The sequence below is a fragment of the Cucumis melo genome, chromosome 10 (assembly GCF_025177605.1).
Source record: "Cucumis melo cultivar AY chromosome 10, USDA_Cmelo_AY_1.0, whole genome shotgun sequence".
NCBI lineage: Eukaryota > Viridiplantae > Streptophyta > Magnoliopsida > Cucurbitales > Cucurbitaceae > Cucumis > Cucumis melo.
In genome coordinates this window covers 26,134,399-26,206,487 of record NC_066866.1, presented here as the reverse complement: position 1 = coordinate 26,206,487, position 72,089 = coordinate 26,134,399, and the positions used below count along the sequence as shown (strand labels likewise).

General features: G+C 36.7%; 2 protein-coding genes and 1 long non-coding RNA gene across 14 annotated transcripts; 2 read left to right on the top strand and 1 right to left on the bottom strand.

Moving 5' to 3' along the window:
* Positions 1-25,609: 25,609 nt before the first annotated feature.
* Positions 25,610-26,756, bottom strand: LOC127151270 (uncharacterized). Of its 3 annotated transcripts, XR_007824123.1 has the most exons (4): positions 26,639-26,756; positions 26,250-26,324; positions 25,958-26,093; positions 25,610-25,871 (listed from the first exon to the last, which is right to left on the bottom strand). It is a non-coding gene; the product is annotated as an uncharacterized LOC127151270 (long non-coding RNA). The 3 variants fall into 3 exon arrangements; XR_007824121.1 differs by lacking the exon at positions 25,958-26,093; XR_007824122.1 differs by lacking the exon at positions 26,639-26,756 and having other exon boundaries at positions 26,250-26,482.
* A 4,206-nt stretch (positions 26,757-30,962) lies between these two features.
* LOC103499360 (uncharacterized) lies at positions 30,963-68,450 on the top strand. 10 transcript variants are annotated; one of them, XR_007824214.1, is made up of 13 exons: positions 30,965-31,886; positions 33,243-33,519; positions 33,721-33,906; positions 46,944-47,096; positions 47,840-48,310; positions 49,629-49,682; positions 49,789-52,056; positions 52,943-53,145; positions 53,228-53,383; positions 58,664-58,926; positions 59,132-59,221; positions 59,359-59,472; positions 59,622-59,706. XR_007824214.1 is itself a non-coding variant. In XM_008462342.3 (12 exons), exons 1-12 carry the CDS (start codon positions 31,126-31,128, stop codon positions 67,985-67,987), a joined length of 5,361 nt encoding a protein of 1,786 aa, XP_008460564.1. In that variant the 5' UTR covers positions 30,983-31,125; the 3' UTR covers positions 67,988-68,450. The 10 variants fall into 10 exon arrangements, 7 of the variants coding, with proteins under 7 accessions (XP_050946767.1, XP_050946769.1, XP_008460567.1 ...); XR_007824215.1 differs by lacking the exon at positions 58,664-58,926; XR_007824216.1 differs by lacking the exon at positions 58,664-58,926 and having other exon boundaries at positions 59,320-59,472.
* LOC127151321 (uncharacterized) lies at positions 33,913-37,535 on the top strand. Its single transcript, XM_051090813.1, has 2 exons — positions 33,913-35,127; positions 35,245-37,535. Exons 1-2 carry the CDS (start codon positions 34,986-34,988, stop codon positions 35,733-35,735), a joined length of 633 nt encoding a protein of 210 aa, XP_050946770.1. The 5' UTR covers positions 33,913-34,985; the 3' UTR covers positions 35,736-37,535.
* Positions 68,451-72,089: the final 3,639 nt, after the last annotated feature.

Below are 72,089 nucleotides of genomic sequence, written 5' to 3'. Positions count from 1 at the left end.
TAAGTTAACCTGTGAAGTTAATTATCGTATGAGACTAAAGGAATCATTGGTGGTTATCAGGAAAATGCCGCCAAGGAGAGGTGCGCGTAGGGGTGACCAAAGAGGCCGAGGAAGGGGAGCAGGGCATGTCCAGCCTGGAGTATAGCCTATAGCTCAAGCTACCAACCTTGTTGCACCAGTTACTCATGTGGACCTTGCTGCTATGGAGCAGAGGTTCAGGGATTTGATTATGCATATGTGGGAGCAACAGCAGCCTGCCCCTCCAGATCCTGCTCCGGCTCCAGTTGTACCCTAGGGCGTGCTAGACCAGTTGTCGGCAGAGGCCAAGCACTTGAGGGATTTCAAAAAGTACAACCCCACGACATTCGATGGGTCTTTGGAGGACCCACCAAGGCTCAGATGTGGTTGTCCTCTTTGGAGACCATATTTCGATATATGAAGTGCCCTGAGGATCAGAAAGTTCAGTGCGCCGTTTTCATGTTGACAGACAGAGGCACTGCCTGGTAGGAGACGACAAAGAGGATGCTAGAGGGTGACGTGGGTCATATTACTTGGAAGCAGTTCAAGGAGAGTTTCTATGCAAAATTCTTCTATGCCAGTTTGCGAGATGCCAAGCGGCAAGAGTTTCTGAACTTGGAGCAGGACAATAGAACAGTGGAGTAGTATGATGCAAAGTTTGATATGTTGTTTCGTTTCGTTCCAGAGATGATAGCGATCGAGGCGGCCAGAGCTGATAAGTTTGTTAGAGGTCTTAGGCTAGATATCCAGGGTTTGGTTCAAGCCTTCCGACCCGTCACTCATGTTGATGCACTGCGCATGGCAGTGGATCTCAATTTACAAGAGAGGGCTAACTCATCTAAGATTGCAGATAGAGGTTCGACTTCAGGACAGAAAAGGAAGACTGAGCAGCAGCCTATTTTAGTGCCACAACGAAACTTCAGATCAGGTGGAGAGTTTCACTATTTTCAGCAGAGACCTCTTGAGGCAGGGGAAGCTGCTAGAGAGAAGCCTTTATGTACCACTTGTGGTAAGCACCATCTGGGCCATTGTTTGTTTGGGACAAGGATTTGCTTCAAGTGTAGGCAAGATGAGCATACAGCCGATAGATGCCCGATGAGACTTACCGAGGTTGCACAGAATCAGGGAACAGGTGCTGCACAGCAGGGTAAAGTCTTTGCTACGAATAAGACTGAGGCTAAGAGAGCAGGCACTGTGGTGATAGGTACGCTTTCAATGTTGGGACATTATGCCTTAGTTCTGTTTGATTCTGGTTCGTCACATTCCTTTATCTCTTCTGCATTTGTGTTGCATGCCCGCTTAGAGGTAGAGCCCCTATACCATGTTTTATCAGTATCTACTCCTTCCAGGGAGAGTATGTTGTCGAAAGAAAAGGTGAAAGCATGCCAGATTGAGATAGTAGGTCATGTGATAGAAGTATCGTTGTTAGTTCTTGATATGCATGACTTTGATGTAATTCTAGGTATGGATTGGCTAGCTGCTAACCATGCTAGCATAGATTGTTCCCGTAAAGAGGTAGCGTTTAACCCTCCTTTGATGGCCAGTTTTAAGTTTAAAGGAGAAGGATCGAGGTCATTGCCTAAGGTAATCTCAACTATGAGGGCCAGCAAACTGCTTAGTCAGGGTACTTGGAGTATCTTGGCTAGTGTGGTAGATACTAGAGAGGTTGACGTGTCCTTGTCATCAGAACCAGTGGTAAGGGACTATCCAGATGTTTTTTCTGAAGAACTTCCAAGATTACCTCCTCACAGAGAGATTGAATTTGTCATTGAGTTGGAACCTGGTACAGTTCCTATATCTAGAGCTCCATACAGAATGGCCAAACAGAGCTGAAAGTGCAGTTGCAGGAGTTACTTAACAAAGGCTTCATTCGGCCGAGTGTGTCACCTTGGGGTGCACCAGTTTTATTTGTTAAAAAGAAGGATGGATCGATGCGCCTATGTATTGACTACAGAGATTAAAATAAGGTAACTGTTAAGAACAAATATCCCTTGCCCAGAATCGATGATCTGTTTGACCAGTTACAAGGAGCTATAGTGTTCTCTAAGATCGACCTTCGATCAGGATATCATCAATTGAGGATTAAGGATAGTGATGTACCGAAGACAGCCTTTCGTTCCAGATATGAACACTATGAGTTTATTGTGATGTCTTTTGGCTTCACGAATGCTCCAGCAGTGTTTATGGATTTGATGAACAGAGTTTTCAGGGAGTTCCTAGACACTTTTGTGATCGTGTTCGTTGACGATATTTTGATATATTCCAAGACAGAGGCAGAGCATGAGGAGCATTTACGCATGGTTCTAGAAACCCTTCTAGCTAATAAATTGTATGCAAAGTTCTCAAAATGTGAGTTTTGGTTGAAGCAGGTATCCTTTCTAGGCCATGTGGTTTCTAAAGCTGGTGTTTCTGTGGATCCAACTAAGATAGAGGCAGTCACCAGTTGGCCCCAACCTTCCACAGTCAGTGAGGTTCGTAGCTTTCTGGGTTTAGCAGGTTATTACCGACGGTTTGTGGAGAACTTCTCCCATATAGCTACTCCTCTTACTCAGTTGACCAGAAAGGGAGCCCCTTTTGTTTGGAGTAAGGCCTGTGAGGATAGTTTTCAGAACCTTAAACAGAAAATCATCACTGCACCAGTTCTTACTGTACCTGATGGTTCAGAGAGTTTTGTGATTTACAGTGATGCTTCTAAGAAAGGTTTGGGTTGTGTTCTGATGCAGCAAGGTAAGGTAGTCGCTTATGCTTCTCGTCAGTTGAAGAGTCATGAGCATAATTACCCTACCCATGATTTAGAGTTGGCAGCGGTAGTCTTTGCACTAAAGATACGGAGACATTACTTGTATGGTGAGAAGATACAGATCTTTACATATCATAAAAGCTTGAAATACTTCTTCACTCAGAAGGAGTTGAATATGACGCAGCGAAGATGGCTTGAATTAGTAAAGGATTACGATTGTGAGATATTGTATCATCCAGGCAAGGCGAATGTGGTAGCTGATGCTCTTAGTAGAAAGGTATCACATTCAGCAGCACTTATTACCCGATAGGCCCCATTGTATCGAGATTTTGAGAGAGCTGAGATTGCAGTGTCAGTAGGGGCAGTTACTTCGCAATTAGCTCAGTTAACGGTGCAGCCGACTTTGAGACAGAAGATCATTGTTGATCAGAGTAACGATCCTTACTTGGTTGAGAAGCGTTGCCTAGCAGAAGCAGGGCAAGCTGTTGAGTTCTCCATATCCTCTGATGGTGGGCTTTTGTTTGAGAGGCGCCTTTGGGTGCCAGCAGACAGTGCGGTTAAAACATAATTATTTGCTGAGGCTCATGGTTCCCCATTTTCCATGCACCCAGATAGTATGAAGATGTATCAGAACCTGAAACGAGTTTACTGGTGGCGTAATATGAAGAGAGAGGTGACAGAATTTGTTAGTAAATGCTTAGTGTGCCAACAGGCTAAAGCACCAAGGCAGAAACCAGCAGGTTTATTACAACCCTTGAGCGTACCTGAATGGAAATGGGAAAACGTGTCCATGGATTTCATTACAGGATTGCCTAGAACTCTGAGGGGTTTTACAGTGATTTGGGTTAGTGTTGACAGGCATACCAAATCAGCACACTTCATTCCGGGGAAATCCACTTATACTACTAGTAAGTAGGCACAATCGTACATGTGTGAGATAGTGAGACTACATGGAGTGACAGTGTCGATTGTTTCTGATAGAGATGCCCATTTCACTTCCAAGTTTTGGAAGGGTTTACAGGTTGCTATGGGCACGAGGTTAGACTTTAGTACAGCCTTCCACCCACAGACTGATGGTCAGACTGAGCATCTGAACCAAGTTTTAGAGGATATGTTGCGAGCTTGCGCATTAGAATTCCCAGGTAGTTGGGATTCTCACTTGCATTTGATGGAATTTGCTTATAATAACAGTTTTCAAGCTACCATTGGCATGACACCATTTGAGGCCTTGTACGGCAAATGTTGTAAATCCCCTTTTGCTGGGATGAGGTGGGTGAGTAGAGATTGATAGGTCCTGAGTTAGTTCAGTCTACTAACGAAGCGATAGAGAAAATTAGATCACGTATGCAGACTGCACAGAGTAGACAAAAGAGTTATGCTGATGGGAGACGAAAAGATCTTAAGTTTGATGTGGGGGACAAGGTGTTCTTGAAAGTAGCACCTATGAAAGGTGTCCTACGATTTGAAAGGAGACGAAAGCTGAGTCCCCGTTTTGTTGGGCCGTTTGAGATTCTAGAGCGAATTGGCCCTGTGGCATATCGCTTAGCGTTGTCGCCATCACTCTCAGCAGTTCATGACATGTTCCATGTTTCTATGTTGAGGAAGTATGTGACAGATCCATCCCATGTAGTGGATTACGAGCCATTGGAGATCAATGAAAATTTGAGCAATTCAGAACAACCAGTTGAGGTGTTGGCTAGAGAGGTAAAGATGTTGAGAAATAGAGAGATCCCTTTAGTTAAAGTCTTATGGCGGAATCACAAGGTTGAAGAGGCTACATGGGAGAGAGAAGATGACATGAGAGCTCGTTATCAAGAATTGTTCGAGGAATAGAACTTTCGAGGACGAAAGTTCCTTAAGGAGGGAAAAATGTAACGCCCCAAAATTTCGAGATAAGTTTTAACATTTTTTTTATGTTAATTTTCGGGAATTTAAAATTTTGGGTGTTAAATTTTGTTTGGTTTAGAAGAGAAAAGAAAAAGAAAACGAAGGGTATAAATTTTAATAATATGATATAATATAATATAATAATGATAATATAATATAAATTATATTATATTTTATTATTATTATTATTATTATTATTATTTTATATATATATATTTTTAAAAAAAACTAAACCTATTCTCCCCTCTCGCGCCGCCACCCCCCACCCCCCCCCCCCCCCCCCGAGTTCTCTTTTTCCTCCTTCCTTCACCCGACGCCACCATCCACCACCTCCATCTCTTTCTTCTTCATTTCTGCATCACCGTCGGCTCCTCCGTCTCCAGCTCGGTCGTTCTTCACCGTCCGCACGTCTCCGTCTTCTGCCCGCGAACGGCCAGCCGTCGACAGGTCCTTTAAATCGGTCATCCGATTGTTCGCAAGCCCGCCATCTCTAATGCTCTCTCTCCGTCTCGTGTACCCGGTGGCCGCCGACCGCTTCTACCCTCAGTCGAGCGGGCCGCACCTTATTTTTCATCGCGGTGCCGCCGTCAGTCATCCGCGAAACGCAACCATCACGCCTGTAGTTTTGTACCGCGTATAGACCCGAGCCGACCAAGCCGACCTGAGTCAAACCAAGCTGCGAACCATTGAGTCGATCCGAGCCACGAGCCAAGAACTAAGCCGAGTCGAGGAGTCGACCCGAGCCAAGCCTTCTTTCCAAGCCAATCTCTCTATTCACCGAGCCGCGTAAGTCGTTTCTATCCGTGTTGAGTCCCCGTGAGTTTTGGTAAGGACAATGTAAGGAATTCCTAACGTTTTCAATAGTCAATGTGAGTTTAAATGTCGGATTAAAATGTTGAACTTATTGGTTGAGTTAACTGTTGATCCCCTGAAGGTGTTAGTAAGGTGACGCTCAGGTTCTCGGGTGTTACGGCAAGTGTAGTTGGAGCCAACTCTCCTCTATTTGGGTAAGCCGGTAAATGTTGCTTTGGAACGTTTTGTAATGTGGATTTTTGGTGATGTCATTATTAAACCCTTATGTTTGTGTTTAGGTGGATTCGTTTGGACGTCGAATTGAATAAGGATTTTAGCTACAGTTCAGGTAAGGGATTTCTTACCACTAGACCTCAGACCGGAACTGGGAGCATAGTAACCCACATGGGAATTATACAATAGCAACTGTACTGAATTGATTGATGCATGTTTACCTAGAAAACATCACTTATATGCACTCTTGACTGATTAAAGGTGATGCGATCGTTAGTTGTAGCCTATGTACTTATTTACGTTAATGAGTTGTTCTGCTAATGGGCACTGATGCCCTGATGTTCTGTGTATTGTGGTTATGTTGGGAGGCTATGCTGTTAACTGGAATAGTAATGTCGATGGATTATGAAAATCTTAATGTCATGTAAAGTTGAAGTCAGTTATCGGGATACTGGTTATGGAGTTATGTCGTGGAAAGGACTAGGAGTTCGAAAACTCATGTGTAGATTGTGTATACACCGTAAAACTGTGCTATAGACTGAATACGACTGTTATGCATAATATAGACATTATGTATAACATAGACTTCCTGTAGAAGTGCTAGGGTTTGAGCTGAGACGAAGTATCGTCAGGTGAATTTACAAAGTGATGATTTAACTAATTGACTGGATTTAAGGAAATGTCACGATGACGTGTGAATTAAATATACATACAGCAACTGAGGAGACTGTTGATTAAACCTAAACTGTCTGACTGACTAAGCTTATAACTAAACCGTTAACTTGAACGTTTTTGCGATGTAACTGTTGCAGACGGTTTAGTATGGATTGAGGGATAACGGTTAGCTTTGTATATGGGGTAGCGTACCTTACAGGCACAGTGTCCTTCGGGATCACTAGACTGATATGTGTATCCTTCGGGATCACTCGTTTGATGTGTGCGTTCTACGGAACTACTAGACTGTTATGTAGGGTACCCCCTAATAGGAAGCTAACTATTATTACCTTAATGGGCCCAGTAGTGGGTCCCTTACTGGATATGTCTTATACTCACCCTTTTTCTCTTTAAACTTTTCAGGTAATGGTATGGCGAGGGGTAGACTGGCGAGGGGCAAGAAGGGTGCGTGAAGGCCATATGTACGCGTCTAGTTTCTTTATGCTTCCGCTGACGTGTTTGTTAATTTCTATTTCTTTTGAGAATTAAATGGAGTCTTGGTTAGAACATTTGATTGGTTATTTTGTTTTGATGATTTTATGAACTATATTTTGGAACTTTTGGGAACGTTATTTAAAATAAGGCCCGAAACTGTTTTTGTGATATTTTGAATGTTTTTAATTAATCGTAATAGGTCTTTTATGAGTTGTGTGTTTTACTGTCGAGTCGTAGTAGTACGTAGTGACCTTGGCTTAGTCCGAAAGGTTGGGTCGTTACAATAAATACTTTAGCCTTTCTCTCGAAGAAGATAAGGTATTGATGATCGTATTTAGCTAAACAAGACTTATAATGCATTCAACCAGATTATGGTGTTAACTCCCTACATTGTGCAAACAATCAATCAAATGTACATAAAATTTATAGAGAAAAAAATATGAGAGAATGATAGAAGGAAAACATCAATGTTATAAATAAAATTTTAGGCCTTTCGACCATAAAGTCAATCTTACAAATCGATGCTAATCAAATGTAAAATGAAATACAAGAAAATGAGGCAAGCTGTGAAGTATGAATTTTCATACTCATTGGCTCTAATTTTTGCCTTTTATACTGAGGGAAAAGGGTTGGTGACTTCTCTCTCTCTTTTAGATTCAATCCTAAAATAAAGAAATGGATGGAAGAAATGCTCTTGCTCTCCATATTTTGCCAAATTTCACACAGGCAGTGAAAGAAAGCCTCTATTTATAGGCGAGTTGTGATGTGAAAGGACAACATAGACTCTAATTAATTTTGATAAAGTTGTGTCTGCGTTCGCAGGAGTCCTTTTTCAACTTTACTAGTATTCGTGCCAATCAATTTTTTGTTTTCTAGTGCTTCTATTCGCTTAGCTTTGGTACGTTCCTCGCTTGACATTTTATCGCTGAGCTAGTCCTTCTAGCAAAAAATCTTACAATAAGACGACAACAACGCGACAAATAGGCATAAAGCTCTTTTGTGATTTGCAATGCACAACTTGCCCAATTTTCTTACATTCCTACATATTTTCTTCAAATTTTATGTATTAAGGCTTCATTATTCTACCTGAAAGGCTATAATAATTTGTATTTCTACAAGTTATCAGCGAATGTCACATTTCCTCTTCTTTAAGGCGAGCTACCTCTTGCTATATTTATTTTAAATATAATATTATTATTAATGTGACCCAATTGCATTATATGTTATTTATCTCTTTTAGGGCCTATTATTTTATTAGGTTCATTGAGTTAAAAGATAATATCCTAATTAAACACCATGATGGGTGGAATCTATAAATAGAACCTTAGGGATCGGTCCTCTCAGTGCCTCATTAAATAGTTTATTCTTCCCATCAAGAAACCTAAAAAGGAAGGCAAGTGAGAGAAACACAATTCTTCAAGAAGATTATTCATGGATCAAGGTATGTTGTTCTTTAACTAAATTCAATTTGTAAAATTATCTATTTCAAAGATTTTGGCAATTATTGTTATATACAATGTTAAGATTTTATTGTATAATCATGAAACTAAAGCTTATATGTGGTATCAGAGTCTTGATTGAGAACTTGTAATTTTACATGAATTATTAATAATTTGTTTTTATGTTTCCGCTACATGTTTTCTTAAATTTAAATCAAGGTTCTTTAATTATCGATTATCATTTGAATTAAAGATTCTTTGAGAATTTGAATTTTATTGAAAGCCGAAAGGAAGGAAAGAAATTTAAATATAGCCACATTATTTTGTTTCCTCAATGATTTAATCAAGTGATTGTTCCACCGCCGGCCACACTTTTCTTTTCTTCAATGTTAATGAGTAATTAAAGTTTCTAATACTTTATTCAGTAATTAAAGTTTCTAATTTAATAAAGAATTAGTAATTTAAGAAATTAATATCTCAGTAAATTTTCATATCCATCCTACCAATTTCAATGTTTTCTTTGGAACATCATCAATGAATTAAATCAATATTCTAATCCACAATTAAAGAAATTAAAATCTAATGAAAATTAAGATATTGCCAAAATATAATTCAAACAAAAATCTAATTAAATTTTAGATTTTTGATGATTTTTCGAAAATTACTATATTTAGTATGCATATATTTAGTTTATGTTCAAGTTGATGATCATATGTTAATTACATTTTATATGTTATGCATATGTTATGTTTTAAAATATCAATTTATCCTAGTGATTTAAATTATGTTGTTTAGATTAAATGAGAGTTTTGATAAAATTATTTACAATATTAATATTTTTGAAAATCTTAAGATTAAAATCACTTGAAAATCATGTTATTCGATATCTATATGTTATGAATAATTTGTTAGCCATCAAATTAACCAAATTATTATGTTTTATAGATATCAAATTAAACTTAATTAGAAAAACAAATAAGTTTTATAAATTAATTTTTTTTATTTTCTTATTATGAAAAAGAAAAATCTTTTATTTTTCTTATCATGGAAAGCCTTTTATCTTATTATGAAAAATCTTTTATTTAGATTTGGGTAACCAAATCTAATTTCTTTCTATCGTCCTTCTTTTTCTCTTTTTTCGCTACATGCATCGTCTTTATTCTTTTCCTCCTTTTTTTTTTACGTTGTTTAGATTATGATAACAAAATCTAAAAGATCATGTATAAATAATCTTGAAAAAAATCATTTAGCTAAATCTAGAGTATCGTGTACCAAATTTTGAAAAAGAAATCGTTTAGATTTGGAGTAGCCAAATATAAACCCCAAATCTAAATGATCGTGTAGTCAAATCTAAACGACCAAATCTAAACAATCGTGTAACCAAATTAAACGATATGAAAAAATAAATAGTTTAGATTTGGCTATCCAAATTTAAACGATTGTGTACCAAATATATTACCCGCGTTACCAAATATATTCCACGCTTTGTTGATGGGGCATTTTTGGTATTTTCCATTGTGGGTCTGTGAGCTTTTTTTTTGTTTTTAGAATTGTTTTATAGTGTAAATATTTTGCCGTTTTGTTATATTTTTTAAAATGCCCATTTTCTTATCATGGAAAATCTTTTATCTTCTTATTATAAAAAGAAAAATAAAATAAACAAAAATAAGATAAAGATATCACCAAGAGATAATTGACCCAAAATAATCAGACTATCAAGATTAGAGTTTTCCAAGATTCAAAATTTTTTTTCTTGGATTTAAAATTATCCCAGATTTAATTACGTTCTTAATTACTTCATTAATGCTACTATTTTTCTCATGATCGAGTTGCTTAAATTTAAAATATAATAAATTATGCATGTTTGAATTCCATAAAGTTTGGTACAATAAATTATGTTTTATTGTACTTATGCCTTATGTTTAAATCACAAATAATCTAAAGCATGTATTTGCTTGTGATTATTTGATACCTATGGTATAAATAATTTGTTAGTCACCAAAGTGGCAAAATTACTAAGTGTTATAAGTATCAAATTAAAGTTACATTAATTTAATTATCAATGTTTGCGATTGTTTTATTGCAATATATCTATGTTATGAATAATTTGTTAGTCATCAAAGTGACCAAATTAGTAAGTCTTATAGATGTCCTATTGATAGTGTTTTGCAAATTAAGGACATAATTATTTGTGATTATTTTAATATAATATCTATATTATGAATAGTTTTACTCACCAAAGTGGCCAAATTAGTAAATTCAATTGTTATATCAAATTAAGGTTAAACTCAATTACTCATATTTATGTGATAATGATGAATCATGTTATATTATGAAACATAAAGATATTATTATGAGTTTATTGATTTTCATTATTATAAAACATTTAAATTGTCCAAAGGTAATTAGTAGTTTTATAATTTTGAATCTTATTGTGGTTAATTAGAATTGTTTTATCATGATGTCTATGTTATGAATAGTTTGTTAGTCACCAAAGTGGCCAAATTTGTAAATCCTTAAACATCAAACTAAAGTTGATTTAACTACTCATGTTCATTTGATGCTAATGAATGAGATTATATTATGAAACATTAATGATTTGTCATGAGTGTATTGATTTTTGTTATTATAAAACATTTAATTTGCCCAAAGGTAATTAATGGTTTTATAATTTTGAATCTTATGGTAGTTAATTGAGGTGTTTGGTTAGATATTATTAGCATATCCAAAGATAAACTAATGTATCTAATTTGTGCATTTAAATTACCAATTATATGAAACTAAATCTAGCATCAGTTAAGTATAAATATTGTATATTATTGTGCCTTCCAAAGAAGAACTTCAATGTATAAATTAATGATTATTCAATGTTATATGAATCTGTATTATATCTTTATGTTTATTTCTCAGAGCAATAATATATAAGCTGTAACGACCCAACTTTTCCGGACTAAGCTGAGGTCACTACCAAATACCAAAACTCGACCATTCAACATAAAATTTAAAACGGACCAGATATGATTCATTAAAACATTATAAACCTTACAAAAGACAGTTTCGGGCCCTATTTTAAATAATTCAAAAAAAATCACAAAATAAAATGTCAAGTCACCAGTCCAAAATCACAAGTCAAAATATTCTGACAAAATACATAGCGGAAGCGAAAGAAAACCAGACGCGTCCATATGGCCTTCACGCATCCTTCCTGCCTCTCGTCGGTCTGCCCCTCGCTGTACCCCTACCTGAAAAGTTAAAGAAGAGAAAGGGTGAGTATAAACATACCCAGTAAGGGACCCACTACTGGGCCCGTTAGGGAACAACAGTTAACTTCCTATTCGGGGGTACCCTACATAACAGTCTAGTGCTCCCGAAGGATGCACATATCAATCTAGTGCTCCCGAAGGATGCACATATCAGTCTAGTGCTCCCGAAGGACGCACATATCAGTCTAGTGCTCCCGAAGGACACACATATCAGTCTAGTGCTCCCGAAGGATGCACATATCAGTCTAGTGCTCCCAAAGGACGCACATATCAGTCTAGTGCTCCCGAAGGATGCACATATCAGTCTAGTGCTCCCGAAGGACGCACATATCAGTCTAGTGCTCCCGAAGGACGCACATATCAGTCTAGTGCTCCCGAAGGACGCACATATCCGTAAGGCACACTACCCCATAGATGAAGCTAACCGTTACCCCTCAGTCCAAACTAAACTGTCTACATCAGTCACATCCAAACGGCATTCATATCATAGTCCCGCCATAGGCTTTGTCAGTCAGATAGTATAGGTTTAAACATCTACCTCCTCAGTTGGTATATGCCTTTCCGATTCGCACACCAATAGAGAAAACCCTAGGTCCAATCGACTAACCAACCAAAACCGGACTCACTGTCCATCCCCGTCCAAATTCCATGAACCACATCCAGACCAGTGTTTTACTACATACTAAACCGTAACTTTAAGGTCTATCAACATAAAATTTTCAATCCACAAATAGCAGTCACAGTATATTTTCATCAGACAAAATATAATATCAGTACTTAACAGTCAACACGCATGCAGTTATTCAGTACAGTCACTAACGCGCAATCCCCTGTGGATTGCTACGTTCTCAGCCTGGACTCGGGGTCCAGTAGTAGGAAAACCCTTACCTGATACTCGGTTATGCCCCTCGATCGAAATCTACGCTCGACAGATCCACCTAACGAAACACGAAAGTTTTAGTTGATGACTTTAGTAGGAGTCGTTTAAAAAGGTCGGAAGCGACATCCGTTGACTTACCCAAGGAAAGGAAGCTATCTCCAACCAGGCCTGCCGCGGAATCCGAGAACTTAAGCGTCAACCCTGTACTACCTTCAAGGGAGAAAAGTAGGGCCATATCTTAATCCAACATTCAAACTCGAATCGGACGAGGTAACATTAGGGAATTCATCAAAACAATCCTTACCGAAGACTCACCGTGAACCGAAGTGGAGGAAGGAAGGCTTAGGTGGCTCGGATCGGCTCGGCTCGGCTTGGTTCTCGGCTCGGCTCGGCTCGGCTCGACTCGGCTCGGCTCGGCTCGGCTTGCGGCTCGGCTCACTCGGCTCGCGGCTCGGCTTGGTTCGGCTCGCGGCTCGGCTCACTCGGCTCGCGGCTCGGCTTGGTTCGGCTCGCGGCTCGACTCACTCGGCTCGCGGCTCGGCTTGGTTCACGCGGCTCGCTCGGCTCGGCTGGAAGTGGTTTCGGGTCGGGTCAGCTTGGAACCGGGTCGGGTTGGCTTGGAACCGGGTCGGGTTGGGCGAAACGGGCAGCACGGTTTTTGGAGGGCTTTCTCTCTTCCGGCGACGGCGGCGGTGGCGAAACGACGCTGGGAGGCGTTACGGGAGATGGAGACGGAGCTGGCTGTTTCGTGGAGCGGCGACGAGCGGCGGCAGATCTGCCGTTGTGTGAGGCCGAGAAGGAAATCGGAAATGGATGGGGAGCCGCGGCGGACGAACGTCTGCTGTCGTTGGTGAGGGGCTGTAAAGAAGAAGAAGAAGGAGAAGAAAAGAGGGAGAGATGGGCTGTGCGCGAACGGGCGCGGTGGTCGGGCGAAGGATGGAGGAAGAAGAGGAAATGGACGGGCGGCGCGTGGTGGAGAAGAAGGAGGAAGCGAAAGCGAAGAAGAAAATTTCGATGGGGAGGGGGGCGGCGCGAATGTAGGGTTTGTTTAAAAAAAAATAATAATTTTTATTATATATATATATATATATATATATAATTCTTAATAATTATATAATATTAATAATTTAAAATAAATAATAATATATATATTAAATATAAATAATAATAATAATAAAGTAATAATAATAATATATTAATAATATTAATATTAAATAAATAATAATTTAATATTATGTAATAATAATGTTATTGTTTAATAATATTACTATAATATTCAATAATAATAATAATTCAAATATTAATATTATAACAAATAAAATAAATATTAATAATAATAATATAATTAATATTATATTATTATTATATCAACTTGCACTTTACATAAAACGAGAAAAAAAAATTTTACCTTAAATTTTCGGAGCGTTACATAAGCATATCTATTTTGTAATTGCATCATTTAGTCCCGTTTCTATTCATTCGCATTCTACATCTATAATCAAGTTTAATGGACTCAAATTCTCTGATTGGTGCAAACAAATCTGATTCCATCTTGGAGTTTTGGATCTTGATCATTTGGCACTCTTAAGTGAGAAACCTATTGCAGTTACTTCAGCTGCTAGTAGTGATGATGATAGTTTTTTTATAATGCTTGGGAAAAATCAAATAGATTGAGCCTAATGTTCAATAAAACTCATATACATAAGAATACGTATCTAAATTAAGCATCTGTATAACAGCGAGCATATGTGCACATAGACTTTTCTCAGTGTCTCATACTTGACAGCTGCAAGATCCCAAGTTTCACTTCAAAATGAATTGTTGATTTCCATCCATTACTTTGTATTCAGTGATACTAATTGGATCAACCTAATACATAAGACAAATAAAGGAAAATTTAAAAAAAGAGAGAGAAAAAATATGCATAAATAGGTATAGATAGGTACAAATAAACAAAGATAACAATCTATATGTATCTATCTGTGCTTGTTCAAGATACAAACATTAAAAAAAAAAAACAAAACAAAAAAACAAAAATCTTACCAATAAACTTTTTGACTTTTCATATTCTAAACGCAACATGTTCTCAGCCCAAGAAGTCAAACAACTATTCATTGCAAAAGCAGCTTTACTTCGTTCATAAAACCACTTTTGCAATACATCTCTAATTGAGCTAAGCATGGTAACCATAGGTAGTTCTTTGAGATCTTTAAAGACTGAATTTACGCTTTCTGCACAATTTGATGTTTATCATTCTGTACCCTCATCTTCGTGAATATGTCCGAGACCATTTTTCTAAACCAACATTACGAAGATAATCTCTGATATTTGGACAAACTTACTCCATACCATCTCATGTGGTACTCAAATTCATCAATGATGTAGGGATAAGCACAACTAAAGAAATATTTATCAAGTAGTGGATCCTTAAAATGGAGTTTCAAGTTATTTAAGAGATGTTTTGTGCACACACAATACTCAACATCAAGAAACACTCATAAAACTCCTTTAGGGATGCTAAGATGGCTATTAGAAACAATGACTAAATTATCTCGCTCTAAAAAACTAACTTGTATCTTCTAAAAAAAAAATAATATCCACGATGCATCATTTCCAAAATCTACAATAACAAAAAAGCAAGAGGGAAGATTTGATTGTTACCATCTTGTGATGATGTTGTTAATAGGATATGTAACGCCCCGAATTTTCGAGGTAAACTTTTACCGTTTTGTGTAATTTTTCGGGAATTTTAAATTTTGGATTTATTTCTGAAATTCTGAAATTAATATTTGTAAATTTATATAATAATAATATAATAGTAATTATATTATTATTATCATTAATATTTATTATAATCTTTATATATAAATTAATATTAATATTATCTTTTATTATTATTATTATAATTTATTATTGTTATTATTACTATTATTTAATATTATTATTATTGTTATTTAACATTATTATTACATTAGTATTAATTAATATTATTATTTATTATATTATTATTATTATCATTATTATTATTATTATTAAATATTATTATTATTATTATTTATTTAACTTAATATATATATATATATATATATATATATATTTAAAAAAAAAAAAAAAAGAAACCTTACTTACCGCGCGCGCCGTTCCCCCCCCCCCCCCCCCCCCCCCCCCGTGAAATTTTTTCTTCTCTTTCTTCTTCTCCCTTCCTCGCCCGACAGCCGCCCGACGCCGCCGTTCTTCTTCTTCTTCTTCTTCTTCTTCTTCTCTTCAGCTTCTTTACCCGACGAACACATAAGCCATCCGCACGCTTTCGTCGACCGCCCATTTTTGCATCCGCACCTCACCGACGGGAAGCACCCAGCGACAGCCATCCCCGACCGTTCTTCTTCTGGGTTCCGCGTGCACGGCCAGCCATCGGCCGTCTCTGCCTCGGTGGTACGGCGTCGGCCGTCGTAACACTAGCATCGACGTAAGTAGCCGGGCAAGCCATTTCTGCCATCGCCGCCGTGTGTTCCGCCGCCGGGTGGTGTGGAAGTTAAACCGGCTCCAAGCCGGCTGTGTGGAGCCGAGCTAGCCGAGCCGCCATCCTTGTCCGAGCCGAGCCGCCATCCTTGTCCGAGCCGAGCCCCAAGCCGAACCGAGCCCCAAGCCGAGTCAAGCCGCGAGCCGAGTCAAGCCGAAGACCGAGCCGAGCCGAGCCGAGGACCGAGCCGAGCCGAGCAGCGATCCAAGCCGAGCCGAGCCGCGAGCCGGCCAACCCAAGCCGCGAGCCGAGCCGAGCCGAGCCGTTCACCTCCAAGCCAAGCCGAGCTCCCTGTTCACCGAGCCACCTAAGCCATATTTTCCTCCCTCCACTTCGGGTCACGGTGAGTCTTCGGTAAGGATTGTTTTTGATGAATTCCCTAATGTTGCCATATCCGATTCGAGTTGAATATTGGAATAAGCTTTGGTCCTATCTTTCATCCCTTGAAGGTATTAAGGAGTTGACGTTTAAGTTCTCGGGTTCTGCGGCAGGCTTGTTTGGAGATAGTTTTCCTTTCCTCGGGTAAGTCAACGGATGTCGCTTAGGACCATTTAAAATGACTTCTACTAGTATCTTCGATTAAAACCTTCGTGTTTTCGTTTAGGTGGATCCGTTGAGCGTGGACTCGATCGAGGGGCATAACCGAGTTTCAGGTAAGGGTTTTTCCTACTACTGGACCTCGGAGCGAGGCTGGAAACGTAGTAATCCACAGGGGATTACACGTTAGTAACTGTACCGAATAAGTATATGTGTGTTTGACTTTTAAGTATTGTTATTATATTCTTGTCTGATGTAAGAGTAACGCGACCGCTAGTTGTAACTTGTGCGCTATCGGGTATAAGGAGTTACTCGCTAGTAGACCCCGATGCTGGATGCTCGGTATAGTGTGGTTATGTTAACGGGCTACGTGGTAGATTGGAATTGCATGTCGATGGACCTTGAAGTTACGGTTACGCGTATGGCAACTGAGGATGTAGTTGTTTAAATCTGTACTATCTGACTGGCAAAGCCTATGGCGAAATTGTAATATGAGTGTTGATGGGGTATGACTGATGTAGACGGTTTAGTATGGACTGAGGGGTAACGGTTAGCTTCATCTATGGGGTAGTGTGCCTTACTGATATGTGCATCCTTCGGGAGCACTAAACTGATGTGTGCATCCTTCGGGAGCACTAGACTGATGTGTGCATCCTTCGGGAGCACTAGACTGATATGTGCATCCTCCGGGAGCACTAGACTGATATGTGCGTTCTACGGAACCACTAGACTGTTAAGTAGGGTACCCCTGAATAGGAAGTTAACTGTTGTTCCCTAACGGGCCCAGTAGTGGGTCCCTTACTGGGTATGTTTATACTCACCATTTTCTTTTCTTAAACTTTTCAGGTAAGGGCACAGCGAGGGGCAGACCGACGAGAGGCAGGAAGGACGCGTGAAGGCCATATGGACGCGTCTGGTTTTCTTATTGCTTCCGCTATGTATTTTTGTCAGAATATTTGGTTTGTGATTTTGAACTGATGACTTGAGTTTTTTGTTGAAACTTTTGTGACTGATTTAAAATAGGGTCCGAAACTGTTTTTTTGTAACGTTTCTAACGTTTTTAATGAATCGTAACTGGTCCGTTTTAAATTTTATGTTGTGTGGTCGAGTTTTGGTATTTAGTAGTGACCTCAGATTAGTCCGGAAAGTTGGGTCGTTACAGGATATCACCAAACTTACACTTCAAAAATGTGCCATCAACAGAAATGATAGGTGTACAATATTTTTTCCCTCAATTGATGTACCAAAAGCCATAAAGCAAAACTTGAAATGACCTTTGTCACCAATCTCTAAAGTAGTGCATGTACTAATAAAAATTACAAAAAAATTCTATCAGCACCAATAAAAGAGAACAGATAGACTTTCGCTCCCAAAGGGCAAAGAAAAGACAACTCCTTCGAAGGGAGAAACCTACGACAACGAATATGAATTATGATAGATGCTAATATTTGTCTATATCTAGATAGACTGTGATATTTGTCTATCCCCATCTATCTGTAAATGAATATAAATTTGATATAGGAAGCTGATCATACTTGGGTTAGATTCAACCATTTTATCAAAGAAGTTTGGAATCAACGTTTACGATTCAACTGCATCACCTTTTAATATCTTTACTATATGTTCTTTTGCCCTCCAAGCTTTTATATAACTTATATTAACTCCAAGATTTGTACGAGCCTTATACAAAATCGCTTTTGGAATGGAACGATAAGTAGATATAAACTTATATCAAGCAACTGGTCGTTACTGTTGAAGAAGCTTGCATGCGACAACTTTGGGTAGTATTTAGTAAACAGTCATGGTCAAAAGTATATTTTCATAGCATCCACAACTCGCTCTTCTTATAACGAGATGCCTTAACATACCATTGGCAACCTTCTTGTAAATATCTAAATTCAAGAGATCTCAAATTTGATACTGTATTATGCAAAAGCACTGCTATTATGAAAAAACACTTTGAAAGCACTTCTTTACTTTCAAATAAACTTTTTTCCTTCACATCACCATGATAAGAAATTTCTATTCTAATTTCATCATTTGAAACAGAAAAAGAAGAACCTATATTCAATGTCATCTCAACATTCTCCCGTACACTACTAGAAGAAGACCTTTTCAAAAAATTAACACTTACATGAGCAACTAATGGATGTCTATGATGGAATGCCATACATGTGCAACGAAATTCACTTACTCTAAATTGCATCTAAACTCTTTAGAGATTAACATGTATAAACTACCCTAATTAAACAAAATTAGGGTTATTAAAGAAAATACTAACCTTCGAAGCTTCCCATTCTTTGAAATCTCCTTACGAACACGAAGCCGAGACCACCATTAGAGTTAACCCGCTATTCTTCAGCCTTAAAACTAGGTTGTGGGACCCAATTAGGTGAAGGAAATTTAGAGAGTGATGGAAATTGGAGGTGGAAAATTAGGGTTAAGAAATAGAGAAAATTAAAAATTGATAAAATTTTATAAATTGTAAAATTTACCAAATTTTCAAAAGTTTTTCAACAATTGAAAAGAACCTATTTATAATCTATTTATAACCTAATAACACTTAGTTTATAAAAACTCAATACCTAACATTCCACTAACTATTAGTGAAACTTATTCCATGTAGCCATTTATTCCACTAAGTGTTAGTGAGACTATCCAATAAAATGTTGGATTCCCACTAAATTTAGTCCAAGGGCAATATGTTCATTTGACCATTCAAGTGAAAGTCAAAAGTCAACATTTTAACTTTTTACAACTTTGATCATTTCCATCAATTTTGAGTTTTTGAATATGAATCTTTATTCATATTTTTAATATTTAAATCATATTTAAACATAAAAACTCTATCACAAATTGATAACTGACAACTATATTAAATATATTCGTTGGTTTCTCTCTCTTTACCTAATTCGAACAATTCGAATTATTCCAACATATTTTTCTAAGTTAATTTCATATGAGCTAGCAGGAGAACTTAATAAACCTATAGATCATGGGCTCCAACAATCTAAGATTAACTGGTAAAACCCTTTTAGACCAAGCTAATCAACATTCATTAACTAACAGGTCATTCTACTAAAGTCCTGTAGTTGCACTTCCCTCACTATAGATATATTTATGTTCATCTGATATAACCATGATCAGTAAACCTTCACATGTTGTTTGTAACCTTGGCTGGGTTAAAAAACTGTTTTACCCTCAAGATTACATCTTGCTCCTTATGTCCCGTTGATCTACTATTGAACAATTGGTTTAAAGTTCAACTTATAAACTGAATCATTCTCCAGCCAATGAGAGGGTGGGGTCCCTTGTTCAAGACTTGGATTCAGTCCTTAAGGAATCAACCTATTTACTAACCCTAAAGCGGATACAAGTAAATTCTGTCTTGCAGCTTATGTTCATAACCATCCACCCAGTCTTACCCCTATAATGGAGGGCTTATTGGGCTAACACTGTTGAGCTACCCTCACCTATACAGCTCTAAGGATAATTACATTTGAACAGAAGTTCATAGTTAGGTCAGGATTAAGATTAAGTTTCCTAGGTCATCAAAAGTCAAAATAGTCAGTTTTATGTAGTTAACGGTGTTATAGCTTAAAAGTATTATTTCATGGTTCCAGTCTTATATAAACTCTTTGCATACGATGCCCCTACTTCCATGTTTCTACATGAACGATTTAGGATTGCATCGTTTGAACTAACTACAAAGCGGGACACATTCATAGTGTTCCTAGAATAAGGCGTCCAACCTTATTCATGTACTATAGACCGTTTGGGCTATATACTCGAACTTGAACCACATTTATGTCTCTACATAAAGTTCAAATCTACACTAGATAGCCTCGGGACATTAGTTTACTGGATTTAAGATTATAATATTTTTAATTTTCACTAATAAGTCCTTAATAACAACTTTATTGAGTATAATATAATTTAAACTACAAACTTAATTCAAGTTTTAGAACATAAATTCCAATAGTTTACTAGCTTCATCTTTAGCAAAAGCTAAATATTAAGCAACATCATCGTCTTTCTTTATTGGCACCACAGTTTAAACGTTGCTTTTACCAAAATCAAGTAAAACATATAATTCTACCAATCCATCCAATTGAATCTTTTCGTATATTAGACCAATCAAAGAATTAAATTTGATTCGGACATCTACCAAAATTTTAGCAATTGAGTAATTCTCATAGACATTGCGTCCATTCCATTGACATTCATAAAAAACAACAACATGAATAGACATTGTATTCTGTAAGAAAAAAATACAATTAAGTATTTAATAGTGATAGAAAAAAATATATAGACATAGATATACATCTATCATTGAATAAAAGATGTTGGTAAACGATCATGTTGATATTTGTAAACGATTGTGTTAATATTTGTGAACGATCGTATAGTTTAATGTAAATGATCGTGAAAAACTTCAAACTATTGATCTTCATGATGAAATACAGGATTCTTACAACAATATTTAGATCTTCTAAACATTTGAAACGAAAACAAAATTTAGAATTCTTACCACATACAAAAACACAAACGATCTTCATAATGAAATATAGAATTCTTAGTTCAATGTAAGTGATCGTGAAAAACTTCAAACTAACAATCTTCCTAATGAAATACAAAATTCTTACAGTAATATGCTTAAATATTCTAAACATTTGAAGCTAAACGAAATTTGAAATTCTTACCACAAACAAAAACGATATTTCGAATTCTTACTAAAAAAAAATCACTACAATGATCTTGACAAAAGAATATAAACAATCTTGATTGTCAAAGATGAGGAAGAAGAGAAAGAATATTTAAGAGGAAGAATATTGTCGAAGATGAGGAAGAAGAGAAAGAATGTTCAAGAGGAAAAATATCTCAAAGAGACATGAATAGCTCGGAAAGAAAGTGAAAAAATCGGAAAGAAAAAGAAGAGAAAGAATTGAAAAAAGTTATAAACCAATAAGGGCAAATATGAATTTTTTGAAAAAGTAATCACACTTCATGTGTTTTTCTTAAATTGTATATAGGTCGTAAATATTTACCACTTTTGTTATATTTATGTAAATTTACCAATTTTTTATGTAAAATATTTTTTAAAAGTTTAAGAAGTAAAAAGATATATTTTAAAAATTTAGGGAGCAAATGAGTTTATATAAACTCGGAGACTAAAAAGATACATATTTAAAAACTAAGAGATCAAACACACATATTTTTCAAAATTTGAAAACTGAAAAGATAATTTTCTCTAGTAAAAAAATGTAAATATTTTTTTCTCATTATTCTTACATTGCTTATAGAGATTTTGCATTTTATTAATTTATTTTATGATCTTTTCATTGTGTTGAAGATTTTTCAAAAATTTGCTTCAACATCAAATCTAAATTCTGTTTTGGGAAATTATAAAAAATGATAAATTTGACAAAATATTTATAAAATATAGCAATAATTTCATATTTTATCAATGATAAGTATTGATAACGCTGATATGCTTCTATCAGTCATATTGATACACATTAATAGAAGATTCTCATTGATAGAATCCAAAATCTTGTTAAGTATTGCAAATATTTTAGTTTATTTTACTATATTTAAAAATGTTCATTTTATCTTTTTATTTATCTTTGAGTTTATTACCAGGGTCTTTTAAAAAATATAACAAAACATCAAAATATTTGCACTGTATAGAATAATTTCGAAAACGAAAAGAGCTCACAGACCCACGATGAAAAATACAAAAAATGCTCATGTCAACAGCGTTCATAATATATTTGGTACACGATTATTTAGATTTAGCCAAATCTAAACAACGTTTTATTCTAGAGACCTTTTATATTTAGTACACGATGCTAAATAGTCAAATAATAGTTTGAAAAAAATAAAAAAATAAATAAAAAATAGATTTTTTATATTTGATACATGATGTTGAACAAAATAACAGTTTGAAAAAAAAAAGAAGAGGAAGAGAAGAAAGACAACAGAAAGAGAAAAAATCGTAGAAGGGACGAAGAGAAGAAAGACAAAGAAAAGAAAGGACAAACCTGAAATATTTAAAAAAAAAAACAACTTTTATGGGTTTTATTTATGAAAATTTTCTTTTATTATATATACAATTGTATATTTAATATTTGATTTAAAATTAAAATTAAAATTTATTTTGATTCATTTTATTAAGCTTTAACTATTGTAAATATAATGATATTATAAATGTAGATATCCATAACCTACATAGGTTACAATTTTCACATAACTCTCACATTCAATTCCATATTGTAACATCCATCCCATTGAATTCCATAATGTAACTTATACATAAGATGTCCTATAAATAGAGGAGTGTGGTGCCTTTGTAAGACACACCACAATTGAAACCAATTGTCTTCTCTTCTTCCTCTCTTCTCTATTCTTCTTTTTGTTTGTTTCATTATCCTTTATTTCATAACACGTTATCAGCACGACACTCTACAATTTTGTTATTTACAAAAGGTAGGTTATAATATTAGTTTTTTTTTTTTGGTATTTGTGAATATTGCATGAAACAATCCATGTATACATCATGCATAGTTTAAATGTTTGAGAATGTAATATTTTATACCTATTGCATGTTGTAATTTTACATATTACGTTTACATGGTTATTGTTTGTTAAAAAAAAATATTTTTAGTTCATGATAAGATTATGATTTAGTTCATCTTTAATCTTTTTATGATTTATGTGATTGTTTATGTTTGGTTCTTATATCAATTATTTTAAGATCAATGTATAGTTTATGGGTTCTTTATAATTTGTGCTTATAATTTAGTTGTTTACTTTCTATTAGTATAAGTTTTGTAATTGTTTTTATGATCTAAATGCTTTTATCAATTTACTTAAGTATGTTGTAAAATTAACAGTTTTGGTGTGTATTGTTGTTAATTTTTCATAATATGTATATGCAATTTTTATTTATAATTTTTATTTGTAATTTTAATTATTGTACATTAACATATATAATAATTTTGAATTATTATATATGGGTTCCATTGATTTTTGTATCATGTGCATAATATGATATTTATCTAAGTTGTCTTAGAATGCATGTTTGACATGTTTATTAAATTTCTAATATAAGTTAGTTTATTTGTTCTTTGTTATAGTTTTACCATGTCAAGTCTTACCAAATTAGAATTTCTAGCTCTTGATATCAATGGTGATAATTATTTATCATGGGTACTTGATGCTGAAATTCATTTGGATGTCATGAATCTTGGAGAAACGATTAAAGAAAGAAACACGACTTCAAGTCAAGAAAAGGCAAAAGCCATGATTTTCCTTCGACATCATCTTCATGAGGGACTAAAGATTGAATATCTTACGATAAAAGATCCCTATGAACTATGGCAAAGTTTAAAAGAAAGGTATGATCATCAAAAAAGTGTGATTCTTCCTAAAGCTCGATATGATTTGATGCACTTAAGGTTGCAAGATTTTAAATCAGTAAGTGATTATAATTCCGCACTATTTAAAATTTGTTCAAAATTATTATTATGCGAAGAAAAAGTTACTGATGAAGATATGTTAGAGAAAACCTTTTCAACATTTCATGTCTCGAATATGCTCTTGCAGCAGCAATATCGAGAAAGAGGTTTTAAAAAGTATTCCGAACTCATATCATGTCTTCTTGTGGCTGAACAAAATAATGAGTTATTAATGAAAAACCATGAATCTCGACCAACTGGAGCAACACCATTCCCTAAAGCCAATGTTGTATTTTTAAATAATATTAATGGTCGAGGTCGAGGTCGTGGTCGTAATCGTGGCCGAGGTCGTGATCGTGGTAGAGAAAGAAGTAATTATACTTTATGTGGTAATAATCATTTAGATTTCAAAAAAACCACAAATGATGATCATATAAGGAAGACTCCACAAAATAAGAAAATTAAAAGTGGTGAAAATCAATGTTTCCGTTGTGGTATGAATGATCATTGGACTCGTACTTGTCGTACATCCAAGCACTTAGTCGACCTCTATCAAGCCTCATTGAAGGAAAAAGGGAAGAATGTGGAAGTAAACTTTGCCTATCCAGATGATGTATTTGACCCTTCCAACATGACCCATTTAGATGTGGCGGACTTCTTTGAGTCTCCTGAAGAGAAAAATGATGTTAATGAAGGAGTAGCAAATACTTCTTTTAATTATGATAATGTCCAAAACTAATATTTGCATTATGTTTTCTTTATTTAACATTTACCAGTTTATTTACATTATTTACACTTTAAGGTTAGTTTTTTTTTAACAAGAGACTTATTGTAATCGTTTTTCTTTTAATGAAGAGTTATAGACATTTCTCATATTTTGGTTGATTTAAAGATGAATAATGAAGACTTATGTTTGGCAGATAATGCAACTACGCACACAATACTTAAAAGTAAAAAATATTTTTCTACATTGACAATGCTTGAAGCAAATGTCAATACAATATCAGGTTCTACAAACTTGATTGAAGGTTTTGGTAGAGCAAACCTTATTTTGCCTAAAGGAACAAAATTCACAATTAGTAATGCTTTGTTCTCTAGTAAGTCAAAAAGAAACTTATTGAGTTTCAAAGATATACGTCAAAATGGTTATCATGTAGAAATTAACAATAAAAATAATATAAAATATCTTTATATTACATTTATTGTTTCACATGAGAAGCGTATATTGGAAACATTGCCTGCCTTTTCTTCTAGATTATATTATACTCATATACGAGTAGTTGAAACATATGCCACCACTACAAGAGACGTGGGTACTCCCGACGCACAAATACGTCGGCGAAAATGCAAAGTACGTCGGGAAAGGATATCCCGACGTACAAAACGGCGTCGGGAGAAATGCGTCGCGAGAGGCTTTCCCGACGCCGTACCAAATCGGCGTCGGGAAAACCTATTTTCCGACGTTTAAAAACGACATCTTTGCCTTGTTCTGGGCCCATTTTTTTAATTTTATTTTTATTAAAATGTTTCATTATTGTCCATTTTTTATAAACCGACATTGAGTCCATGTAGATAAATATTTTTTTACCCCAATAAATCAATAAAATTAATATTATTTTAGCAACTATAATATTTGTCTTTTACATTTGTATACACAAAATGGAATCTTATATTATGTTTATATATTCTACAACGGTACATGAAACAAGATCATAATACAAAACTTAAATAAGAAATCTTAAACGCCTTCTCAAACCTTCAACGATCGTCTGACTTTCTACACAATCGCTTAGCTTTCAGTTTGATATGACTTCAATCATTCTACAAGCAATATCAAGAACACCCAACACGTGGATTTTGAATCTTCAACTGGCGTAACTATGATCAGCCCTGTTGTGGAACTTGGTTCAGTTCGTAATAATTGCAATTTCCCCGACTACTGTATCAAACACCTACAACACCATTCAAACATTTTCTTTCACCAAACTGAATTCTCCTACTTAAACCATTAAAATCAGTTTGCATAAGTAAATCTCACCCTCTATCAAACACTTTTAACTTTACCCAATTGAATTCCACTTTCATTAGAGCCAAACACTTTACCTATGGGTGAAAATGTAATGATATTCCCATTTTCTTTAAGAAATTATTCACTGCCTTTCCAACAATCCATACTGAATCATAGCCAAAAATCAAGGCAAATATTTAAAATAATGCAAGGAAATAACAGGAACCTTAAATTTTGCAACAAACTTAATCCAAAAGAAGTAAAACTTGCAGAAACTATAATCGACAATGAAAAGAAAAGAAAGAAAGAAGAAATTGCTCACCGCTCCAAGAACAAACCCAAGCAAACATAGAACCAGAACCAATATTTCCCGATACTTCATCTTCCTTTCCTATTTCTGCAACATTAACCACATAAATCTCAACCAGAAACAACATCCATGCAAACAATAAAATCATCAACAACGAAATAGAAAATCAAGCCAATTTTATAGCAATTGCAACAGAATAAAGAAGAGAAACTGCAGACCCTACTCACATTTTTTATTTGAACAATGTAAAAGAGAGTTAATCCGATCATAGTATTTTTTGGTCAGCATGATCTAGCACACACCTAAACTAATTTTCATAAAAAAAAACACTAAACTAATTTTTATCAAAAAAAACCCTAAAACATAAACTTAAACTAAATAAATTTACATATTTCACTTACCTAAAGTGGCAGACGGCGACGAGGAACAACGACGAGGGCGGTCGGCGACGGACGGCGGCGGAACAAAAGGATTATGCACGGCAGCGACTTCTTCTTCTTCTCCTTTCTTTTTCTCCTCCTCTCGGTTTCAGTTCTGTGAATACAGAACTGAAACGAATTTAAAGGGAATTTCCCGACGTAGTGACGTGGCGTCGGGAAATCCCTCAAAATGCGTCGGGAAAAGGGGAATTCCCGACGCTCATTAAACCCCTTTTCCTGACGTTTCACGCGGCATCGGGAAAAACCCCTATTCCCGACGCCTCTCCCGATGCACTGTTCATGGCGTCGGGAAAAGAGGTTTTTCCCGACGTATTCTTGCCGACGCCTTCGTGGTGCGTCGGGAAAGATGGTTTTCCCGACGCAGCTCCCGACGCGTTGTTGAGGGCGTCGGGAAAGCCCTTATTCCCGACGTTCTTTATGCCGACGTGATTTTCGGCGTCGGGAATGCTCCATTTTCTTGTAGTGCACTATGAACCCGAAGTTCATGAATTTAAATATGTTTACTGCTTGGCATGATCGATTGGGTCATCCTGGGTCAATAATGATGAGAAGAATTATTGAAAATTCTCACGGACATCCACTAAAGAACCAGAAGATTCTTCAATCCAAAGAATTATCATGTATTGCTTGCTCTCAAGGAAAATTAATTATTAGGCCATCACCAGCCAAAGTGGGAGTAGAGTCACCTACATTTTTAGAACGAATTCATGGTGACATATGTAGACCAATCAATCCACCAAGTGGACCATTTAGATATTTCATGGTTTTAATTGACGCATCAAGTAGATGGTCACATGTGTGTTTATTATCAAGTCAAAACCTTGCATTTGCACGATTACTTGCTCATATAATCAAATTAAGAGCACAGTTTCCAGATTATACAATAAAAAACATTCGACTTGATAATGCTGGTGAGTTTACATCCCAAGCATTTAATAATTATTGCATGTCAACTGGGATAAATATTGAACATCCTGTAGCTCATGTTCATACACAAAATGGTTTTGCAGAATCATTTATCAAGCATTTACAATTGATTGCCAGACCATTACTTATGAGAGCAAAACTTCCATTATCTATATGGGGTCATGCTATTTTGCATGCAGCGTCGCTTATACGCATAAGACCGACATCTTATCTTAAGTATTCCCCAACACAATTAGCTTATGGCCAGGAACCAAATATTTCTCATTTGCGAATTTTTGGTTGTGCAGTATATGTTCCAATTTTTCCACCACAACGTACTAAAATGAGACCTCAAAGAAGGTTAGGAATATATGTCGGATTTGAATCCCCATCGATTATTAGATATCTTGAACCCTTGACAGGAGATGTATTTACTGCATGATTCGCTGATTGTCATTTTAATGAGACAAAATTTCCAACATTAGGGGGAGGAATTAAGAAGTTGGAAAACGAAATTGCCTGGAATGTATCGTTATTGTCTCATTTAGATCCTCGTACAAAGCAATGTGAACTAGAAGTTCAAAAGATAATTCATTTACAAAGTGTAGCAAACCAAATGCCAGATGCATTTACATCACTAAGAAAGTGACCAAGTCATATATTCCAGCTGCAAATGCTCCATCTAGAATTGAAATCCAAACTCAGCAAGTTGATACAATTAATGAATCAACGCTGCGTCAAAAGCGTTGTAGACCGATGGGTTCAAAGGATAAAAATCCTCGAAAAAGAAAAGTGACCAATAGTCAAAATGACTTAATTGACAATAGAAACATTCAAAAAAAAAATCATGGACACGACTAGTGGTAAAAATGTAGAAGAGACTCAAGTATATGAAGATAACAATGAGATCTCGATAAACTATACCATGACAGGAAAAAGGTGGAATAGAATTAATGTAGTTGTGGACAACATTTTTGAGTATAATGTTGCACATAATATCATTCATGAAAATGAGGATTATGAACCTAAATCTGTTGACGAATATTGTAATAGAAAGGATTGGCCCAAGTGGAAAGAAGCCATCCAAACAGAACTAAACTCACTCACGAAACATGAAGTTTTTGGACCTGTAGTTTATACACCTAGAGGTGTAAAACCTGTGAGATTTAAATGGGTATTTGTGCGTAAACGAAATGAAAATAATGAGGTCACTAGATATAAAGCACGACTTGTTGCACAAGGATTCTCTCAAAGACCAGGGATTGATTATGAGGAAACATATTCTCCTGTGGTGGATGCTATTACATTAAGATATTTAATTAGTCTGGCTGTATGTGAAAATCTTGATATGCATCTTATGGATGTAGTTACTGCATACTTATATGGATCTTTGGAAAATGAAATTTATATGAAAATCCCTAAAGGATTTAAGATACCTGAATCATATAATTCAAACTCTAGAGAATTATGTTCAATCAAACTACAAATATCATTATATGGATTGAAACAATCAGGACGAATGTGGTACAATCACTTAAGTGAATATTTATTGAAAGAAGGTTATCAAAATAATCCAATTTGTCCATGTGTTTTTATTAAGAAATCACAGTCAGGATTTGGGATTATAGCTGTATATGTTGATGATTTAAATATAATTGGAACTCCTGAAGAGCTTTCAAAGGCAATAGAATATCTCAAAAAGGAATTTAAAATGAAAGATCTTGGTAAGACAAAATTTTGCCTTGGCTTACAAATCGAGCATTTAGCCGATGGAATTTTTATTCATCAATCAACATATACAGAAAAGATTTTAAAAAGATTCTACATAGACAAAGCACACCCATTAAACATTCCAATAGTGGTTCGATCACTAGATGTAAAAAAGGATATCTTTCGACCTCGAGAAGATAATGAAGAATTACTTGGTCCTGAAGTACCGTACCTTAGTGCAATAGGTGCACTAATGTATCTTGCTAATAACACAAGACCAGATATAGCATTTTCAGTAAATTTGTTAGCAAGATATAGTTCTTCTCCAACAAAAAGACATTGGAATGAAGTTAAGCATGTACTTCGTTATCTTCGAGGGACAATTGATATGGGTATGTTTTATTCAAATAAATCAAACTTTGATCTAGTTGGTTATGCAGATGCTGGATATTTATCTGATCCACACAAAGCAAGATCTCAAACAGGTTATCTGTTTACATGTGGAGGAACTGCTATATCTTGGCGATCTGTAAAGCAAACCAGGACGGCCACTTCATCGAATCATGCAGAAATTCTTGCAATTCATGAAGCTAGTAGAGAATGTGTATGGTTGAGGTCAATGACTCATCATATTCGAGAAACATGTGGTTTGTCTTTCAGTAAAAATTTACCAACAATATTATTTGAAGATAATACCGCATGTATAGCACAAATCAAAGGAGGGTATATAAAAGGAGATAGAACAAAGCATATTTCACCAAAACTCTTATATACGCATGACCTTGAAGAAAATGGTGACATCAGTGTTCAACAAATTTCTTTAAAAGACAACTTGGGAGACTTATTCACAAAAGCATTACCCACATCAACATTTGAAAAGCTAGTGCGCAACATTGGAATGCGACGACTCAGAGAACTTAAGTGATGTATCCATAAGGGGGAGTAGAAATATTGTCCTTAAGGAATAGGAGTAATGCCTTTTTTTCCTTTGACTATGATTTTTCTCATTGAATTTTCCTAGCAAGGTTTTTACGAGGTAGTTATTAATGTATAAAAATGTACTCTTTTTCCTTCACTAGGATTTTTTTCCCATCGGGTTTTTTTCTAGTAAGGTTTTAACGAGACATTTATTTTCATATAATATGGATATCTAAGAGGGAGTATTGTAAATATAATGATATTATAAATGTAGATATTCATAACCTACATAGGTTACAATTTTCATATAACTCTCACATTCAATTCTATATTGTAACATCCATCCCATTGAATTCCATAATGTAACTTATAAATAAGATGTCCTATAAATAAAGGAGTGTGATGCCTTTGTAAGACACACCACAATTGAAACCAATTGTCTTCTCTTCTTCCTCTCTTCTCTATTCTTCTTTTTGTTTGTTTCGTTATCTTTTATTTCATAACATTAACTAACTTTCATTTTTTTTATAAGTAAACATGTGCGTTGAAATGGATCGAAATAATTATAAATATCGAAAAATTTTCAGTTTCCTAAGATATTATTTTCACGATGTATTCTTAAATACTTTCATCTAAAATAATTAAGAATTTGTTGGGAATTGGGGTTTATTAAAGATGAGTCTAATCCAGTGTGGGAAATTGGAAAGCAAGTTTACCAAACACGTGGCAGAAGGAGATGTACCGTTGGGCCTCCATTTCCGAATCTATAACCAACTTCAGTACTCCTCACACATCAACTCCGATAATCAATAGCCAACGCCATCGCCAGCGCCACCGTCTCCTCCCTCTCTTCCACTCTGTTTTTGTTGCTTTTCATCAAATTCTCTTTCTCATCCAATTATTCATCTCAAATTATGACTTCCAACTTCGATTGCTGCAGCTCCCTCGCCAGAAAACTCCATCCTGGACCCATCAATCCCATTCATGTCCGAGAATTTCGTATTTTTCGACGCCGGAGACTCAAACATTACCGCCATGCGCACCATCGCACCGCCTTCACCGTCCGAAGCCAGTCCAACCCCTTCGAAAGCCTTTTCCATAACTTGGTTTCCCAAGTTACCACCGTCAATTCCTTGGAGCTAATAGCTCCAGCGCTCGGATTCTCTTCTGGCGTTGCACTTTACCTGTCCAATGTCGTCTCTTCCAAAAAATCCGCAATTTCGGATATTGGCGAATGGATTTTGTTGTCCAGCCCCACGCCGTTCAATAGATTCGTGTTTCTTCGCTGTCCTTCTATAGCTTTCCCTGGAAGCGACACAAACCTTGTGGAGGATGTGAGCGAGAGATTGGTGAAGGAGGGCAGGCACTTTGTGAGGCTCAACAGTGGGAGAATGAAAGCCACTACTGGTGAGGATGAAAAGGAAGACAAATTGACGTACCAAAGATTGTGTATAAGCACCGAAGATGGTGGGGTAATTTCATTGGACTGGCCGTCTCATTTGAACTTGAGGGAAGAACATGGTTTGGACACTACGTTATTGTTAGTGCCCGGAACCCCAGAAGGGAGCATGGATAGGAATGTGCGGTTGTCTGTGACTGAGGCTCTTGGGCGAGGCCTTTTTCCCATAGTCATGAATCCTAGAGGCTGTGCTGGTTCACCTCTTACCACTGCACGGTATGACCACTATCTTGTAACTTCTTTGCTTCACTTTGTCGTAGATATGCCGACTGCTGGAAGGCAGCATCTAATACCCTCTGTTTTGATCGGTTCTGTTATTGCTATAGTGCTGTGATTAATATTTCGGTTGCTGTTTGGTTTTGCCACTTTAAATCTGTTTACGTGAATGTTTCTATAGCATTAGGTACGTGTTTCTGATTTATGTTACAATCGGTATATGAGGAAAAGCGTATAGTCAGTACTAAGGAAGGTTGGGGATTTACGTCCGGGATTGTTTGACCTTTATTTGATATTGGTTAATCGTTTTTTATGTCCTTTCTCTTCTTTGCTATTTTTTCAACCTATTGCTTCATGTCACATATTGAGCTCGTTCTTAGCTTGTGGCTGTGCATTTCTTTTAAAAACTATTTCTCCTTCATCTTCTAACAGTTCTCTGTCCTCTGCATACAAAGAACTCGCCATCTGAATGAGGGATTGCTCTCTAGGGCGATGCTGAACAAGAACCAATTTCGATCCCCTAGTGACCCTTCCTACACCCAAAAAGCAAAAATAAAGAAAAAGAAAAAAGGAAAAATAAGTGTGCAGAGCATGGAGAAATGAGTGCGATCTTCAAAAAATTGCATTTGAGTTTCTAAATATAGTGACTATCTGATTTCATATTGTTGCTGTAAACATGTTAATTAGTTTTATTTTATCATTCTTTCCTTTTATGTTTCCAGCCTTTCTTAAAAGGGTATGTATCTTACATTAAAATCATTGATATCCAAATATCATATTTCATTCAATTCAAGATGGTAGCAGAGCTAAGAAATACAAAACACTAGCTATTTTCTTTCTACATCAAACCCTAGCTGCTGTCCTTGCCATCGTCTCATTCAGATAGAACCTAACTTTCATTGACTGAAACCCTAGCCGTTGTGCTCAATACCTACCGAGAATCTCTGAGTTAGTTGGTTAAGTTGTTGCCGAAGGCTGGAGAGGAATACTCAGAAACCCGCCAACAACGCTTGATTTTGCCTCCACGTCGAAGGTTCGTGTTCATTGTCAAACTCTAGAAAGAAGAGAGAACTTTCAATAAGTTGGAACTAATTCAGATCAATAGGAAGCTGGGACAGGAGGACTTTTGAGCTTTGACAGGCTAGAGGTGTGTGGGCAGTAAGTCGACGGTGTTACGTGTTAGTGAGAAGCCTTCCACTACCTAGGACTTACTAGTCCGGAAGATCATTCTAGTTCAAAGAAGACTGTGTATCTTTAATTAAAATTATTGAAATGCAAATATCTTATTCCATTCAATTCAAGGCATACTTCCTCATGTGAGGTATCTGATAGGATAAGTCTGCTGTATTTATGTAGGTTGTTTTCAGCTGCTGACAGCGATGATATCTACACAGCCGTTCAGTTTGTTAGTAAGGCAAGGCCTTGGACGGCATTGATGGCCATTGGCTGGGGATATGGTGCAAACATGTTAACCAAGTACCTGGCAGAAGTCGGTGAGAGAACACCACTTACCGCTGCAGCATGCATTGACAATCCCTTTGACTTGGAGGAGGCCACCCAGACCCCTCCATATCACATGGCCATTGATCATGATCTCACTGGTGGACTGGTTAATATTCTGAGATCTAATAAGGTTTTTGATTCCTGAATCTGCTTGTTGCCTTATTAAATATAGCTTAATGTTTATGAAAAAAAGCTAAAACTTCCAATGCCTTATTGCTTAATGAATTATGCTATCGCATAGTGTAGCGACACTTCCCTATGATTTTGTAGTTGTTGTTTGTTACTGGATACTGGATAGTAACTGCTGCTAGATGACTTTTTTAATTGGCAGGAACTTTTTCAAGGGAAAGCAAAAGGCTTTGATATTGAAACAGCTCTTGAAGCCAAATCTGTGCGCGATTTTGAAAAATCAATATCTAGTGTTTCTCATGGATTTAATTCTATTGAAGATTTCTACTCAAAGTCAAGCACAAGAAGTGTGGTTGGGAATGTGAAAATCCCTGTACTTTATATCCAGGTGCATGTTTTTGTTTGACCTCCAGTTATGTTACAATATAGTAGAAAAGGGAAGAAAGGGAGTGCAGGGGAGCATGAGCACTAGGGATGAGGACCACAGTTAGTTAGGAGGAAAAAGTAGTTTAAATAGCAGAGAGTAGGGAGTGAGAAAGGGGGGAATCATTTTGATAGTAATTCTTCATCCTCGAGAGAAAGGAGAGACAAAGGGAGGGTAGTTTGTTTTTGTTCTTTCTGAATTTCGATTACAGAGTTGATACTTCATCAATTCTATACCGTACTTACTTTGATATTTCCAATTGAATAAGAACATAACTAGTTGGTGTTCTATCATATTGGTATCAGAGTGTTTTTACCTGGGAAATGATAAAAAATGGCACAAAAGTGGACCAAAGAGAAGCTTGAAACCTTTGATAAGGAAAGATCGGGAATGTGAGTAGAGTGACCTAAGTTGCCGATGATCGAAGAAAACTTGTTATCCGTGGCGAAGAGCATCGAAAGATTGGTCATCCAAGCAGAGAAACAACAACAGTTGTTGAAATGTCTTGAAGGAATAGCAAAGGAGAAATCGACAATCTTTGGAGGAGTGGAAGAATGGTCGAGTAGAGGATCGACGATTGAGAGCATCATCGAAGGTGGATGTATGACGTTGAAGGAAATCAAGATAGAAGGTAAAATGAACAAGTCTGAAGGAGATGAAAACTCAAACGATCGTAGTAAATTCAAGAAAGTTGAAATGCCAGTATTCAGTGGCAGTGATCTGGATTCATGGTTGTTAGAGCTGATCGCTACTTCCAAATCCATAAACGGAGGGATTATGAGAAGTTGACCATTGTTGTAATTAGTTTTGATGAAGCAGCGTTGGATTAGTATCGATCATATGAAGAACGAGATCCATTCAAGGATTGGGCAGATCTGAAACAGAGGCTGTTAATTTGATTCCGGTCGGCGAGAGAAGGATTAATTTGTGGAAGATTCTTGGCTATTAAGCAAGAGATAACGGTGGAAGAATACCGAAATTTGTTTGACAAATTGGTAGTGCCATTGCCTCACCTGCTGAAGGAAGTTTTGAAAGAAACATGCATGAATGGGCTTAGTCCATGGATCAAAATAGAAGTGGAATGCTGGGAACCAGTGGGGCTTGCACAGATGATGAAGTTAGCCCAACACTTAGAAAACAAGGAGTTGATGAGGAGGGAAGCGGGCTTAAAGAAGAACATAGAAGGTAAGGCCTAAACTACTACATCTTCTATTAAAGCTAATATATCGTTGAACATGAATGAAACTAAAGTTGGAGGGAATTTTCCGATGCGAACTATAACTCTGCGAGGTGTGACGGCAGGAGAAACTCGGCGCGGAGGACCAACTAAAAGACTATCAGATGCGGAATTTCAGGCAAGAAAAGAGAAGGGGCTTTGTTTCTGTTGTGAACGATACCACACAGGCCACTGTTGTAAAGTTAAAGAGCAAAGGGAATTCAGAGTTTTGGTTGTTCGAGAGAATGAAGAGGAAGTAGAAATATTTGAGGAAGATGATCACGAAGAAGAAACAAAGATGAAAATGCTAGAAGTTGAAAAGGGAGTAAAACCGGTCGTTGAGCTATCAATAAACTCTGTGGTTGGACTATCTAAGCCAGGCACGATGAAGATGAAAGGAAAGATCGATGAGGAAGCAGTGATAGTTCTGATAGATTGTGGGGAAATGCATAATTTTATATCTGAAAAGCTGGTGACGTCATTGAATTTACCAATGATGGAAACTGCAAACTATGGAGTAACCCTTGGATCTGGTACAACTATGAAAGGAAAGGGAAGGGAATTTGTGAAAAAGTAGAACTATTGCTGGTTGAATGGAAGGTGATTGAAAGTTTTCTTCCCTTAGAGTTAGGAGGTGTGGATGTAATATTGAGAATGCAATGGTTTTACTCACTGGGGCTAAATCGAGATGGATTGGAGGAATCTGACCATGACTTTCCAACGTGAAGGTTGTAAGGTAGTAATAAGGGGAGATCCTAGCTTGACTAAGGCCCGGGTGAGTATGAAAAGCATGATGAAATCATGGTCTTCATCTGAACAAGGGTTCTTAATTGAATGCAGGGCTCTGGTGGAAGAGATACGTACATTCAGTGAATCAATTTCGGTATTGTTGGCAAAATTCGAGGATGTCTTTGATTGGCCAAAGGAGCTGCACCGAAAGAGTAGTATAGAACACCATATACACTTGAAGAAATGCACTTATTCAAGTAATGTGAGATCATACAGATATGCCTATCAACAAAAGGAAGAGATGGAGAAGTTAGTTGATGAAATGTACGCATCAGGGGTAATCCGTTCAAGTACCAGCCCCTATTCAGGTCCTGTCTTGTTAGTGAAGAAAAAGGATGGTAGTTGGAGATTTTGTGTGGACTACGGAGCATTGAATAATGTGAATTTCAGAAAAATTCCCTGTTCTAGTTATTGAAGAGTTATTTGATGAGTTGAATGAGCTAATATGTTTTCAAAAATTTATTTGAAGACAGGCTATCATCAAATAAGAATGAGTAGAAAAGATGTGGAGAAAACGACATTTAAAACTCATGAAGGCCATTATGAGTTCTTAGTCATGCCATTTGGGTTGATTAACGCTCCATCTACTTTCCAGTTGTTGATGAATACAATCTTCAAACCACATTTGAGAAGATTTGTACTGGTGTTTTTTGATGATATTTTAAGCTACAACAGAAATTTGGAGGAGCACCTACAGCACTTAAAGTTGGTTTTCGAGATTCTGCGAGAACATGAATTGTATGCCAATATGAAAAAGTGTAATTTTGCTCAAGCCAGGTTAGAGTATCTTGGTCATATAATATCTGGAAAGGGAGTGGAGGTAGATCTTGAAAAGATTGGAGTAATCAAAGAATGGCCACCTCCAACAAACGTGCGAGATGTAAGAGGATTCTTAGGCCTTCGGGTTATTATAGGAGGTTTGTATAGAATTATGGGAGTGTGGTTGCTCCATTAACTCAATTCTGAAGCTCGAAGCATATGACTGGATAAAAGCACGGGAAGCCTTTGAGATGTTGAAAAACGCAATGACGACTTTGCCCATATTGGCATTACCAGATTTCAATCTCCCCTTTAAGATTAAGATAGACGCATCAGGGTATGGGATTGGAGCTGTGTTGATTCAAGCAAAAAGACCAATAGCTTATTTCAGTCATACACTATCAATGAGGGATTGGGCTAAACCTGTGTATGAAAGGGAATTAATGGCAATTGTGCTAGCAATACAGAAGTGGAGATGATGCTTGTTAGGGAGGAAGTTTGTTGTCAAGACAGACTAGCATTTTTTTGAAATTCTTGTTAGAACAGAGTTTGATCCATCCATAGCATCGGAAGTGGATTACTAAATTGCTAGGCTATACATTTGAAGTGGCCTAGAACCTAGACTTTAGAATAAAGGTGCTGATGCTTTATCAAGGGTGCCACCCATAGTGCACCTTGTTAAAATTAGTGGGCTTAGCCCATTAGGAGATTTGCCCTAAATATATTTATATATATTTTTATCTTTTTATATTTTTCTATTTATTTCCCTCTTGTACTTATTGTACTTTTATCAGAAAATAATAAGAACAAAATATCATGGTTTTTCTCCCGGTACTCGGATTTCTACGTAAATTGGTGTGTGTTTTTGTTTCTACTTTTAATATGGTATTAGAGCGGGACATTGAACAAACCCTAGAAGACACAACTAATGATGGAAATCAAACAAAGGAGACAACCGCCAGTTTTAGTGCCGCCGTTGATACTTGGATCAGTGCTGCCATGGACGAAAAAACCCCTCACGCGCCGTCGTCAGAGCTACATGCGCCGATCCATCCTCTTCAAATAGTGCCGACCATCCCATCTGCACAACCCTTATCTTCATCTGTGGCCTATATTGCTCCCCATGTCCCGATTTATGTACTGCCACCTAATTCTGGTCGGCCACCACCGCTTCTGCCGTAATATCTGTATGCCTTGCCACCCACTGACCTTAGTTATCATCCCGATGTTAAGAATCCTCAAAATTCACCTCACATTTGAGGTTGGTGAGTCTTCGGCACACTCCAATCCTAACATGCAACCTTCCTCGAGAATAACTGATGTAAATAAAATAGGATAATACAGCCATTAAAACAGTCTGCTGTCAGAAAGACTGTTAAGAAAACTGTTAGAAAGTCTATTATAATCTATTCAGCTGTAACTGATTAAGCTGCCTAACCACTTGTAACTACTTAAAAATCCATCTATAAATACATACACTCTCAGCAGATAAAGGCAGAGAGTTCTTTTGATAAAAATTACCGTTTGGAATTACACCAATAACCCTACAACAATTGGAGGGCTTCGACAACAAATTGCAGCAATTGAGGCTTCCTTAGGGACGACATCCAATACTCCTGTACCGATGTATTCTGAGAATGGTGTAATTCCAAACGGTAATTTTTATCAAAAGAACTCTCTGCCTTTATCTGTTGAGAGTGTATGTATTTATAGATGGATTTTTAAGTTGTTACAAGTGGTTAGGCAGCTTAATCAGTTACAGCTGAACAGATTATAACAGTCTTTCTAACAACTTTCTTAACAGTCTTTCTAATAGCAGACTGTTTTAATGGCTGTATTATTCTATTTTATTTACATCATTCCACCCCCCTTAGAATGGATTTGCCCCGAAGTCCATTAGCGTGCAAGCTCAAAATCGTTTGGTGCATAGTAAGGCTTTAAATCGGCGATGTTGAATACCGGGTGAATATTCATCTCTGGTGGGAGTTCTACTTTAAAAGCGTTTGCTCCATATTTTTCTAGGACTCGTACTGGGCCGATCTGTCTATCTTTCAATTTGTTGTAAGTGTCGGATGGGAATCTACTTTTCTTTCACCATTACTAGGTCTCCTTTAGCAAATTTGGCTTGTCTTCTTCTCATATCAGCTGCCTTTTTGTAGGAATCTGTAGTTTTCATGAGGTGATCAATGACTTCCTTATGTAGTTGTTCAAGCTTCTCTGCCATGTTTTCAGCTTCTTGATTAATGTCTACTACTGTAAGGAGGGAAGCAAGGTCAAAGGTCAACCTTGGCTGTTTAGTATAGACTATTTCAAAGGGGCATTTGTTTGTTGACCGGTTTCTCATGTTGTTAAACACGAACTCTGCTTGTGCTAAGGATAAATCCCACTGTTTAGGCTTAGATCCACTAAGGCATCTTATGAGATTCCCTAATGTTCTGTTAGTCACCTCTGTCTGGTCGTCTGTTTGAGGATAAGTTGTGGTGCTATATTTAAGAGTTGTATCAAGTTTCTTCCATAAGGTTCTCCAGAAATGACTTAGGAATTTTACATCTCTATCAGAGACGATTGTCTTAGGGATCCCAGTAATCGTACTATCTCTCTAAAGAAGAGATTAGCAATATATATAACATCATTCGTTTTTTTACAAGCAACAAAATGGGTCATTTTACTGAACCGGTCTACTACAACTATCACAGAGTCATAGTTTATTTGAGTCTTAGGGAGGCCAAGCACGAAATCAATGGGAAGATCTTCCCATATGGATTCTGGGATAGGTAACGGGTAGTATAGGCCGACATTAGTGCTTGATCCCTTTGCTTTTTGACAAGTGGAGCATCTCTTGACAAAATTATTGGAATCCATTCTTAGTTGTGGCCAGTATTATCTTTTAGATACTAAATCACATGTCTTGTTTTGGCCAAATGGCCGGATAAGCCTCCTGAATGAGCTTCTTTAAGTAATGCCTCTTGTAGAGAGGTGTGCGGAATGCACAATTGTTCCCCCTTAAAGAGAAATCCCTCTACAATATGGTAATCATTAGCCTTTAGATAGTTGTTGCATTTGTACCAAATTTCTGCAAAGTCAACATCTTCTTTATAGAGATCAGGGAGATGCTTAAAGGCTATGATTTCTGAAGATAGCAATGTAAGGAGGGAATTCTTTCTACTAAGGGCGTCGGCCACCTTGTTTTCTTTTCCGCCTTGATGTTTGATAACAAAATCAAATCTCTGTAGGAAGGAGATCCACCGGGCGTGTATCCTGCTAATGCTTTTCTGGGAATGAAGATACTTTAGTGAAAAGTGATCAGTTAAGAGGACAAATTCTATAGACAGTAGGTAATGCTCCCACTATTTCAATGCTCGGATAAGGGCATACAATTCCTGCTCGTATGTGCTCCACACCTGTCTAGATGTGCTAAGCTTTTCACTAAAATATTCAATCGGGTGTCCTTTTTGAGATAGAACAGCTCCTATTCCCATGCCACAAGCGTCAACTGCAACTTCAAAAGGTGAAGTGAAGTCTGGAAGTTGTAAAATGGGACTAGAAGTTAGTCTCTTCTTGATGTTTTCAAAGCTTTCTTGTTGTTGTAAAGTCCACTTAAAATTTCCCTTCTTCAAGCAATCGGTAAGTGGAGCAACCATATAACTGGAATTTTTTATTAACTTCATGTCAAAAGAAGCTAATCCAAGAAAGGCTTGGATTTCTTTGATAGAAGCCGGAATCGGCTAAATTCTAATTACTTCAATTTTCTTAGGCTCCATGCTAATCTTCCCTTCTTTGATGACGAACCCAAGGAAAGAAATTTCTTCTTTTAGAAAGGTGCATTTTTTCTGATTGATATATAATTCTGTTTTAGTTAGCACTTGAAACAGTTTTCTGAGATGCAGCATGTGTTCATCCTTTCTCCTGCTGTAAACAAGTATATCATCAAAGTAAACTACTATAAATTTATTGAGGAAAGGAGGGAGCACCTGATTCATCAATCTCATGAAGGTGCTGGGTGCATTGGATAATTCAAATGGCATAACCATCCATTCAAATAAGCCCTCATTAGTTTTAAATGTTGTTTTCCGTTCATCTCCCGGTTAATTCGTATCTGATGGTAGCCATTTTTTAGATCAATCTTTGAAAAGATATTAGCCTTGCCCAATTGATCTAAAAAATCACCAATTCGAGGAATAGGGAACCTGTATTTTACAGTTATTCGATTAATTGCTCGGCTGTCTACACACATCCTCCAACTTCTATCTTTCTTAGGTGTGAGTAGAGCTGGTAATTCACAGTGGCTTAGACTTGGTTTAATGTGTCCCTTCTTCAACAGTTCTTCAATATGTTCATGAAGAATTTGATATTCATGAGGACTCATTCGTTAGTGGGCCAGATTCAAAAAAGATGCTTATGAGATCAAGTCTATTTGATGCTGAATATCTCGTAAAGGTGGTAAGCCATGTGGTTCTTTTCTCAAGTGAGGAAATTCAGCAAGTAATTGCTGTAACTCAGGTTTCATAATTTCCGTTTGTTCTCCTATGGACTTATCAACAACAACTAGCCCCAGTATGTCTCTTTCTCTTTCACTGATCAATCTCTTCCACTGACAGTGGTAAATAGCTGCCCCTTTGTCTTCATATGCTTTGCTACTTTGTTATTTTATGATAGAGGAAGTAGAACAATCTTCTTCCCCATCCAGCAGAACTCATAGGTATTTTCTCTCCCCTTATGCAAGGTTTGAGTGTCGCATTGCCACGGTCTTCCTAGGAGCAAATAACATACGTCCATGTCGATTACATCACAAATAATTTGATCTTTGTATCCGCTTCCAATGGAAAGTGGCGCGGTGCAAATCTCACTCACTAAAGTTTCTCCACCATTTTTTACCCAACCAATCTTGTAGGGTGGATGTGTTTTTGCCTTCAGATTTAGAGCAGCTACAAGCCTCTTTGCTATGAAATTCTCACTGCTTCCGCTATCAATAATCACGTCACACACCTTTCCATTGATCGTGCATATAGTTTTGAACAAACAGTGGTGCTGAGGATTGGTTTCTTCTTTAGGGGCAATTAGGACTCCGTATAACACAGGATATCCTCTCACCATCATCAGCTTCAATCAATTCGGTTTCTTCTTCCACTGTTTTGCTACCATCACTTGCAGAATCATACTCTTCATCAGCCAAAGCTATTGTTTTTCGTTGGGGACAAGTATTAGATAAGTGACCAGTTTGGCCACACCTAAAACACTTGCCTAATGATGGCCGATTGTAATTATTCGGAGCCCTTCCTTTGACTGCATTTTCTTTCTTCTTGGTTGCCTCTGGTGCTTCTACATCTTTGCCTTTTTCTGCAATAGATGTTGAAGGTTGCTTATTTGCATTATTAGTGTAAGATTGCTTCTTAGAAAGATTTGTTTCCCATATATTCTTTCTGTTAATATTCTTCAATCTTGCAGCCATCATTTCTTCTATAGTTTCTGCAAAAGAAATAGCTTTAGATAAAAAACGGAATGGCAACAATTTTACCTTTTCCTTTATATCAAATCTTAAGCCACTGATAAACCGTGCAATCTGATGCTGTTCATTTTCACTCAAATTAGTTCTAGCACTCGGTCTATGAAACTCTTCAATATAATCTGCTACTGATTTGCTTCCTTGGCGGCAGTTTTGATACTGGTTATCAAGGTTTGTTCATAATTTGGAGGTAGGAAGCGTGCTTTCAATAGTTTCTTCATCTTTTCCCATGAACGAATAGGTGGCTTATCATATCTTTGTCTGTTTATTTCAAGTTGATCCCACCATGCCGAGGCTCCTCCACGTAACTTTAGAGCCACTAGATGCACTTTCTTTCTTTCGGGAGTATCCATGTAATTGAAGAAATTTTCAGTATTTTTAATCCAATTTAAAAAAGATTCAATATCACGCTTACCGTTATAGGTTGGAAGACCAATTTTCATCTTATAATCATGATGAACTTCCCTTCGTGCTTCATGTCCTCTATAAACTTGTCTCATTCGAATATCTCCATTTTCATTCCAAGTATTTCCGTGTTCATCACCGCTGGAAGAATCACATTCTTGCTCATTTTGCCAAGCGTCATATTCCTCCATTGAATCATCGTCGGCATAACGCAGCGGGTTCTCCATTGGCCTCATTCTTTGGTCATTTCTTTGATTGGGCAAGTTTCTAAAATTCCTTCGAGCTCGTCGGCCTACTCTGTTTCCATCATTCTAGTCATTATTTATGTTGGCTTCGTTTCTTGCTGGGACTGGTAGTTCGTCCATCCTCCGGGATAGTGTCTCCAAAGTATCCATTAGTCGATCAAACTTATCGTGTAAATCTTCCAAGGAGTCCTTAACAGCCAACAAGCACACCGTGGATGTCCTTGGAGAGAGGGTGGTGTTCTCTTCCACCTCTTCTTGCTCACGGTTGTCCCCTACGGTAGGTATTCCTCCTCTCCGGCCAGCCATCCATCCAAAGATCGGGGCTGCTCTGATACCAAATTTGGTGTAATTCCAATCGGTAATTTTTATCAAAAGAATTCTCTGCCTTTATCTGCTGAGAGTGTATGTATTTATAGATGGATTTTTAAGTAGTTACAAGTGGTTAGGCAGCTTAATCAGTTACAGCTGAACAAATTATAACAGTCTTTCTAACAATTTTCTTAACAGTCTTTTTAACAGCTTTCTTAACAGTCTTTCTAACAGCAGACTGTTTTAATGGTTGTATTATTCTATTTTATTTACATCAGAGAATCTAGTAACCTCACGTTCCTTACTTTATCCTCTCCTTATGTGGCTAATACAGTGGCTTAGTCTACGGAATATCATCTTTCAGGGAAAAAGTTGAACAACAATAACTATTTCTCATGGTCTTAGTCAATGAAAATGGTCCTTGAAGGACGACATAAATTTGGTTCTCTGACTGGGGAAATACATCGCCCTCCACCAGGGGAGCCACAGGAACGGAACTTAAAGGCAAAGGACTACTTTTCTATCCACGTTAATCAACAGTATGGGACCACAGATTAGCAAACCATTACTATATGCTACAACAGCCAAAGATATTTGGAACACGACCCATACAGTTTACTCCAAACGTCAGAATGCCTCTTGCCTATACACGTTAAGGAAGCATGTTCATGAATGCAAGCAAGGAACACATGGAGGCTGTAACAAAATACTGAGATACTTAAAAATAACTCCTGGTAAAGGATTGATGTTTAGAAAGATAGACAGGAAAACTATTGAGGCTTATACTGACTCAGACTGGGCAGGATCTGTTGTTGACACAAAGCCTACCTCTAGTTATTGTATCTTTGTATGGGGCAATCTTGTAACTTAGAGGAGTAAGAAGCAAAGTGTTGTGTTGTGGCCAGGAGCGGTGCCGAATACCAAGCTAGAGTTTGGAAATATGCAAGGATATTTGGCTCTAGAAAGTCCTCTCAGATCTTCATTAGAAGTGTGAGACACCAATGAAGCTTTTTTGTGATAATAAAGCCAGTATTAGTATTGCTAACAACCCAGTTCAACATGATAGAACTAAACATGTTAAGATTGATCGACATTTCATCAAATAAAGACTCGACAGTGCGAGCATATGCATTCCGTACATCCCTTCAAGCCAACAAGTTGTTGATATCCTCTACAAGGGGCTTCTCAGACCAAACTTTGAATTTTGTGTTAACAAGTTGGGTCTCATTGATATATACATCCCAACTTGAGGGGGAGTGTTAGAATTAGCGGGCTTAGCCCATTGGGAGATTTGCCTTAAATATTTTTTCCTTTTTTTATCTTTTTGTATTTTTCTATTTATTCCCCTCTTGTACCTATTGTATTTTTATCATAAAATAATAAGAGAAATATTGTGGTTTTTTCTCCCAATACTTGGGTTTCCACATAAATTGGTGTGTTCTTTGTCTCTACTTTTAGTACACCTAAATCATATATCTGCCCCAACCTTACTGGACTTGTTTGTTATTAAGGAAGAGGTAGAGAAGAATTTTTGTTTGAAGGAGATCATTGCTGAGCTGGAAAGAAATGAGGGAGGAGTCCCTAATTTTGCCGTACAATAGGGGATGTTGAGATATAAGGGAAGACTAGTGATATCGAAGACTTCAGCATTATTGCCTACAAGAGATTGATGGGAGAATTATTCTGGTAAGGTATGAAGCATGCGAAGAAATATTGTGATGAATGCCTTGTGCGTGAACGCAACAAATCCTTGGCACTATCTCCAGCTGGTTCATTGATGCCATTAGAGATATTAGACATGGTTTGGAGTAATATCTCCATGGACTTCATTGATGGATTGCCAAAGGCTGCAGGGTTTGATGTAATTTTGGTAGTAATTTTGGTAGTGGTAGATAGAATAAGTATGCACACTTCTTAGCATTGGAACACCCTTATACTGTCAAATCAGTAGCTGAAGTATTTGTTAAAGAAATAGTAAGATTGCATGGGTATCCTAGATCAATAGTATCATATCGTGATAAAGTGTTTCTTAGCAACTTTTGGCGCGAAATGTTTCATCTGTCTAGGACCAAATTGAGTAGGAGCTCAGCTTATCACCCATGATTAGATGGCCAAACAGAAGTGGTGAACCGAGGTGTTGAAGCATATCTAAGATGTTTTTGTGGGGAGAAACCGAAGGAATGGTTAACTGGCTTCATTGGGCTGAATACTGGTATAATATTACATACCAAAGGTTCATCAGCATAACTCCATTCCAAACAGTTTATGGGTGATTACCACGTCCATTGATATATTATGGTGATACTGAAACCTCTAATTCTGCACTTGACCAACAGCTTAAAGAAAGGGATGTGGCTTTGGGAGCTTCGAGGGAACACCTTAGAATTGCTCAAGAGAAAATGAAGGTACGCAGATATGAAAAGAAGACATGTAGAATTCCTAGTTGCAGGGCATGTATTTTTTAAGATTCGACCTTACCGTCAAATATCATTGAGGAAGAGAAGGAATGAAAAACTACCACCAAAATTTTTTCGGGCCGTATAAAGTGATAGAACAAATCGGACCAGTGGCCTATAAACTGGAATTACCAGCTTCAGCCTCCATACGCCCAGTGTTCCATGTCTCCCAGCTCAAAAAGGTGATGGGAGACCATATTGATGTGCACCAGTTAATTCCTTATATGACTGAAAATCATGAGTAGATGGCTGTGTCAGAGGAAGTGTTTGCGTATCGAAAAACACCTCAACAGGAGGGTGGGAGGTGTTGATTAGCTGGAAAGGATTACTACCACATGAAGCTACTTGGGAAAATTGTGATGATTTCCAGCAACAATTTTCTGATCTTCACCTGGAGGACAAGGTGATTTTGGAGGAGGAGAGTAATGTTAGACCTCCAATCATATTACAATATAGTGGAAAAGGAAGAAAGGGAGTGCACGTGTAATGGGGAGTGTGAGCACTAGGGATGGGGACCACAGTGGTGGGACCACAGTTAGTTAGGAGGAAAAAGTAGTTTAAATAGCAGAGAGTGAGGAGTGAGAAAGAGGAGAATCATTTTGATAGTAATCTGTTCATCCTTGAGAGAAAGGAGAGACAGGGAGGGTAGTTTGTTTTTCTTCTTGCTGAATTTAGATTACAGAATTGATACTTCATCTATCCCATACTGTACTTTGATATTTTCAATTGAATAAGAACATATCTAGTTGGTGTTCTATCAGTTTTCTGCGAAGATTTTCTTTGGGTCTTTCAATTAAACTGCTGAAAAGATATGGTGGATTAGGTTCTTTCAGTTCCATATTCTATTTGTGCATTTATGTGTACATACCCATAAAATTCTAGTCCAGCCCTTTGTAATGTATTAATATCAGTTATATTTTTATGTTAAAATTGAAACAACACAGCTATTGGACTTTGGAAAGTGGAATCATTTTTAAAATGTAGCAATTAAAGTTTACTTAATTGACTCTCTCTGTATGTATGCCAAATAACAAGAAGATGTAATAGCCAGTTTTCTTCCTTTTTTGCAGAAAGGGTGTATCTACGGGGTTAAGTCATTTCACCTCATTAATCAAGGCATTCTAAATAGCTGGGCTAGCCATAAAATTGGATGCGTTAATATTGATTGTTAATGCATAATGTTTGTATGCTCACAGACATCTCATCATCTTATGTTAAAGTATTGTTTTCAATGAGTTATGTTTATTTGATAGTTGACGTCACCTTTTCATACACAAATAAATCAGCTTCTAACTTGTTGAACTGTCTGAAATGATCAGAATGACAATGGATCAGCTCCAGTGTTCTCAATTCCACGGAGTTTAATTGTAGAAAATCCGTTTACAAGTCTACTGTTGTGTTCTTATTCGCCCTCTACTATTATATCTAGCATGAAACCTGTTCTATCTTGGTGCCAGCAGTTATCGATTGAGGTAATGAATTGTTTTCTTTCCCTATGACTTGTAACAAGTTAAGTTATTTCATAATCTGCTAATCTATAGAGAATCAAGTCTTGGTGTTTGCTTTCGTATTTGTTTGATTAAGCTTATTTCAATTTTGGGGGATTAAAATGTAGATGTTAAATCTTAATAACTTTTTCCTAAAACTTTATATTCATCTAGGAATTTTATTAATTCCCAGCTTAAATGAAAGCATTTCACTTGAAGCAGATAAATGGTTATTCTATGTATCGGTCAGTTCGAAACCATCTGAATGCAAGGTATCCTTATATTATATGTATGGGTCAACATTAATTGACATCTTCCTACCCACTCTCAGACTTTTCCATTATTGACGTCAAGGTTGCTGATAACTGAAAAGATCATGGTTTGTGCTTGGATAAGAGTTGTTAGAATTGGAAATTTTCAATTATTTTTTAAGGAGCAGGATACCTCATTTTCTCTGACGAATTGAGTGAAACTGTTCTTGTCTTCCTTCCAGTTTTTATTCTATAAAATTGAAGGTATTCGTTGCATTTCAGTAATTTCTTACTATTCAAACAAAATACGATAGTTAGCACCGTTAGTTCTCTCTTTCTCTTGACTTGTAGGACTTGGATTTTGAAATGTCTTTTCCACAATTTAATTCTACCAAAACCCTTTTGGTAGGAAAAATGTCAAGTTACGGTGCCTCTCTCCTAGCCATATTCTAATTAGTATGCATGTAATGCACATAGTGGCTTACAGCGGTAGAGCTTGGACTCTTGAAAGGTCGTCACCCTCTTCTCAAGGATGTTGATATTACCATCAACTCTTCCAAAGGCTTAGCTCTCGTGGAAGGAAAAACAGTCGAAGAAAGAGGAAAAGTCATCAGGCAACTAGGTTACAACGGGTCAGATGCTTCAAGTGGGTACCAATCAACAAGGTTTATCAAGAAGAAACTTGAAGAGAGTCACAGCAGTATCCATACCGACCTAATATCTCAAAGTAACTCGCAGAGCAAATCACAACTTGAGGATAAAGGATCTCTAGAAATTGAAGTTGGGGTTTTAAACCAAACCAGCTCTATTAGTGAAGACATGGGGAAGAAGGACGGCGTCCATTTGGAAGATACTGAAAAAGGTCAAGTGTTACGGACAGCTGAAGTGGTTATGAACATTCTTGATATGACTAACCCTGGCACTCTGACAGAGGAAGAGAAGAAAAAGGTATACTAGACCATCTCATTCATTCTTATAAAATTGCAGATTTCATCAATTTTCTAATTTATAAAGTATGATAAGCTTCATCTTTTCTTGTGAATACTGTCCTTCTGCATTTGCTTTATTTATCTATCTATTTTTTGTTTAGATCTCTTGTACATGGAAAAGAGGGGAAATGGGGAAAGTCCCAGCTATGAAGCACTGACACACCAACACGTGCTGACACTGTCAGACACAAAATTGCATGTTGTCTTTTTTTCTTTTTATTTATTTATTTTTATTTCCAAAATGCTGGAGGACACGTTGGAAGGGACACGCTGGAATTTTTTTTAATTATCATTAAAAAATATTTAAAAAAATAAAACACACCCCTTTAATTGTTTAACTTCAACCCCTTTCGTAAAAACAAACCCTAAGCACTCGTCTTCACTCTCCTCTAGTCCTCTCCAATCTTCAACGATCTGCCCCTTCCCCCCAATCAGACGATGCCGGCGACAGCCGCTCATCCTCTTCCGTTTAGCATATATCTCCTGAATTAATACTTTAGATCCAAACATACCCAGAGATCTTCCCAACTAGCCAGGAAATATTTTTTAATGCATGAAAAGTAATAAAATCGGAGAACTCTTGATTTATGGTTCCAAAGAAACATATCACTTGTACCATTGTTTTCGATGAAAGTGTGATCTGTATTTAGGATTTTGTATTTGTATTGTAGTTCGGAACTTTTTAATGAACTCCAACAACTAATGTACTCTTTATTTATGTTTTAAAGAAGTATTGTTATGTTGTATCAATTTAAATAAAACAAAGTATTGTTATATTCTAAGTTATATGAGTAATTTATCTACAAGTATTGTCACATATATTATTCTAAAAAAAAATTATAACATGCCGCGAACGTGTCGTGTCCTACTTGTCTAGAAATAAGGCGTATTGCCGTGTCGTGTTGTGTCAGATGTCGTTGTCTGTCCTTAGAGTTCCAGGCTTCTTTGTCACTGTTTTCATACATTCATTCTCTCTTTTTCTTAGTGCCAGTAGGCACTAGTTCTTTGTTGGAGGGGGCATTCCAACAAAAGTTCATGGTGTCTTTTACTTTGTTTTGATATTTTACGAGGTTTCGCTCTTCCCTTCCTTCTTTCTCCATCGTGTTCAGTTTTGCTCTCTTTTCTCTCTCTCCCACCTCCTTGTTTCAAGCCGGGAACTGCTAGTTATCTAAGATTCTTCTGTTTTATTCAATATAATAACATGTACTTATACAAAAAAAACCTTCAACCTCCTTTCTTCTTTTTTCTACTTGTCAAACCATGGTTAACTTATGAAGAAGAAAGCAGAGAATACGGACATGGAGGGGTGTAGTGATAACGAAAGGAAGCTGGTAGCTCCTGCTCCCAATATCTTTGTTCTGTAAGATGTGTACATCAATTTCTTTACCAAGTAAGGACAGATGTCTATTTAAGTTGTTCTGCTGTTTCCTCCTTCAGGTCTTGAATGCCGTGGGTAAAGGAGAGACATTGATGAAAGCTCTGCAAGATGCTGTTCCGGAAGAAGTTCGTGGAAAGCTTACAACTGCTCTATCTGGGATATTGCATGCGCAAGGATCGAACTTAAAGGTTAATGATCTAATTGGTAGTTCTCAAAAATCTAATGCCACATTAGAATTAAAGAGAAAGACTGACGAGAAGGTCAGACACGCGGCAGATGCTGAAGGTTCCTCACAAATTTCTGCCCCTTTGCATGAGATGGGAGCTGTTAATGATGTTTCAGATGGTTCTGATAACTATCAACCTACAGAGGACAAATTTGTTGAGGAACTAGAATCTGAGCCTCCTTCCTCTGATAAACTCCATAAGTCAATCGACCAAAATGGTTCTCAAGCACTTGGCATTCATGGTGATGATACTATCAGTTCTATAAGGAAGGAGACAAGTGGCTCTGGTAATACTGAGTCGGGTGATGAATTTTGTTGGGAAAATACTTCTCAGTATCTTGTTAATGATGAGAAAAAACTGGACATAGGTTTGAAGTTTGAACTTTCGAGCAAGGACGAACAGATAAGTAACCACAAAGTTGTTATTGGTGATAATCACAAAAACCAGGGTGGTGAAATTGCTCAATCAGATAAGGAGGAAGAGAATAAACCCAAGAAAAATGAAGAGAAAGCTGTAGATCCTTCAAGTGATGATAAGGCTGTTTCCTCTTTGACAATAGAGGAAGCACTTTCATCACCAAGGTCTACTTCAGAGGCCGAGACTATACGTGTTGAACACAAATACAACAATGATCAGAAGGATAATAATAATAATATACAACCTGTTGTAGAACCTACTAAGCCTGTCATTTCTGAATCTAATGATAACAACTTTAGCGTTTCTCAGGCTTTGGATGCATTGGATGGGATTGATGATTCCACCCAGGTAGCAGTTAATAGTGTATTTAATGTAATTGAAAATATAATCTCACAGTTAGAGGGTTCAGAAAATGAAGGTGAGGACAAGAAGACTGATTCCTTAGTTGACAATCATTGCTCAGGTAATAATGATGAAACGTCATCAGGGAAGATAGAATGTGGTAACATGGATTTGTCTAGAAATCCTGAAAGGGTAAGTGGTCGTCATATTATTAATATCCCAGAGAAGAGAGGAGATACAGAGCATAATGTTAGAAGTGGACAGGAAGAGGAGTTGACTTCAGACCTGGTCTCAATTGATAGAAGCTATTTGATTAAATCTCAGTCAGCCCAAGCAGGTCAGGAGGGTAATGACAAGGACAAACTCCTTGATGATTTGGATGGCAACGTGGACTTGACTTCAACTGCGTATTTAGGTTCTGTTCACGATAATTTTCTCTTGAACTACATTACCCCAAACATGCCTACTGAATCACTTGATAAGGATACAACTACAGCTTTGTTGCTTGATTATATTCCAGAAGAAGGCCAGTGGAGGTTTTTTGAACAGGGAAATGAAAATGGTGCTATTTCAGCATCTGAAAGAGTTGATGGACAATTGAATGCCTATGCAGATGCAAAAGTGAAGAATACTGTTGATGTTATTGAGCCACTTTATATGATCTTGGACATCGACAATCAGCCAGAGCCAGTTGGGGAGTATCAAACTACGATAAACAGAAAGGAAGAGTTTGAGTTTAATGGTGGACAAAAGGATTTTAAATACTTTGTTAGAACTATTATACAAGATAGTTTGCAGATTGAAGTTGGACGTAGATTGAGTGCAGTTAACAAAGACTTAAAATTGGGTGTTGACAGAGACATCGAACATGTTGCAAATTTGTTGTCAGTGGCTGTTGGATTCGGTTGTAGGTATCGCCAATGTTTAGGTAGTCAAAGTGACAGCACTGATTCCAGTGCAGAGAAAATGGGCACCCTTTATGGCGAGCAGATTATTAGATCAATTTCATCTTCTGTTCAGGAAACTGTTTATTTGAAAAAAATTCTTCCTCTAGGTGTCATTATTGGCTCTAGCTTGGCAGCTTTAAGAAAACATTTCCATGTGACTACACTGCATGATGATAACCAGGGCCAATGCTTGTTCACCGATCAAGCTAAAAAATCTGGTGAAAGAAATCATGGTGAAGCTAATGGGAGAGAGCCCTCTCAAAATGTTACACTGACCGATAAAGTGTATGAGGAAGGAGGATGTGCTGAAATGAGAAATTTAGATAAAGATACTGTTGTGGTAGGAGCTGTCACAGCTGCTCTTGGGGCATCTGCGTTACTGGTACATCAGCAGGTATGTATGCTTTGAAATTTTTGTTTTTTACGCATTGCTTTTTGTACCTTGGCATGATTAAACCCCAAATATATGTAATTTCAACACAAAGAGAACCAGTTAGATTTGATTAAGCCTTTCTGAATCACATGTTTTAAATCACCGAATAATAACTTCGAGGATTAAGAATAATTTGATCAAGTAATAAAACACCATCCTTTTCATATATCTTTTCAGACTTTAGAAATATTGTGGTCAGTGTGTACTTTGTGATTTTCCCTTTGTGGTAGTTTTTTCTGGCATTCACTTTCTGTTAATTATTTCCTTTTACGTTAAATACATTTATTGTAGGGAAATTGCATAGGATGACAAAAGAATTTAGAAAAAAACAGCTCATAGCATTTCTTTTTTGCATATTGTGAATATGGAAAATATGATGGCTATCAGACGGTTATCAGAAGGCTATAAGAGAGTTATCGGAAGACTATCAGAGGGTCATCCACTTCTAAATTTAATACTTTTGCAATTTAGAAAATGTAGTGACATGACTCTATTTTCATACATTTTTTTTGCTATTTTTGCGAAAGCCCCTTTATTGTAATTATTTTTTCTTTTGTATTATTCCCTTATTTATATTGAGGAAATCTTTTATTTACCCCTCCCTTTCAAATAAAATAAGTGATAAAGCAATATATTAAGCACTTTCAAACCAATAAACTCCGAAAGTATTCATGGTTGCCCTTAATTCTTCGCTTCATGTTCAATTTTTAAATCTCTTTTTTCTGTCATTTTAAAATTGACATTGATTAGTAATTCAACATATTTTCCTTGGACTAATGCTTATTTACTTTCCTTTCCATTTGTTTATATTTGCATGGTTTATGTGTTTCTAAATTTATGCACTTAGAGTTTATGTGAAATGAACGGAACTACTGAAAGCTCATTAAAGTGCAAGGAGAATGATAATCTTCAGAAAGAGCCAGAAAGAAATGAGGAGCAGATAATATCTGATAAGAATCATAACATTGTTAGCTCTCTTGCTGAGAAGGCAATGTCAGTTGCTAGTCCGGTGGTGCCAAAGAAGGAAGATGGTGAAGTGGATGAAGAAAGGTTTTGGCCGTATATGCATTCTGTACACAACTTTAGTTGTCATTCTCTTTTTTTCTAAAGTATTTCTTCCCTTCCCAAACAGGCTAGTCTCTATGTTAGCTGAATTAGGAGAGAAGGGTGGCGTATTGAAGCTAATAGGTAGAATGGCTTTACTCTGGGGTGGTATACGTACTGCAATGAGTGTGACTGAAAAACTTATCTCAATTCTTCGAATAGCGGAACGCCCTTTGTTTCAGAGGTAAGTTTTTATTGCAAAACTCTACTGCATTTCTCCAAGTTAGAGGTAAGTTTTTATTGCAAAACTATTTTTATTGCAAAACTCTACTGCATTTCTCCAAGTTATTGAGCCAGTGACTACTTTAATGTTCTATTCTTTTAGGTAAGGATAGGTGTTCTTTTGTTCGGGTAGGTACCTTATGTCTCCTTTAATTATTCTTTTTCATATATCAAGTTATCAAAAATAAAAAGTTAACAGAAATGGTCAACAGAAATGTACTATGTACGTGCAATTCTTAAAAATTCGTTTTATTATCTTCTTGTACTGAAGGATCATTATCTTCCATTGGAATTTGAATGAACACGTGAGATGACATAATATTAATTTTGACTCAACACATTTATTTAGTCTATCATTTGTTATTTACCATAAAATGGTGAATAGTATGCTGCGAAGCTTTATTAATTATGTACTAGAAAGCGTATTTATTTATTCTTCATATTAGGAGCTTGGATACTCGAGAGAAAAGAGTGTGAGAAAAGTTGTAAATAGGAGTTAACTTTGAAGTTAAAGCCCCATAACAACTTACTATATATTTTAAAAGAATATCTTAAAAACATACTTCCAAGATGGTGAAAAGAAAAGAAAAAACAACAATAGATAATACAGCAAAACAAGGATCAACAATAATGAAGGTAAATAAACAATAAAGATCAAAGAATTATCTTACAATTGCACCTAACGGATAATGCGAGCTTTCAAATGAATGCTGAAGCTATGAATAAAACTTCAACCACTAAAAGCTACTTCAGACCCACAGCCATTTGAACTGAAACCCTAAAATTATCAGACAAATGAAACCCACTCTTTAGATACGAAGAGTCAAGCGAACCCAAACAACCCTAAAACTGACAGTCATCCAATTGGTGAGCCCAATGGACATTTTTAAATTTTAAATTTATCTTTAAAATTAACAACAACAACAACAATAATACTATTATTATTATTTTCTTTTATATACGGAAATTAGAATTTTCATTGATATAATAAAAAGAGACTGATGCTTAAAATTAAAAGAACAAACTAAAACTCACCAAGTACACTTAGAACTTATTGTAGTGAAGTTCATGGAAATGTTTTGAATGGAATACTAAAAAGGAAAAGGTAAGTTTTCTCCCCTCTCCTCTCTCCCTTCCCCTTCCTGTTCCCCCCTTTCCGGCATCACAATCACAACCTTTCAAATACGGAACGGGCGATTGTGCGGCACTTGCTCTAACTTGGCGAACAAGTCAGTCGTACTAAATCCAAAAGTCACGGACAAACTTGCAGTATGATGCAGCCTCCCTTCACATTTTGAGAGAAAATAGTTCTATAAAATGGAGAGAAAAAAAGCGTTGAAAACATCATTAAAGAAAGCATTGAAGACTGAAAATTGTAAGAAAGCTTGGTTTGCAAAGAGTACAACAAGGCTTAGTCGGGAAATTGACTACTGGGTTTCCCTTATAGTCCGCATTCGAAACATTTTCAGATTTGACACTTTCATGTGAAATGTCACGTATAGGCAAGTGACATAGAAATTAAAGGAAACAAACTAAACTAATTATGAAAGCATAAACATAAGGTGGTGTGAGGATGTTTGGGCATGCGGCCATAGGCAAACAACGCCTTGGACAAGCATGCTCATGACATTCTCCTCCACTTAAACAGTTGACATCCATGTCGGCTGGCGATGCTTGAACTCTTCGATCTTTTGCTTCCATACTTTAAGGTCTTCAACATGTTCCCAACTTGTTGCTTACAAAGGGAGTTTCTTTCACTTGAATAGAAATTCGTGGATTCTCCTCCTGGGCCTTCTACCCTTCCTTACTCGTCTGCAAGGATCCTTTTAACTTCTTTATCTTCTTTCTACTTTAGGTCGATGCATGGTCGAGCAATATTGTTGCGCTACTTGTCGTCGGATACTTAAGGTAGGGTTTTAAGTTGCTTACATGAATTACTCAATGAATTTTAAATGCAGGCAACACCACCCTATACGATGCATTTCCTATCTTCTTGAAGACTTCCATAGGTCCCTCATATTTTTTGAGGAGCTGCTGAGGCTTTGTCCCTCTGAACCGAGTTTGCTCTGCCTTCAGCTTGATGAGGACTTGATTTTTTGCTCGAAACTTGAGAGGACGCCGCTTCTTATTAGCCCACTTCTTCATTCCTTTGAGGCCTTCTCTGAGTAAGCTCGAGCGAATCTATAGTCTGCTTCTAGTCTTTCGAGAAGTTGTGAGCTTGTCCATTTTTCCCTTTATAAGGATGATCAATAATATGAGACATTAAGGATTAAGGATCGTCTTCCACTTACAATTGTTGACGAATTAGTTTGAGCGTTAAAACAAAATGGGGCCACATCCAATTGGACCCAATTCTTTTGTCTTGATCAACTAAATGGCGCAGATACTCTCCGAGCATACAATTGAATTGTTCTGTCTGATCATCTGTCTGAGGGTGGTAGCTTGAGGATATATCCAGACTCTTCCCCAAGAAAGTAAATAACTCGGTGCAGAAGATACCAATGAATCTACCATCCCGATTACTCATGATGCTCGTCGAGACTTCCCACAACTTCGCGACGTACTTAAGGAACAACGAACAAATGTGATGTCAACTTGGCAGAACATTGTTTGACAGTGAGGGTGAAAGTGGCATACTTCGAGAATTGGTCAATGATAACCAAGGTGGCCTTAAGGTCGCCCACCTTTGGGACACTCTCCCACGGTCTCGTCAAAACAAGCAAGGGTTCGAGAAGCCTAAAAACTTTTGCTTTCTCCACCTTATCTTGCTGACATATGAGGCATGTCTTCGTGTACTGCATGACATCGTCTTGTATATTAGGCCAAAAGTGGCCTTTTCTTCAACGGTGCATAGGTCCTCCGCCACCCAAGATGGCTGGCCTAGTGTCTTTTTCCTTAGATCAATGCCTCTTGGAACATACAACCGGTTTCCTCTTGTCAATAACAGGTCTCCTTCGACCCAGAATTGACTTGTTTTACCGGATTTTGCTGAAGCAATAACATCTTGGGTAGAGAGATCATTCTAAATGAACTCTCTAATAATATTGCACATCGATGCATCAACTTTACTTGCATGAATGGGGGCTAGCACTTCACTGTACATAACATAACATGACTTTGAAATAAAAGCTTTGGAAATATCTGTTCTTTTCTTTAGAAAGGTCACTCACAAAAACTAAAACGTTTCCTTCCAACCTCCTTCTTAACTCCCTTCTCCTCACCTAATGTTCTGTTAGGAGAGCTTCAACACTTAGAATTTCCTTATTACTTCCTTTGAACTCACAAGTTCTATTTATACCAATCCTAAAATGGATTAGTCATCCTTAAACTCATCTTAGCTCGTCAGCTCCTACTTAATGCCTTACACGTGTAAATTTAATATTTTCTCTAATCATGCTTAACTCTAACCCAACACGTAAGAAGCTGACTAATTCGAATTAGTGAATCATCATCTTGTCTCAACTTCTTTCCATGTCTGGCTCTTTCTCGTTTAACTCTAACCCAACATGTAAGAGCTTACTATACTTCTCTTCTTGCATTATCTTGTCTTAGCACATCGCTAGCTTTATTACGTGTACTATCCTTCCTCGCGTCGCCTAGCCAGAACTCATGCTCCTTCCTCAGAATGCTTAGTTATTTTTATAACTTCCTTCTTTACAGCCCCTCCACTTTAGAACCCGTAGTACTTATTCTTAGTAATTTACTACTTCCTACAAAAATCCTTTTTTACGGCCTTTTTACTCCAGAACGCGGGCTTCACAACAGGAGCGTCAGTTACTATTTCTACAAATGAGTTTGCTAAGTTTCAGATATACCAGGATTCATTGTAAGTGTCATCTTCCTCTACTCTTGTTGCATCCACTATTGACATAGTTAGTACAAAGTGTCTCCTTACATCATCTACCAAATGGGTCATAGACTCTGGTGCCACAGCCATATGACAGGTAATTCTCGCTTATTTTCTAGACCATTGTTCCCTGTCCCTTTCCCATGTGTTACTTTGACAGATGGCTCCACATCTTTGTTCTTTGTTTTGGTAGGATCCATCATACCCATCTTGTTTGCCTAACCTATCATTTAATTTAATTTCTATTGGCCAGCTTACTCACAACCTTAATTGTTTGTTTAATTTAATTTCTATTAGCAAGCCCATTAGCCCGGCCCAACAATTATTAGGTTATTATTTTTCTTAATTTTATCTTTTCAAATCTTTTTCACACATTTCTCTCCACCCTCGATTTCTCCAAATTCTCGTCGCCAACCCTTATTGCCTTAACTTGCTCGTCGGTCGTTGCTAACCCTCTCACTAGTCGTTGCCAACACTCTTGCTGCCTGTTTCTTTTTGTCTCTCTCTCTTTTATTTTATTTTTCTATTTTTCATGCTTTGTGGCCTGATGGTGGATAGAATATCAAATCAATGATCATATAATTTTTTTTTCAATTAAATCTTATTTGGTTATTTTTCTATTTTTATTTTAAATTTAGTACGGCAGAGTCATCTTCAAGTATACCATTTATTTTAAATTTATTTTAAATGAAATCTTATTTGGTTATTTTGCTGTTTCTAAATTTAGAGAAGAATGAAAACATGTTCTTGATTTTATTTTGTAGTTTTGTATCTTTTGTTGTGTTGAACAAACTATGAAAGCTTGTTGTGTTTTATGGCTCAAAATTTGTTATTTCAATGTTTTTAATTGGAATATTTCGTAATATGTTTATATGCACGATATATTTAAATTTTTTTACTAAAAAATTGACGTGTCCTCGACATTTCGTGTCCTACTTTTTTGAAAAATGGTGTGTTGCCACGTCACATACCGGTATCTGTGCTTCCTAGCTTGGCTCTTACTTGTGTGAACATGACATATTCATCAATCTTCGTGTGCTGACACTCCATCTTAAAATGTAGTTGTGAACGAAAAAATAGGCACTTACTTGAAATTGCACACACTTTATTGTTTCAAATGCATGTCTCGAAACCTTTTTGGGCGGATGCTGTTCACTACTTGTTTTCTGACTAATAGAATGTCTTCCTCTGTTCTTAATGGTGAGATTCCTTATCGTGTTCTTCTCTCTACCAAGTTTTTATTTCCTATTACTCCTAAGATATTTGGTTGTGTTCGCTTTATTCGAGATGTTTATCTTCATCATATTAAGTTAGATCCAAAATCCTTAAAATGCATCTTCTTGGGTCATTCGCTTGTTCAAAAGGGTATCGATGTTATTGTCCTATCCTTAACAGGTATCTTGTTTTTTCTAATGTTGCGTCTTTTGAGGATATACTCTAATCAGCATAGAGTACCTGTCAAAGAGGATGGTATGAGATTACCTCTCCCACATTGTCATCTACTCCATCTTCCTCTGTGTCTCCTTCTCGCCCATTGCTTTCTCGAGTCCACTCCTCACGACCTCTAGAACATCCTTTATGCTCATGTTCTCCACCAATGCCTTCTTCATCATGCGATTTGGGACTGAGCGATGATATGCCCATTGCTCTTCGAAAAGGTAAATGCAAATGTACTTATCCTATTTCTTCCTTTGTTTCATATCATTAGTTGTCTTCTCTAGCATATTCTTATGTTATGTCCCTTGCTTCCACTTCTATTCCTAACACTGTTTAGGAAGCTTTATCTCATCTAGCTGGCGTAGTGCAATGATTGAGAAGATGACTGCTTTAGATGATAATGGTACTTGGTATCCCGTCTTGCAGGAAAGGCCATTGGATGTAAATGGATGTTTGCTGTCAAGGTTAATCTTGATGGAGCAGTGGCTCGGTTGAATGCTTGTCTTGTTGCCAAAGGTTAAATTTTCGAAATTGATTATTCAAAAACGTTTTCTCCGGTTGTCAAATTAACTTCCATTCGACTCTTTCTTTCCATGGCTTCTACCCTACATCAGCTTGACATCAAGAATGCTTTTTTACATGGTGACCTTTAGGAGGAAGTTTATATGGAGTAGCCACCTGGGTTTGTTGCTCAAGAGAGAGTGATAAAGTATGCCGCCTTTGAATATCTTTGCATGGTTTGAAACAAAGTCCACGTGCTTGGTTTGGTAAGTTTAGTCAAGCTCTCGTACACTTTGGTATGTAGAAGAGTATCTAATCATTCTGTTTTCTATCAACGATCTGATAATGCTATTGTTTTGCTGTTGTGTACGTTGATGATATTGTTATTACTGCATCGGGTATTTTGTTTCTCAAGACTTTCCTTCAGGGTCAATTTCATACGAAAGATTTGGGACAATTGAAATATTTTTTGGGTATTGAAGTGATGAGAAGCAAAAAAGGTATTTATTTATTTCAACGAATATATGTACTGGATTTGTTGTCTGAGACAGGAAATTGGAAGCCAAACCAAGCAATACTCTGACGGTAGCAAATCAACAACTTGCAAAAGAAGGAGAATTATTTAAAGATCCTGAGAGATAATATAAGATTAGTTGGGAAGTTGAACTATTTAACAATGACACGACCAGACATTGCTTATTCTGTAAGTGTTTTAAGTCAGTTCATGTCTTCTCCTACAGTGGATCATTAGGATGAAATCTGTTATCTGAAAGCTACTCTTGGACGTGGGATCTTATATAAAAGATCATGGACATATGAGAGTTGAATGGTTTTTCTGATGTTGATTGGGCTGGATCTCAAGAGGATAGGAGATCGACCTCTGGATATTGTGTCTTTGTAAGCAGAAACTTGGTACCGTGGAAGAGTAAAAAACAAAATGTTGTTTCTCGTGTAAGTGTTGAGTCAGAATATAGGGCTATGACACAATTTATGTGCGAAATAGTGTAGATACAACAACTATTATCTGAGGTATGCTTTAGTGTTACCATGTCAACTAAACTATGGTGGATAATTGAGTTGTAGTCCACATTGCACCTAACCCAATATTTCATCAACGAACTAAACATATTAAGGTAGATTGTGACTTTATTCGCGAGAAATACATGAAGGGTTGGTGTCCACAACATATGTGAAGACTAAAGAACAACTGTATGATATTCTTACCAAAGCTATAAATGGAGCAAGAATAAGCTATCTCTGTAACAAGTTGAGCATGGTTGACATATTTGCTCCAGCTTGAGGGGAGTGTTATGATATATATTTATATTATATGCGTCCTTTATCGTATTTGTACGTACTTTATAGGGTTTCTACGTTCTTTATATATATATATATATATATATATATATATATATATATGTAACTTTACTCTGGTTCAATATTAGAAATAATTTCTCTCCAGGATATTGAGTGACGGGAGGTGTCGTTTGGTATTTTTCTTACTTTGTTGGCTCCCGAATCTAAAATACTTGAATTTTATTAGTACCTTTTCTTTTGGACCCTCTATATGGGGAAGTTTCTTATGATTTATAGCTATTTACTAGATGTCTAAGTATTCATATCTTTGGTCTAATGGTTATTCATTTACTCCTTTTTTTCAACTGTTCTGTAGGATTCTTTGGTCTGTCGGCTTGGTGCTTGTTTTATGGTCACCAATTACTCTTCCACTGCTTCCCAAACTTGTTGATAGCTGGACTTCTCAGACTCCCTCAAAAATGGTTAATCTTGCTTGTGGTTTCGGTCTTTATATTGCTCTCACGATTCTTGTTATGATGTGGGGCAAGAGAATACGTGGGTATGAAAATCCAGCGAAAGAATATGGGCTGGATTTGACATCATGGTCGAAGGTACCATTTTGAGCTTGGCATTTGATAAATATGTTGTTAAGGACTGACTTTGCTTACGTCTCTGCCTTTTTGGAGTGGAGATATCTGCCAATGTTTCTTGTACTATTTGGACTGGTTTTTTCTCAATTTAGATAAGATATTATTTTCAAGATATGAAAATTTTCTATATTGGGGAAGGTAATTCTTTCTTACCGAAGAAGAATGAGATCAAGGCTAGTCTAAATAGAGTTTACAAGGAAAACAAACATGGAATGAAACTATCAAACTCATTACAAATAGGAACATAAAACATAAAGAAAATAGCGGTAAATTATAATTTAACACACATTGTTGTTGTTGGTCAATCCTTGGTAAGGATATCTGCCATTTTTTTCTTTTTGAAAAGGATATGAGTCTCACTATTATTAATATTGAAAAATAGAGAGACAAAACTCAAAGTACATGAAGGTTATACAAAGAGAAATAGAGGTGGTAGGGCTAGGGGTAGGGGGATCAATAGGCGCACCTAGGCATCTCAACTAGGTTGACACCCCCTTAGCGCCCTCAGCATATCCAAAAAGTGAATAAAACCCTTATACTAGGTTCCTAATCTCAATACAAGATCAAGACAAAAAGCCACAAATACAAAGCCAAACAAAATGATAAAATAATCTGTCCAAAACAAAATCATAAATCATAGGCAGCAGGCCGAGAACAAAGAAGAATAATCCTTGAAAGAGCAAAAAACTATTTGAAGCAGAGGGCTGATCCAGAAGACCTGATGATATAGGACTTCAAGGTGGTGAGGCTATAAAGGCTGGCCAATTTAACACAATCTCCTGCAAAGAGTAATCCTGAAAATATTTGGATAATGAACCCCATGAAGATGCATTCAAACGAGCAAAATCAAAACGTTCCATCCAAGTCGATGGTTTATCATGAAAAATTCTTTGGTTTCTTTCAAAACAGATTTCCACTAAGTGGGATTTTACTGCGTTTACCCACAACAAATCAGCTGTCTTCTTCTTCAAGGCTGGACCGGCAAGATTTTGAGTCACATTGTTCTTAAAATCATGATAAAAAACCCAACAAATATTGAATGCTTGGAGAAGACGGAATCAACATTTAGATGCAAAGACACAGTCAATTAAAAGGTGTTGGATACTTTCCATATTTTCAACACAAAGGGGGCAGGCATGAGGTGAGAGGAAATGGGAGGGACGTTTTTGAAGTACTTAAGCACAGTTTAATTTTCCAAACAGCATAATCCATATGGAGATATTTATTGGACTATTAGATTGCCAAAGCCTTTTGTACAAGGAACTTCTAAAGGAGAAGATGTCGAAAGATGCTTAACCAATGATTTTACCGAGAAGGAGCCTGAGGTTTCAAGGGACCAAAATTTTCTATCCGGAAAGGAGGTTGGTTGTGAGGAGGAGATCTGAAATAACAAGGACTGAAAGTCTATTATTTCGTCATCATTAAGCAATCTTTTGAAATAAATGGACCAGGAGCTGGTAGAAGAGTCCCAATGATCTGAAATTGACCCATTTGGATTGAGTGCAATCCTAATGAGTCTTGGAAATTTACACTCCAAAGTGATATTGTCCATCCAAGGGTGCTTCCAAAATAGAATTCTGCTGCCATCTCCTAATTTAAAGAGAGCCAATGAATCAATTTTGCGCCATTGCCTTGATATGCTAATCCAAGGAATTCTTAGACTCACGGTTTCTTTTCCACTTGAGTGCCAATAGAAAGAACTGCTACCATGAATGCTTCTAATCACTTGACATCAAAAGGGAATTTTGTTCTTTTGAGAAACGCCATCTCCACTTCGACAATAAGGCCAGATTCTTGTGCTTCAGCTTGCCAAAACTAAGTCCTCCATCTATATAAGATTTAATTACAGCATCCCATTTTACTAAGTGGTTTAGCTTTCCTCCCTTGTTTCCTCTCCAAAAGAACTTCCTCATGATTCTTTCCAAAGAGCTTAGGGCAGATTCTGTCATGAGGAAAACAGACATATAATATGTGGGGAGGCTGGACAGAACTAATTTGCATAAAGTAATCCTCCCACCCTTGGAGAGGTTGTATCTTCTCCGTTTATCTAGCTTTCCATGGACTTTATTAAGAATAGGCTGCCGGAACAGAGCACTTTTTGGATAACCTCCCAAAGGAAGATAAGTGAAGGGGAGATTTTTTACCTTGCAGTTTAAATTGTTTGTTGAAAATCCTCAATATTTATACCACACATAGCTGATTTCTCTCTATTAATCTTTTGACTAAAACACCAAAGACTAATAATGTTTTTCTAAGACTTCCCATCATTTCCTCATCAAATTTACAAAATAGGAGTGTATCATCAGCAAATTGAAGGATAGGAATGTGAATCATGTCTTTTCCAACTACAAAGCCTTCCAACATTTCTTTCTTATGAAGGTTGGAGAAGAGGCTGCTCAATACTTCACTAACCAAAAGAAATAGGAAAAGAGAAAGAGGATCTCCTTGTCTAAGACCCCTTGAAGCTGAAACTTCCTCTTGGCCTACCATTGATGAAGACCGAATATTTAGGATTCTTGATACAGCCCATTATCCATAAGATCCATCTTGCGTCGAAGTTCTTCTTTTTCATTACTTTTTCTAAAACTTCCCTATCCACTCTGTCAAAGGTCTTTTCAAGGTCTAATTTAATGATCCATCTTTCCTTTCTTCGGCTTCTATAGTCCTCCACAGCTTCGTTTGCAATTAAAATAGGGTCCAAGATTTGGCGCCCTTTTAGAAAGCGGCTTTATGTTGGAGCAATAGTACTTGGCATTACTTTCTTTAATCTTTCAGCGAGAACCTTTGCAATCAGCTTATCTGCCATTTGATTGATCTTTCTGCCAGAATCTTTGCAATCAGCTTATCTGCCATTTGATTATTGGTTCGCACAGATGGAGTACAAATGAGACCACTTTCCAACTACCCTTTTGTAAACTGTCCATCAACCTCTAAACACTTGGTTCTATCATGTTGAACTAGATAATAGTTGATAATAATAGGCAACTTATTTTCACAGCCAAGTTCCAATACTTCCTACCGTAAAATCTTCAAATATTCTAACTTTTATCTAGAGTAATTCACAAGTTCTCAACAATGAAATTCTGTCTCTAAACTTGATTTTGGAACTACATTGCTTTTTACTCCTTTATGGCTCCATGTAACCAAATTTCCAGTCAGAAAAGTACAATAGCGAGAAACATTTCAACTTTCCACGTTGTCTTTTAACTCTTTTTTTTTTAAGAAGGAAACAGAAATTTTCATTGAAAAAATGAAAGGAGATTAAGTCTCTAGATACAATGGGACTACAAGTGATAAAAGAAAGCAACAGAAGTGATAGAAACTAAAGAATAGCAAGACGAGGCATTGCAGAACAAGAACAAAGAAGAAACCACAATTACCAACTAAGATAATACAACACGTAAAGCCTTAAAAAGGGAAAACCAATAAGTCAGAGACTACTAATGATTCGGAATTGAAGGTCTTCAAACAGATTGGACAAAGTGCACCAAATAGAAACGAGCAGCCAAGCAACTTCGAAGCTAGCCAACTATTCCATTTGCAAAACCAAGCAGATAAACTTGGGAGGCGGACGAAAGAGTGGAAGAATCTAGATAGGTAGCTCCAAACAAATAAAAAACAATCAGAAACTGAGGAAGAATCAGAGTAAGAGTCTCAAGACATCTCGATCATCAGCCACCGAGGATCACCCAAAAGTCTCTTGTTTTTCCAGCTACCTATGAAATCTCTGCTTGAAATAAAGAGCAAATATGTGAAACCTGGGTTCTGGAATAGAAGGGTTGCAAGGGAGAAGGCTCTGAAGAAGGAAGCTAAGTATTATGCATTCTAAAGAAAAAGGGAATTAAAATAACTAAGTATGAGAATGATTCGTTGTGAGAAAGACCTGCACGTTCTAGCTAAGCGACGCAAGGGAAGTTTGTATTTCGAGCAAGGCGAGGAAGGGCCATGCGAGGGAGAAAGTTTGGAAAATTAAGAGAACTTACTGATCCAGATGAGTCAATAGTTTACATGTAAGGTTAAAATTAAGCATGCTTAAAGGAGATATAGAACTTACATGTAGAAGTTTGCTAGGAAGCTAAAAAGAGCTTAAACATGACTAATCCAGTTTAGGATCTGTATAAATAGGTCTTGAGAGTTAAAAGAAAGCCATAAGAAATTTAAAGTGTTGGAACTTTGCCAAAGGAACATTAGGCGAGAAGAGGAGATTTTGAAGTTAGGCTATAAGAGGAAAGTAGAAGGAAAGGAATAGCTTAGGCTTTGTAAGCGAGGTGATGAGGCCGCATTGTGAAGGTTAGTCGATGCATAGTGACATGCGTTAAGAGTTGGGCAAGTCGTTGAAGATTAAATTTATTTCTAAAGTTTTGCCTTGTATTTGTAGTAAGTTGTGTTAAAGAAATGAATAAAAGTTGTTAAACTTGAAGTATTGTGTTCATATCGCGAAGCATGTTCAATTAAAGTTTTGACTTTAAGGTTTAAGTCTGGGCGTTCGGGCACTTTATTTAGGAGTGTTAGGGCTGCCCAAGTCGTTTCCGGGTGGGGCGTGAAAAAATTTCTTTACCAAAATCCTTTAAATATTTCACGTTCTCTTACCTTCAAATTCAAGTTGATTAATCTAACATTTTCTCAGCTGATCTTGTTCATTACTATTATTTTATGTGATGATAATATTATCATCACAAACAATTAGTGTTGCAACTCTCCATGCAGCCCAGTTTTATAAATAGTATATGTTCTCCTTGTCTTTTCTTGTAGCCTATATTCTACATAACTTGAGAAAATCTACCAAACCTTATTATGAGATTGCTTTTGTCCGTTTTTCAATCTACAAACCAAGGTTTACAGTTTTCCATTTCCAGGTGGAATCTAAATAACAAATTGTTTTTCCAAGTCACCATGCAGAAGAGTATTATTTAGATTGGATATTATCTTTCGGTCTTTAAGGGTTCAGGACTTGAGCCAACAGCCTTTTTATGGAAGATATGAAAAATTATTCTTCTTAGAAAACTTTAGTTTTCCGTCACCACTAATAATACTTAGCTCCGTGCCTGCAGTTCTATGATTTTGTTATGGCCTTCTTTGGAGGAGTTGCGGTTCTGTTAGGAATACAATTTGTGAACGGGTTTCTTGGCTATACTACTCTTTCATGGCCAGCAATTGCAACTTCAGAAAACTTGGTTTCATGGTTGAAGTTGTTTGGGGGAAGTCTGTTGCTGGTTATTATTGGAACTATATCTTCAATATTTGTTACAGCTGTGGAAGAATTGCACTTTAGATCATGGTTAACTGAAGAAATTGCATTGGATCTCGGATACTACCCAGCAATTATCATTTCAGGGCTTGCTTTTGCAATATTACAGAGGTAACTTATTTATTGTTTGATATTATTTTCCTTCCGCCCTATCTTGGTTGGTTTGTGGTTCAAAACCAGTTAGTTTTGAGTATGATTTCCTTTTGGTCTCTAGGTTTCACAATTTTACTTTTATTCTGAGTCTTTTAGTTTTCATTTGGGCCATAAGCTTCATAAATGCATTTTTATCTTGATTTTTTACTCCAGGTCACTTTGAGTGATTTGGGCTAATTTTCTATTAGTTTTCCAGATCGAAAGAAAAATACTCTAAGGTTCAAGGATAAAAATACAATGGTGTGGAACTTAGGACACACCCAAAACTTAGGGCTAAAATATAACATTTTGAAATCTATAGACGAAATGGAAACTACATTAAGAACATGGAATTTTTTACGGGATGAGTGTGTGGACACCCGATTAAACGAGATAGGTGCTATCTTAAACAATTTATTGCCTAAATTTTCTTTAATATTCTATCTAGAGAAATGATTTCCTATTAATTATTTTGCTCAACCCAAAATATTATGTATTTGCTCCTCCTGAGAGGAACAAAAACGGTATATTTTTCATTAAGAGCTTTGGTTAATTAATTCAATAATCTCACTACTAAGGTTCTTATCTAGATTTTGTAAGGCATCTTCCTTGCAATGTATCAATGTTTGGAAAATGGAAAACAGCCCTAAGGCTTTACAATACTTCCAGCCTATTAGAGAAGGGTGAAGAACTCTCCCTTTTCTCTGCAAGAGTTTCCTAAAGACAAAGCATGATAGAAAAACATTCCCTCAGTGAACTCTAGAGTCCTTCCTACATCCTGAGATAATAATCCTCCCTCCCTCACCCTAGTCCCCACTGCAAGAATTCCCTCCCTCACTCAGCCCTTTCACACACTTAACAAACTTGTATCTCCTGCATTTTCCATCTTACCCCCCCCCCCCCCCCCCCCCCCCCCCTCCCCCGTCTCAAATATTTATTATTTTAATTTTTTTTTCCTTGTTTAGTTATTTCTTTCTGTGTTTTCTGTGAATTTTTATCTGCATATTCGATCTTTATCCCATGTGTTACAGTTGAAGCTACAAGGTTCTATTTTTTGTGTAACTGCTGTCTATAGTTTACTTTGGAAGAGCTCTGCTTGTTAATGCAACCTAAGGTTGCCTTATGGAACTGAAATAAGTGAGATAATTGTTGGTGTCGGGTTTCAGGTCCCTGCAAGCAATACCGGTTTTATGGGTGTTGTCCTTGGGTTTGGCAGGTGCCCGCCAAAGGAGGGAAGGCTGCCTGTCGATTCCTATTGGCTTACGTGCAGGTATAATGGCATCTAGTTTTATTTTCCAAAAGGGTGGATTCATAAGTTATAAGCCCATCCCTACGCATCATCCTGCTTGGATTATGGGTATCGACATACACCAACCATTGAGTGGTGTGGCTGGTTTTGCGTTTGCTTTGTTGGTGGCTTGTATTTTCTTCCCTAGAAATCCCATGGAGAAGTAGAATTTGAGGAGGACGATTCGAGAGTAGAAGATTGATTGTCAATTGAGCATCTGGTCATTCTTTGTGAAGCTTCATGTTTTGGGAGTGTAAATGGCTGAGGAGTTGCAGAGGGTACTAAGGAAGAGACACCCTTATATGAAACTCTGCTAAATTGTCGTCCAGAGTAAGGATGGCTTTACGTTGGCATTGCCGCTTGTAGTGGCTCAGTTCATTTCCTGTATCTATATTTAAAATGCTGCAGTTCATATATACATATACATACATACATATATATATATATATATATATATATATATATATATATATATATATATGAGTGTGTACAACTGCAGTTCGTATTGTTTCGTAAAGCATTAGCTGTATTTATTCTACATGTACATAATCAAAGAACATTGGTCAGGACATCTACACCATTTGAATGAATAAAAAAGAAAAAAAGAAAAGAAGATGATAATTGTAAGAAGCTATCTGTTAGATGATTCAATCGATGATTTCATGTTTATCTATTATTTATATTTTACGTGGACATTGTTTCAACCACATGATTGTGTTTAGGGTTACTTTTAGGAAGAACAACTATGTATGAGGCAACTACAAAGTGTTCTGAATACCACCAAAGGAATGACCGGTTAACAATATTATTGGGGAAGGACAAAAACTGTCTATGATACTCGTGGGTAATTTTAATCACGAGTAGGAAACAAAAGAACAATGCATAACCATACGGGCAAGAGTCTCAGCATGATTTTCACACATGATGCTTTAAAGAGGGAGAAAGATTGTTAAATTAAGTATGACTATGGGTGATTTATTTCATAATTATTATATTGTACATACATGGATATAAGTATTTTTTATTTATTTTAGTTCTAATTCTTTCTTCTAATTAAGATTGACCATTGTATTCTTGTAAAGCAAGAAAGTAAGAATTATTCAATGAATATTCCAACTTTATCAATCTGGCAGCAGAGTAAAAAATTATACATATATACATACATACATACATATATATATATATATATATATATAATTGAAAATTAATTTTAATAGATAAAATTCCTGAAAGAAATTACAAATATTGCAAAATATTACCATTCATCTATGATAGACTATGATATACCAAGTTATACTATTATTATCTGTGTCTATCATGATATATATAGACATAGACAGTAATTTATTTTGGTCTATTGTGTTTTATTGTAGATAGTCTATGATATATTATTATATTTTGTAAATATTATAGTTCATTTTGTGATATTTGAAAATATCGCCCTTAATAAATAAAATATATAAATAAATAAAGTAAAATTTAAAACTTAACATTAGTGGTCACTTCACTATCGGTTGTCTCCATTGTGCTTGATTGAATTAGGTGCACCTTATACTGCGTAACCAGTGATATACCTTCCATTTTATGGTGAAGATAAGGCATCAGATTTGATGCATATTCGACCGAAAACCCAAACGATCATTGACCACTCACCCCTGTCTCTTCAACTGATCTTGAAAATTAGTGTTTGGTAAACCTACATGAATGGGGTCGAGTTTGTAAAAGCTACCAAATCAATATTTGGCTTACCAACTTTAAATATTGGTGGAATTGGAGTTGAGTTAGTTATATTGATAAACTCATCTTAACACATCCCCCCTTCAATGTTTTCAATAACTCTACTTGGCGCCCAAACTTTAACGACTAGCACTATTGAACACCTTTCCACAACGAACTCCAACAATCAACTTCTGGCTCCAACGACCACCTTTGAAGATAACACTACTTTCAATGTTCAATTTCATCAACAACCACTTTTGACAACAACACATGTTCACCTTAGACACCCAATTAGAACAAAGACCACCTCCTATGATCAACTTTAGTGATAACCACCTCTATCAACCAACTCTGACGTTCATCTCTAATGATTAACTTTAATGATAACTTGATCGATTATATACTGAAAACAAATTGACCTGATGAAAGTGTTTTAAATACAAAATTTAATAGTTGTCTTTTATAGTAATTTGACATTGAGGGATTGTCTAAGAATGATTAGGCCATCTTTATAGACCTACTTATCACGAACATTCAGCAAATGCTTCTTAATAGTACAACCTTTAGGAAGAGGTAATGTTTTCATCTACTTGGTAGAACTGTTGTAGACTTAAATTTCTTTGATTCCTAAGTTAAATAGCAAGTAAGTTGTTGTTGTGTTGTTGTTATTGTTAAGGTAGCCTTTAGGAAGATAATTTTCTTACGTATTGGAGGGTTTGAGGATTGAAGCTAAGCAACCAAAAGAGGAAGTTGAAAAACAAATTGCCTAAGTGTTGGTTGGCAAGCTATGAGGATTGAAGCAAAGCAACCAAAAGAGGAAGTTGAAAAACAAATTGGCTAAGTGTTGGTTAGCAAGCTAGGTAGCTATGCAGCCAACTAAGAGCCATGAGAACCTCCAAAGGTATAGTGATTAGGCGGACAAGCGAAGCCCAAAGTGGCCAAGCATGCTAGGCGGCATAAGAGTTGAGCCACGACAAAGCCTATGCAGCAATGTTGTCCACGTGGCCAAAATGGTGTCAAGAACCTTTATACGACAAGCCAAAAAACATGTCATGCGATAAGGACTAGGAAACCAAGTTTGTGCTTGAAATCAATGCGAGCAAGTTAACACCATGCATCCAAGTGAGTGCTAGGCGTTTAAAGGTGTTCAGTGGAGTGGAAAACAGATGGCTGGGCATGTAAAGACTTAAATTTTGGCAAGCAAGAGGTGTCATCAGTGACCATGCAAGAACAATTATATAAGAAAACTTCATAGTTCAATTTCTCTCAATTGGCTCGTGCATTTCTCATAACTTTGTCTCAAAAGAACCACAATTAAGTGTAGTTTATTGGGTAGGGCTACTGGAGAGAAAAAGTTGAAGGAATGATTTCAACTATTGAAAAAGAGCAATAAATATATCTTGAGTGAATTCAAAGCAATCTCTAAAAATCTGAAGTCAAGGACGAACCCAATACTTGGAGTTTAAGCTATGATTTTGAGGTAAGATAGCTAAGAGGATTCTAAGGAATTTTGTAGAAGGAAGTGTTCCATTTGATGAGTGGATTTTAAGTTATGAGCTCTGAAAGTTAAATTAGAATTCTAGAATTCACAGGAAGGCTAGGTCGAGCGACTGGGTTGCTGAGCATTGGCTGAATGTTAGGGAGCCTGAGCTTGCTGTTGTATGCATAAATAGGGTAAGTGAGGTTAGGTTAGGCATTAGGATGGCCCAACTCATAGTCAGGCAGCATGAGGCGCGTGCTAGGACTATGTGACAGGCCATGCATTTACAAGAAGGCCAACATGGGATAAGGTCAGCATGGGACAAGGGGCACGCGACAATGTCTTACGTAAGGTTAGCACGCAAACAGACATCCTGATGGGCTTGTGCGCGTACGCATTCAACCTCTACCGCCCATGCCATGCGCTAACCATACCCTAAGTGTTATTTTAGGCGATTCTTTTATATATTTTTTGCAATCCTTTTAGTAAAATTTGGACTATTTCTTAATTAAAAGGATTAATTTGAGATGAAATTCTCTTATTTCGAGGCAAGAGAAAATTGGACAAATTTATAGACCTTAAGGAATAGTTACAACCTACGAGTGACAAAAATGTGTTTAAAATGTTGTTTAAACATGACTTTTTAGTTAAATGACTTTAGCATGCTTTGATATCTTTGAGTATGCTTTCTTTACTAATTTAGTAAAATATTTTCAAAGCATGAGTCTAATGATGAGTTTAAGAACTGTTGAAAGCATGCTTTGTATTAAGATGTTTGAAGCTAGAGATTTGTAAATGAGGATAGTGTTTGTAAAGCTTTAAAAAAGCTTGAGTTTAGCATGATTTTAAAGTTATAATTTTTGGTGTTTAAGCACAAGCTAAGATGAGCTTAAGATTTAAGCAAGTATGCTTAACTAAGCATGTTTAAAAGTTTTCATGAGTTTCTGAAATTCATACTAGTTATTGCATGAGTGAGATATCGAGTCCGAGAACAGTTTATTATGTATACACACCGAGATTATTTCGTTGTTGGTGTCACACCTCATCCCAAACCAACTCCATACTAGGCC

Bases quoted from the DNA above. Each gene is read 5' to 3' on its own strand.
- LOC103499360 (XM_008462342.3), top strand. From the start codon at position 31,126: ATGACTTCCAACTTCGATTGCTGCAGCTCCCTCGCCAGAAAACTCCAT. The intron at 52,057-52,942 runs GTATGTATGCTT...TTATGCACTTAG, and splicing joins CGTTACTGGTACATCAGCAG to AGTTTATGTGAAATGAACGG. The intron at 61,114-66,203 runs GTACCATTTTGA...CCGTGCCTGCAG, and splicing joins ATTTGACATCATGGTCGAAG to TTCTATGATTTTGTTATGGC.
- LOC127151321 (XM_051090813.1), top strand. From the start codon at position 34,986: ATGAATGGGCTTAGTCCATGGATCAAAATAGAAGTGGAATGCTGGGAA. The intron at 35,128-35,244 runs GTAAGGCCTAAA...GTGTGACGGCAG, and splicing joins CTTAAAGAAGAACATAGAAG to GAGAAACTCGGCGCGGAGGA.